This window comes from Podarcis raffonei, chromosome 4, assembly GCF_027172205.1.
Source record: "Podarcis raffonei isolate rPodRaf1 chromosome 4, rPodRaf1.pri, whole genome shotgun sequence".
Classification (NCBI taxonomy): domain Eukaryota; kingdom Metazoa; phylum Chordata; class Lepidosauria; order Squamata; family Lacertidae; genus Podarcis; species Podarcis raffonei.
The window spans coordinates 38,753,088-38,814,035 of NC_070605.1; the positions used below are offsets into that span (position 1 = coordinate 38,753,088).

General features: G+C 40.9%; 3 protein-coding genes and 1 long non-coding RNA gene across 7 annotated transcripts in view; 2 read left to right on the forward strand and 2 right to left on the reverse strand.

Moving 5' to 3' along the window:
- The window catches only part of LOC128412839 (T-cell receptor-associated transmembrane adapter 1), a 10,059-nt gene extending 7,476 nt beyond the window's left edge, over positions 1–2,583 (forward strand). Inside the window, exons 4-6 of the mRNA XM_053386285.1 lie at positions 220–293; positions 741–799; positions 2,085–2,583. Of these exons, the coding sequence (XP_053242260.1) occupies positions 220–293; positions 741–799; positions 2,085–2,348 (397 nt within the window). The 3' untranslated portion in view covers positions 2,349–2,583. The remainder of the gene's footprint in view (positions 1–219; positions 294–740; positions 800–2,084) is intronic.
- A 2,516-nt stretch (positions 2,584–5,099) lies between these two features.
- Positions 5,100–24,618, reverse strand: HJURP (Holliday junction recognition protein). Of its 4 annotated transcripts, XM_053386294.1 has the most exons (14): positions 24,309–24,618; positions 22,949–23,015; positions 21,840–21,898; positions 20,661–20,688; positions 19,624–19,679; positions 17,415–17,469; positions 15,706–15,767; positions 14,908–15,018; positions 14,333–14,405; positions 9,771–11,314; positions 9,034–9,097; positions 7,385–7,434; positions 6,952–7,039; positions 5,873–5,963 (listed from the first exon to the last, which is right to left on the reverse strand). In XM_053386294.1, exons 1-13 carry the CDS (start codon positions 24,459–24,461, stop codon positions 6,977–6,979), a joined length of 2,385 nt encoding a protein of 794 aa, XP_053242269.1. In that variant the 5' UTR covers positions 24,462–24,618; the 3' UTR covers positions 5,873–5,963; positions 6,952–6,976. The 4 variants fall into 4 exon arrangements, with proteins under 4 accessions (XP_053242268.1, XP_053242267.1, XP_053242270.1 ...); XM_053386293.1 differs by lacking the exon at positions 7,385–7,434 and having other exon boundaries at positions 5,100–5,963; positions 9,771–11,311; XM_053386292.1 differs by lacking the exon at positions 7,385–7,434 and having other exon boundaries at positions 5,100–5,963.
- On the forward strand, positions 24,527–29,013 carry LOC128412844 (uncharacterized). The gene is made up of 3 exons (XR_008330167.1): positions 24,527–24,800; positions 26,647–26,820; positions 28,926–29,013. It is a non-coding gene; the product is annotated as an uncharacterized LOC128412844 (long non-coding RNA).
- Positions 29,014–31,009: 1,996 nt separating this feature from the next.
- Positions 31,010–60,034, reverse strand: GUCA1C (guanylate cyclase activator 1C). Its single transcript, XM_053386297.1, has 4 exons — positions 59,826–60,034; positions 35,664–35,813; positions 33,390–33,477; positions 31,010–31,141 (listed from the first exon to the last, which is right to left on the reverse strand). The coding sequence occupies exons 1-4, from the start codon at positions 60,021–60,023 to the stop codon at positions 31,011–31,013; spliced, it is 567 nt and encodes a 188-aa protein (XP_053242272.1). The 5' UTR covers positions 60,024–60,034; the 3' UTR covers position 31,010.
- Positions 60,035–60,948: the final 914 nt, after the last annotated feature.

Here is a 60,948-nt window from a genome sequence, read left to right on the forward strand (position 1 = left end):
GCAAAAGCGTTAAAGCATGGATTTTTTAATGTGACAAAAGGACCTTAATGTTGGTGCTTGTCCAATTTAGTGGGGGGCGGGGAGTGGTTCCATAGATTGGGCACCACCACCAAAAAGGCCATCACCTCCTCGTGATTGCCAAACAGAACTCTATCAGCTGTAGCACAACCAGACTCTCTTGCATCGTGGCATACAATATAGCTATAATTTATTTTGCAGCTCTGGTGAGTTCTATACTGAAGAATGCCCTGTTTATGACAACCTGAATCATCATCACCATCAAGACATACTAAGTAAGTTGCGCTTAAGATGTCTGCCTCCTGCACTTAGGATAATATGTCAAAGCGTTTATTGTGAGAGTAAGCAAAGATTTGAATATTTTTTTATTTTTATTGAAAAGGAACAGACTATTGCAGTACGTTTAGCACAGCTGAATACAACGTAGCTGGGTACAATGTTCAAAGGTGCAGTCGTATACAATATATACAGATACATTTAGATTTGAAGATTTTAAAAGCTCCACCCCCCTGAAATTAAATGCTGATAACTGGATGTATGTCTATCATATGATTTTAACAGCCCAGGGAATATTCTAAATGTATTTTCATATTTTATGACATGTTTAAAACGGCCATATTGCAGATTCTAATTAACTTGTACAACTCAGCCCAAGATATTTAATTCATTGGTAGCATTACTCAACTCTTTTTAAAAAATGTTCTGTTTCATACAATCTCCAGATGAAAGCTGCTATGAACAAATGAATGCCCACCCTCACACATCTGCCAATGAAGCACAGGTATTACTATGGAGACTTGCTTTCGAGAGAAGGTTGACATTTTGCATCAGAGCTGTTTGTATGAATGTAAATGCCAGAATCGTATGTTCTGATACTCTTCAGTTGTCAGCTTGGTGCCCTTCTACTAGCAGAAGGCCTCTTCTGACCTCCAGGAAGAATGTTATTTAATAAAAGTCCCTTCCTCTCCCCACAAACCAGTCTTTACGTTTGCACAAAGCTCTTTCCACAACCTTTCTAAGGCCCACTATTTGTACCTAATCCAGATGTCTTAAGGTGCTGCACTTCAAGTCATCTTCTGCTAGTGCTTCTGCAAAAGTTCACTGAATAGCTCCAATACATTTTCTCCTTATACTCCACAGTTATGGTGGTACCTCGGGTTACATACCCTTCAGGTTACATACGCTTCAGGTTACAGACTCCGCTAACCCAGAAATAGTACCTCAGGTTAAGAACTTTGCTTCAGGATGAGAACAGAAATCGTGCTCCAGCGGTGCGGCAGCAGCGGGAGGCCCCATTAGATAAAGTGGTGCTTCAGGTACCACTGTATTGCGTTTACACTTAAAGTCTTTATAAACAGTTATTAAGCACCATCAGTGTGCATGGCACTATAAAAAGTGGGTTGTTTTTTTTAAACTGTTGCAAACCAAAGACTAAGACAAATAAACAATGGCTCCATTCACACTAGTTTATTCTGTTTTCTTTACATTTCCCTCACTCCTTATTTTGCGCATTATATTTGAGCTTTCACACGAGCCACTTCTGAGAAACTAAGGGAGTATAGAGCAAGTTTACCGCTCGTTTCTGCTTTAGGTGATTCTGGAGAAATCCATTTGCAGCCCCCTTAACCTGGGGGTTTTGTGCGGTGATTTCCCAGCCTTTTTCACATGTTCATGCCACAGCCACTCATGTGATGAGCCGTGAGGTGGCATACTGGCATGCACTGTGCTACCTGCCCATTGCAAGGTGCGTACCTTTCCCCCCTTTTGCCTGACGAGAAAGTGTGCCAGTGTTTCGGCACAGAAATCCATTCTAGGTAAAGCCTAGAAGAATGGCAGAAAGCAGAGGGAAAGGAATGGTATGGAGGAATGACAAGTGTGAATGACAACATGTTGGTCACAGAACAGGTGTGTTCAGTGTGAAAGTTAGAAAAGGGGACAGAAGCGTTGGCCTTATTATCTGTTAAACTAATGTAATAAACCCCATATACTGCAGCCTTATAGGTTCTTTTAAAAATAACTACAACTCCATGACTAATATGAATTACTTATTCTTTGCCTTCTTGTAGCAGACAGCCGAGCGTCAGATGTGCTATGCTTCCTTGGATCACAGTGTCAGGAGGAAACATAAAAACCCTCGAAAAAAGAAATATCCTACCTTGGAAGTGGATGAAGACCAACTCACCAGAAGCAGCAACTTGCCCTCAGACTCCTGCATTTACCTCAACAGTGAACAACTGAACGCTGAGAATAAACTGTCTGAGGATCCAACTCATGAGGATCCTCACAGACTATTTGGGTTAATTCACACTATGAATGATGCCAATTTTTAGTAGGAATTTGGCGCAGCCAAGTTAATGTAGCTGATAAAATACTTGGAAAACAACTGAACAAGTGGGTTGATACCGGGTAGCTTAAAAATTAGCTGAATAGGAAGGATGTTTGTTCAGTAATATCTCTACATTTATCTGACCTTGGCCTAGCAGGGTCCATTGCCAAGTAGATGGTCAACTGAGAAATAATATACTCTGTGTGTGTGTGTATATACGGGGGGACGGGGTGGCGCTATGGTCTAAACCACTGAGCCTCTTAGGATTGCTGATCAGAAGGTCGGCAGTTTGAATCCCCGCGATGGGTTGAGCTCCCGTTGCTCTGTCCCACCTCTTGCCAACCAAGCAGTTCGAAAGCACACTGGTGCAAGCAGATAAATAGGTACCACTGCGAAGGGAAGGTAAACGGCGTTTCCATACACTCTGGCACTTGTCAGTCCTCCATGTGCCAGAAGTGGTTTAGTCATGCTGGCCACATGACCCGGAAAACTGTCGGACTGCTAGATCACATCAACTTCTTAATGGGAGACTTGACTGAACTGAAACTCCGTCTGACAGGATGCTTATGTAGATAAGCCTGATTCACACAGGAAATTCATTTTCTCCCCTCATACACGTTTATGGGAATGGGGTCAGCTCTGAAACAGTATGTACAAACCAGGGCACATAGCTATGTAGCTAGAGCGCTAGTCCATAAAAGGAAGCCCTTAGGCATAGGCAAACTCCGGCCCTCCAGATGTTTGGGACTACAATTCTCATCATCCCTAGCTAACAAGACCAGTGGTCAGGGATGATGGGAATTGTAGCCCCAAACATCTGGAGAGCTAGAGTTTGCCTATGCCTGCCTTAGGTCTTATACCTGAAAGACTAAAGTGTTGCTAACTTTTCAACATGAACCTTGCCCATCCATTATGCATTTAGGATTTGCCACATTGTACATTTAGTAACACCATGCATATTGTGTGTCTAGTAACACGGTGCGATATTTAGGGCTAATTAGCAAATAATGTTAACAGCTTTGGTTCATCTAATTAACACTTGTACAACGAGCAGATTTAATGTCCACATATGTTTTGTTTCCTGCTGATAAGTACTGCTAGAGCCGATCCCCATTGCTCAACGAGTGTGTAATGTCTTGTGCATCTGAATTCAATTGTCTGGAAAGAAAGGGGTAAATGAGGTGTAAAAATAAATCTCCAAGGAAGAATTTGACATTCTTCTAGGTATTTGAATTATGACTACTGTCTTTTTACACAGTTGTCTGTTTTATAATCTATTCCTTATTATTCCCCAGATATACTCACTTAGCTTGGTCTAAGGCTGTACTGGGTAATAAATTTTAAAAAGATTTTTTAAGTCTGGTACTGAAAAAAGAGTTGCAGTTAAGCAAATTTAATCCTATTGAAATTGGTGAGTGGCATTTAAGTGCAGGCTGTCGAGGGGAAAAGGCTGGTTGGTTTAGGATTGTGTCTAATTGTAGCCTTGATGACCTGACACATCTTTTACTAGCCTTTTATATGCCGAGACATCTTTTGTTAGTTTAATGGTAAATATTTGGAGATGACATTTGCTCTAATTTTGTCCCCTTTGCTTTGTTTATTCAAAGTTATCCTCACCTAATGACCTAATCAAGTAAATTAAGAAGTTAACATTGTTGCTAATTCATGCTTGATCTGTAGAACTGCACAAATGCTAGTATATATTTGCCAGGCCATCTGGCAGCCCTTAGCATGCCAAATTTCTGTGCTGCCAAGCGTGTCTCAATAAGTAGTTCAGGATAAGTCTGCACTCAACTGGATGCACTGTAAAAACTACAGCCAGGCATTTTAATTTATTTTTTAATGTGGGAGTGAAGTGCAACTTTCAAACAGCAGGAGAAACTAGCCATTTATATGTATGTAAATAAATACATACATTCATAAATAAATAGCAATCATATAGTGCTACCTTTCATCAAAGCCCTGTCTAAAAAAGTCTCTAGGATTTTATCTAAAAGAATGCCAGGTCAACACACATTTCACTAAGTCCCACAGTAGAAATTTTCAAAGGCATCTTAAATGATGGAATAATAGATATATCTGACAGCAAGCTGCCATATCATCATTGTAATATACTGCTGCCCCAAAGCACTGGTATGTGCCATTATATGCTCTTATGTATTGAATACAGCTTACTGTTTATAAGGCGTTCCTCAAATGTCCAATGTATTCTCTGTAAAATAGGCTAGAATAATTTATTCAGTATTATCGAGGGGAAGCTGTGATAGCTAAGGCACTAAGATCAATAAACATACTCATTCCTAAAGGTAAGCTATGAATCCAAGAATTCCCTATTTGTAGTTCATAATAACCACTAGTGCCAGATTTGGCTTTGTGGTAAAAATGGGTAAAGAAGCTCTGCTGAAGCAAAAAATGACTATGTGCACATAACAACAGAAGATTCAGCACCCACCTTGTCTAGTCATTTTCTCCTGGGAAATTGTTCCTTCCTGGGTCTACATGGCAAAGCAGCAGCAGCAGCAGCTGGATGCAAAACTGAAATGGATATGGTAGGATGAAAGTTCTGTCTCTACTGTCATGACCACTACTTTCTGCATTTCTAGAAATTTAAGAAATACGACTGCAAGATTAAGGCTGCAATCCTTAACATATTTCTTCCCAGCTAGGATGTTGGTGACTAAAAAAGGCTGCTGTTTATTAACAAAAAGGAAACACAAAGCTATAAAAGTTAATCTGCTAATGGAATGTAACAAAATTCATACAACATATATAAAGGTTTATTAGGCAATATAAGTGCCAAGTACTCGTAGATACATACATTAAAACACATTTGAAGCATACTATATTACATTATAAATCTTCACAAGCTGAGCACTTTCAACAATGGAATAAAGCTCTGCTCATCCCTAGAGTAGCTCACTGAATAGTAAATTAAATGCATTAAATAGCCTGTTAAAACATTATTTCTACATTAAGAGTTGATTAGCCAAGCAAAACACAATAGAAATAGCTGAAATTACACCTGCAGAAAACAAAAACAGCATTTGCTTCCATAAATGACACTCAAGCAAAGATAAGCCTTCAAGAAGGAACAGTGCTTTCCCTTAAGACAGATAATACTTTGGCCCCTAGATGCAAACAGCTGTATTAACTGAATTCCAGAAGCAGATGCTTACTTAGCTCCTTGAAGGATATGTAGCTCTCATAAGACAAAACATATCTGCAATGGGTTAGATACTGAATTAGGGTAAGAATCATGGAACATGGCGCTCTCAGCTCCCTCTGCCCTCTGGAGATTCCTGCACCCTCCTGAATTCTGCTTCAGAGGGTTGAAGGAACATCTGGAACAGATGTGGTGGTACTGATGAATAACATAGGGAAAAGCATAATTGGTGAAAATTCCCCTGCTTCCATTAGTGAAAAGTCCACTAGATTCAAGTTCTTTTCATAAATAGAAGGGAACTTTTGCATTCAGTCAAACAGCTTTCCCCTTAAAAATCATGAATCTTCCCTGTAGTCATCCAGAAATGAACTATCATAGTCTTCACACAGAAGTTCTTCCACATAAGCATTTCTTCTTCTGATTCTCCCACCATGATAGCTGAGCCTTCTGGAAACCCTGAAAAGGAAAGAGGATCTTGTCTGTTCAAAATAGTAAAAGGCGCAGTAAAATGAACTGGAAGCCAACAAATTCTTCCCAAAGACTAGGATATTTTTTGCTGTTTCAACGGAAATAAATAATAATAAAAACAACACATTTCCCTCAATCTCCATCTCCTTGCATAATACATTGGTGAATATTCATGGCGTTTCAGATAAATCTGTACAAAATATAATCCATTGTATATCACATAAAAAGAGTGCAATAAGTAAAGAGACTTCATATTAAAGTTACTAATTTTAAACCCAACAAAGTGCTGCAAGCTCAAAAGGATGCTATAGGTGCAGCAATTTCAGGATCTCTCTCAGTAATGGCATTATTTTCACTGTGGCAGACAGCATCTATTGTCTCTAGAAAAGCATTAACCATTTGGAGATGACTCCTGACTAATGCAATAAAACACCAATATAAAGTAACTCTTCAGTCATCCCTGAGTCATATACAAAAAAGTTATGCTCATAACAGACTTCCTGCATTCTTTTAAATACCTTTCCGGTTTCCAAACCAACCCCCAATATTTGGCACACTACTGCCAAGACCATATTTCTCAAAAAGGAATCAGCACTGCAAAGGGGAGGGAAGAATGTATTAAGCCAACTTGACAATATGCTATCTATTATAATACCAATAAATGCTACATGGAACCACACTACCTTCAGGACAGGGCTACCAAATTTCATCTGGTCCTAGCAAACTTGAAAGGAGCAAATTTAACACATTCATGTCAAACATCCAAAAGTTATTAACAACCAATAAGTGGTCAGTTAGATGCCAGTCACATAAAGCACCAATGTGCAAAGTAGATTTTAAGACAAGTTATGGTGCAAGTCCTTCAACTCATCTTAGGTGTAGCTTATAGTAAACCATTATTGCTTCTCCTCATCATATACTTTCACAGAGAAATACAGCAAAGGGATACTGAAAAGGAATTCAGGTGATACTTAACGGTGATGCATAGTTCTGTGATTTTCTTAGGGAATCACTATTTTGCACAAACGTGGGCATCTTTTCATCCACACTTGTAATTCTGGATTCTGTGATGAGATTAGATACAGTAAGTAAAGCAATAAATTTGCATGGAAATTATAAAAAAGCCATTTCTATACCACTTTATATTTTTAAGAAAAATCTCAAAGCGGATTATAGAATATTAAAACATCAATAACATCAAGAAAGTCAAATATAGAGTAGAGTCAAACCAACATAATTAACAGAAAACTAAACTATTATCTTAAAGATTTCAAAATAAAACATTACAAAGAATGTTTTTAATACGTATTTAACGCAAACAAAGTTAACAAAAATACTTTAAATCTTAGCAGGGTGAATAAATAAAAGGGAATTACAATGTTTTTGTAACTTGCTGGGAGAAAGTTTACCTGTTTGACAAAACGGGAAACAATGGTTAATTGGAGACTTCCTGATTTAACTGCAGCATGAATGAAGAGAGGAGCAAAGGGATGTCTGTACAAGCAAAATGATTCTGTGTATCTCAGCTTCCCCAGTTTTAATTTAAGAAGTTCAGAACCAATACCCAAATTAAAAACAGACAAACCCAGATAATAATAACTGCAGCAGATGTGAGCATCACTCAGACATTAAAAATTACTGCTTCTTCCTTTAGAATGAGCGGAGAAGGAACTTGCAATTTCTGGGATGTGCCTGCAAATGTTTAAGAGTCCATGTAGCACTTTAAGTGTTCTATCACAGTTCTCATGCTTTTGCTTGTGTAAGATGTGACATAAATAGAACATTTTGATTTTACAGTGCAATCCTAATTATGTCTAATAAGCGAGTCCGATTCCATTCAATGGGACTTACAGGGAACTGAGGTTAGGATTGCACCCTTAGGACTTATCCACACTTACCTTTCCTCTGTTTTTTCTAAGCACAGTCCATGCTTTAAAGCACTGAGTCCCCCCCCCTTTTGCTCCAGAGCTTTCTTTGTGAAAATCCACTCTTTAAAGCTCAATTGGAGTAAACAGCAATCCTTGGAAACCCAAACAGATGTTTGCTCTGTTTGAGTGCTAAAGAGTGGGTTTCCATGGGAGAGGGACCCACATCCAGACATGGCGTTTTAAGTGCAGAACTATACCTGGAAATAGCAGGGCAAAAGGTAAGTGTGAATAAGCTCTTAGTGTCCATCCTTCTTTTCACACAATGCTCTAGCCACTAGTTTTAAAAAACAACCCTGTCACAAGTAGGACATCTTTGGGACTAACACACTGAACTGAACTAAAGGGCTACAAACAAGCCAACCAGACCAAAATACACGCAGTGGAATACTGACTGGAATATAAGAGCTTTGTTGTTTGTTTGTTTTTTGCATAGCTCAAGAAAAACCTCTTTTTCAAATCTGGAAATCCCCCGTTTGCTTGGCTAACAGCATAACAATTCAGTAAGTCAATGCTTATGTTTAACATGTATGCATATCTAGATTTAGGTTCAATTTTCTACTGTTGTATTTAAAATAAGCAGGCCATGTGAATGGAATATTATTTCTAAGACTGAAAAAGGTTTCAACAATTTCCATGAACATGTTAAGTTTTCCAGCTTTACCCAGTCAGTACCAGGAGCAACTTTCTTTAAAAACCTCCAACCCCCCCCCCATCCCTAAGTATTTAACTGCACTCTGTCCATATCTATTTCCCCCCTGGAGCAACCCCCATCCCTAAGTATTTAACTGCACTCTGTCCATATCTATTTCCCCCCTGGAGAATTGCCCATCAGTGGACCTGGGAAAGAGAATGGGTACTTTCTAAACAATGGTTATCTTCTGCTGTGGAACACCTCCAGGCGATTCTTATTCTATTGTTCTTTCATATACAGCTGATGCCCCACCCCAAAGTTTTTCAAATTAAAGATGGCCAAGTAACTAAAGACTGGATAGCTCTTGGAATCACAAGAAATGATGGGCTAGAGAAAGAATGGGCCTCCTGTCAAAGATCTAAAGAGAGCTGCTTCAATTTCCTCTGGACAACGCTTATTCGATACCACAGATTACTACTTTCTCATATTTAAAACCTACCTTTTCTACAAGTACTTGGAACAGCCATAAAGGTGTGATTTGAAGAAATACAAAACCCAGAATCCTGAAAATAAAATGTTGAAATATTAAAAATGAATCAGTTTTACAATATGGATAATCATCCAGGGATTATGTTAATCAATGTCAATTAGCTTCTTTTCTGTCTCAGTTTGCTTGCTTTATATTTGTGGTAACTGGGGGCATATTTTTCAGAAGATTGGGAAAACCCGAATACAGTGGTACCTCAGGTTACATACACTTCAGGTTACAGACTCCGCTAACCCAGAAATAGTGCTTCAGGTTAAGAACTTTGCTTCAGGATGAGAACAGTAATCGTGCTCCGGCGGTGTGGCGGCAGCAGGAGGCCCCATTAGCTAAAGTGGTGCTTCAGGTTAAGAACAGTTTCAGGTTAAGTACGGACCTCTGGAACGAATTACCGGTAAGTACTTAACCCGAGGTACCACTGTATTACTTTTCCCCTCCCCTGCTTCATAGACATTCTGTTCAGTTACCAAGATGCAAAGTGATGGTGTTCTATAGTACCATAATTCACTCAAGAGTGGGATCTGGGACACGTATAATAAGACTTCTAGCCCAGTCCTATGCAAGCTTACTTGAAACAAGTCCTGGAAATTTACATTTTATCTATTTCAGGAATCTTGTCACTGAGGGAATACTTAAGTGTCTTTCAGTTTGGAGTACTTTTTCATATATTTCAAAGTCAATAGTTTACTTACCATGTTTGAGGTCCAATTGTTGGCATTAGGAGTATGAAGTGTAAAAGTCATGTCAGTTTTCTGAAGACTGTTTTTCCAGTAAGGCAGCTTCTGAGTTATTCGATAAGGTGAGTTCTCAGATATATTTTTTAATCTTTTCAACGGTGAAGTCTGAGAGTCTTCGATGCAGAAGTTTGCTGCTCTTTTAATTCTGGCAACTGCAGGTAAAGTTCTTACAGGAGAATTAACTAGGGCATTCACTGTGTCAGACATCGGGATTCCTTCATATTTTTTTAAGTTTGCAGCACGCATGAATGTAGGAATTTTTGGAAGCCCTTCAGAACACAATTTCTGATATATACTCTCAATCATATTTTTACGCTTCTGATTAAAATTTGAAGAAAGACTTTTAAAACCAAACTTGCACAGTTCTGGAGACTTCCTAGGACTTGTGCATATAGTTGAGCACTTAAATGGTTTTCGCATCTTTGAACAACAAAGCTCCTTATACATTTTTTGGAAGGCATCGTCACATTTCTGGTGAGTTTTGATGGGACTGCGATTAACAGGAAGTGATGAAAATGAATGACTTCGCTGTAGTGAAACAGCTTTGTTGAATGTTTTAATTTCATGATTCCCAGGTAATCTATTTGAAGTTTTCACCGGAGAAGACTTGTTATTTTGCAAGACACAGCTTATGCCTCTATTCAAAGCCAAGCTTAAACATGATGTAGCGTTGAATGTCCTAGTGCTCATCTCAGTTTTATAATCTCCTGCTAGATTAAATGTTGTTCCTGTATCTACAGTGCAAATTGAAGAGTACTCTTCAAATGTTTGAGCCTTTCTTCCAAAGTTTGACAATGAAGGGATATAAGATGCAGTTCTGACCAGTAATGTTTCTTCTGTAGACAGATCCCTAGGAAAAATGGTGGTCTCCACGCCATTTAGTCCGACATTCTCTGTGTATGAATGATCTTCTACGATGCCAGAAGCATCCATTTCCACACTATCTGTATTACAGTCCATGGAAGATACTACTTTAGTTGCCTTGTTCATTGAGAATTGCATTTCATGATTGCCATCATATGAAGGACTAATTTGCCCATTATTTGCCATGGACAATGGATATCCCTTAGAATCATCTTCTCTAATTGTCAAGCTAGACTTCTGTTTTAATTGTCTGGACTTCCTTACTCTCTCTGTACTGGTATTAAGCTTTGTTTTCTTAGGGTGCCAATAGCCATATCTGTACCGTTTGATCAATGAATTAGAAGAAGCTTCGCGGGATGCTTTATGCAACAATCTGCTAAGTGCCTTCACCATTCCTGGATACAAGTCTACTATTGTTACGTTATTCCAAGAACAATGTTCATCCGCAGACTCGTACATTTCTAAAAAGCTACTGCAGACAGTTTCATTTCCACCCCCAAGAGACTGATTTTCAGGCAGAATTGTCATAATGTCTGAGCCTGCAGCAGTAGAGTTGGACAGATGCAGAGGTGTTGATGCAGGATGCCCATTTATAGATTCTGTTTGCTTCCTCAGGACCACATCATGGTGACCTACTAGACCAAATAAAGAGAAGTATAAGTACTAATACTTAATCTTTTTTTTTAACATTAATACTATTGCTAATGATGTTCCAAACAAGCTATAATGTAAGAAAAGAAATTTAAAATAAGAAGGCACTAACCACATTTTTAAATTACCTAGGATTTTCTCAGTTCCTATTGTGAAACCAGATATTTTCTATGTGTTTTAAGAAACAATCATTGTCATGATTACTTTTAAATTAAATTTTGTAGCAGCAATTTATAGTTTCACTTGATAATGAGGCAATGCACACTGATATGCTATTTAATGAAGATACTGGCACTCTCTACCTAGTGAAATCAAGTCTACATAGCTTCAGGCACCAACTTAAGACTATTTCAGAAAGCCATCTTATGAAAATTTTACACACACACACACACACACACATATATATATATGTGAGATGACCCATTTTTATATTTGTTTCTTTAATATATTTTTGATTTATGTCATTTTTGTTTTAACACACAGATATATTTTTATATGATTTTGCAAGTATGCAAGTAAATAAATATATGAAACAAATTATTGGTAATCCCTTTAAAAGACCCCCAACTCTGATCCAAAGGACGTCATACAGTCTATTAAGTTGAGAGCTCCTACATAAACTCACATTCCCACTCCTATCAATATCACAGGGACATCTCTACACACATAACGGTTAAATGAGACAGAATTTTCTCCAGCAATGTAGAAGCTTCAGTGAAGATTCTATATATATAGATATGCACAGTACTTTGATTAGGCTGAATTGCTGCATTCATCATTCTTCAAATCCATCTAATAACTAACAAAAATCAAACTACAGTAAAGCATTTTTAAGCTAAAAAAATCAGAGATTTAGAATCCTCATTTCGCTTATCCTCAAAGAATAAATTTGGTTGAAAAACTGTCATTTGTCCAAAGCTATCCAAATTTCAAAGCTAAATGGGAATCTGAAGCTGCATATCATACATCTAAACGCAGCTTAAGCCACTGCACCATGTTGCCTCAAATTAATGTCAATCTATATAATTTAACTACATATAGCTAGGAGGAACATGAAACAAATTGCTTTGTAAGACAGAACGAGAATATACGACATCCTTTGACATAAAGCAGCATTCAATTTACTACAGCTGATAGAGAGTACTAGACACCTGTTACCTGTTAATCTGTTCATAATGATACTTTAGGGTGTTGTAAAGTACAGGTTTATTACCATACACCTGTAAGCACATTCATTTAAAATTATCTAGAGTGCTATTCTTATAAAAATTGTTTGCAGCTGACTTAAACAATACAGCATGCTACAGTAGAATCTAGGGGATGCGGGCGGCGCTGTGGTCTAAACCACAGCCTAGGGCTTGCCGATCAGGAGGTCGGCGGTTCGAATCCCCGCGACGGGGTGAGCTCCCGTTGCTTGGTCCCAGCTCCTGCCAACCTAGCAGTTCGAAAGCACACAAAGTGCAAGTAGATGAATAGGTACCGCTCCGGTGGGAAGGTAAATGGCATTTCTGTGCGCTGTTCTGGTTCGCCAGAAGTGGCTTAGTCATGCTGGCCACATGACCCGGAAGCTGTCTGCAGACAAACACTGGCTCCCTCGGCCTATAGAGCGAGATGAGCGTGCAACCCCAGAGTCGTCCACGACTGGACCTAATGGTCAAGGGTACCTTTACCTTTACTGTAGAATCTAGCTACAGTGGTACCTCCGTTTACGAACTTAATTCGTTCCGGAGCTCTGTTCTTAACCCGAAGCTGTTCTTAACCTGAGGAGTGCTTATGCTAATGGGGCCTCCCGCTGCCGCTCACACCCCGGGGCAAAGTTCACTACCTGGAACACTTACTTCCAGGTTAGCGGAGCTCGTAACACAATTCGTTCATAAGGAGGACGGTACATAACCCGAGGTTCCACTGTACTGAAAATGAGCGACCAAAGGAAAACAAGTTCTGACAGTGGGCTCATATCAGCCACCAGAGTGTTATACGGGGTCGGGGGAGACACACCAGATACTTCCATGCTTGTGAACAAATGCCAAGACTCTGGACAGGATGGAGTTACTGTAGGGACAGGAGGGACCACAGATCAGTGGTAGAATATATGCTTTGCACAAAGAAGAAAATACTTCTTCATGCAGTGCATAGACCAACTATGGAGCTCACTCCCCTAGGAGGCAACCAAGGTCACCAACTTGGATGGCTTTAAAAGAGGATGGAGAAGAGGACTATCAACAGAAGGAGCAATGCTTCTGGATTCCAGATGCAGGAAACCACAAGAGGGGAGAGTGCTCTTGCGCTCATGTTCAGGGATGTTGGACTGGATGGGCCATTGGCCTGATCCAGCAGGCTCTTCTTATGTTCAGAGGTGGGAAATACTCGTGCCAGAAGCCATGAATAACTACTGCCAATAAGCATAGACAGTGCTGTGCTAGTTGGACCAGTGCTCTGACAGGTAGGTAAAGTGCTCTGACAGGCCATGGCACAGCATTAAAAGCCCTCCATGGCTTCCAGCAAAACGCTGGACCACTCAGGTCCTGAGCAGTTGCTCTTGCAGCACTGAAGGTCCAGCTGAAAAAAAGAATGGTGGTGGCAGCGGGGGGAAGGAGGAGATGTTGCAGTGCTTACAAGGCCTTTTCATAGCAGATGCAAAGGAGCAGGCTGGAGCTAGCTAAACAGATATGCTGTTACAGCCATTGTTGTCAAAGGAGCCATAGCAGGTAAGTACATGCTGGTCCAGTTGGTCTTTGTATACTCCACACAAAAAAACCCCTCAAGAGCTAGAATCATACGTAGCTCATTTCCAATTCAGATAACAAAGTTTCTAAAAACACCAATTAATTAGGTCTTATAAGCAATGCTTAGCATCACAGTACCGAGCCAATCAGAGCTAGCATTTGTGCTCACTAGATTGGAAAGTTTGTTGTGCCAGTCTTCTTATGCAAGTAAACCATTTACTTCTCCTTTAAACACTATTTTTCAGTAAAACATTTAGGATTTGTCATGATGCTCACCACTCGAGGATTCACCTCCTAGATTTTGCAAAGGAGACCATTGGTAAACACTCTTTGCTCTGGGTCTTGTAACCTAAGCCAAAATCCCAAAGGTAGATAGTCAGTAAACAGAAAAGATTTGCAGAAAGACACAAGCCTTAAATGACTAAGCAATTAAACACTACTTGAGATATATATCCTATGTACTATAGTTTGATGTTTTCCAAATTGAGTATGAGTGCCAAATAATACATTCAAACTTAAAATATTATGTAACAGTTGCATTTTTATACCCCATTTATTATGTCCCAGCCCAATGAGACCGAAGCACACACAGGAAGAACAAAATCCCATCGCAATAACTATTAACCTGGTTTCATACTTTATGGCTATTAGGGTGTCAGTACAGGAGAATTACACTTAAGTCTTCCCCATCCATTTGAACAGAAACACTTGGAATGTGTACAGATAATGTACCTCCAAGAGAAAAAAATAATAAATGGGGAAGTCAGGAAAATTGAACTGCACATAGAAATCTGGACTTGCATTACTAGCTATAAGTTTAAAGATTTCAATAAAATCAGCTGAACAGTTACCGTAAGTGATTTTGGACCAAAGTAGACACTATTCTCCAACAGAACATCCATTTTGACTTGGTATTTATTCTTTGCGGGTGTTCCAGAAAAGTATACGAGAGAGGTATCTTCCTTTTGTTAAAAAAAGAGTGAACAGAAGTTGAAACAAGATGTTGTATGGGCCTTCCACCCAAGAGTGTTGTTGTTTTTTATGTTGAACCAACAAGGGTAGTACACACAAACAATGTAGTCTATTCTCATTCTTAAGTTGTTGAGGGTTTTGCCTTTAAGGCTGTTTCTAAATCCATATGTGACAAAGCCTTTTTGAGCTGTTTGAACAGGTTACACATTCCATTTGTCTCATCCTACCAGGTTTCAGTAATGCCTATTAGGCCATATTTGCTTGTCTGTATTAACATCTCAAGCAAATTATTATTATTATCCCTCCTTGATTTCCATAGGTACCACTTGCTGTACATGGCAATGACCAATATTTTCTCTTCTCTCTTAAACTAGAAGAAACCTACAATAATGACTGCAGTCCCTGCAATAAGGAAGAGAAAGGCTTTTCATATACTGTTTACTCGAACAGCTTTTGAAAAGTAAGTAAGAGCAAACCAGAACTCATGGCTATAGTTTCATAAACACAGACAGAGCCTATGGAATATTCAGAAAACTTTTGGCAGAACTCAGGGGAGTTCCGAGTTCAGAGCCACTCCTCATATTCCTTGTTACCTGCCAATCTTCTTCCTAATCATATCTCTCCTAAGAAAAATATCCTAAATTTTCAAATGTTCAAATACCAAAATTCTCATTTACCTTGATATGCATATTTTCCAAATGTCTTTGAATGGATGCCGATTCAACATCACTTTTGTGACCTACAATTCAAAGTTAAAAAACGAAACATATCTCAAATATAAGATTGCTTCCAATTTCTTTGATAAATTTTTACAAAATTTAACCTGGACACAAAACCTCAAGGCAATGAACTATGCAATATTCTATTTCCAAAGACTGACAATTTTCTCTGGGTTTATTATTCCCCTCATTGCTAGCACACCTCTCTTTGGGTGTTACTTGGATGAAGCAGGTAAGTGTGGTGAAAGTAGTTGTAGCCTCTTGCAATTTATAATCCTGACTGCCCAGGAATTTAAATCACACAGGGAGTCTCACGCACAATGCAGAGTCCCCACTTTAGAAGTTATGCCTCTGTAGGCACTATGGAGTCGCACAACTCTGGGAAAAGGGGCAAACTGCACAACGTCAAAACCCCCTTCCCTGCTCTAGCCCACTTCACATGGGCAACACCTGAAGGAAGAGATTGTGAAGCTTACCGTATTTTTCGCCCCATAGGACACACTTTTCCCCCTCAAAAAATGAAGGGGAAATGTGTGTGCGTCCTATGGGGCGAATGCAGGCTTTCGCTGAAGCCTGGAGAGCGAGAGGCATCGGTGCGCACCGACTCCTCTCGCTCTCCAGGCTTCAGGAAGCTATCCGCAAGCCTTGCAAGCCCGGCGGGAGTTCCCATGGGCTCACAAGGCTTGCGGGCAGCAGCCTGCAGCCCCGGCGAGTGTCCGCAAGCCTTGCGAGCCCGGCGGGAGGTCCCACCGGGTGCGCGAGGCTTGAGGCGGCAGCCTGCCGCCCGAAGCACAGGGAGCTCTCTGGAGGGTGCCCGGTGCTTCGGGCAGGTGTGCGCAAGGCTTGGGGTGGCAGCCGCGGCTGGGGGGGGGGGGATAATTTTTTTTATTCATTTCCCCCCCCCAAAAAAACGAGGTGCGCCCTATGGGCCGGTGCGCCCTATAGGATGAAAAATACGGTATATATTGTCCCAAAGCCATTTCATTACTCTCACCTCTTGATAGGTAACTGTTTAATAGGAATGAGAAATGTTGGAATTAAAAGTGTTGTTTTTTCTTTTCCATCCTAAAGGTAGGGCAGAGACCAAAAACAGAAGGCGGCTCATGAATATGCCATGCAGAAAAGCTGCTGGGTCAAAGTTAGGGGTGTAGTCTTGTTTTTCCTTTGTAATTATCGTTACCCAAAGTAGAGCAAAATTAATGATACTAATAAGAGTGTAGAAGGGGCTACAGTGTGGCAACAATACAGGATTCAGCAAATGATAAGACAAGTAGTTGATATTGCTCCTTAAGTTACTGACTTTGATAAGTCCAAGCAGTACCCCAATTTGGTTACTGCTATATTAGCTATCTCACTTACAGAAGAAAACTTTTGATGAAGGGTTCAACTGTTTGAACAAGAAATGAGTCATACTCAAAATAAAATGAGAAATCATTTTTCAATTAAGGTGCATGTCACAACCTTAATGTACAAATTTATGTACAAAAACTATAGATTCCCCCCTCCCCCAGAAATTGGAAAGAAATAAAGCAGAACAATCATTGCTCAGTGGCATATAATAATTTTAAAATGCATGTGATCATCTCTCTCAATTATCATCCACATCCAAGACAGCTTAGATTAGTCCTATAAATAAATTGCATGCTCTTCCACCAAGCCTGCCTTACCTGTATCAAGTAGGCTCTTTCCACATGAGTCCATGGACTGTTCTTCATTAGGTGACTTAATAATTGCAAAAAAACAAAACAAAAAACAACAGCCCTGTATTAGCTAAATTTGGGCTAGAAAATCAACTTTAATATTAGAGTCAACGTATAGGGATGTAATGGATCTTCATTCTACCAAACTTACATATTTACTGTACTTGATTTAAACATTCGATCAAATGCTAGCATCACTCCACATAAGCCTGCGATGGCTATGGCTGTCAACAATCTAACTGCAATACATATGTTGGGCAAGCATTTTAAATAAGACTTAGGCAAGCATTTTAAAATATATACTACACATTTACCTGCCCCCATCACCTTCTCAATGCACAGGCAATTTAATATTACCTTCAATTATTTGTACACTTTTCTTGCTACTAACAAAAAAATAAAGTTATGGCATGGGAAGATTAATCTCCTTATGATGGAGAAGAGGGCTATTGATGGCTACTAGCCATGTTAGCTATGTTTTGCCTTCACAGTTGGAAGGAGTGATGCTTCTGAATACCAGTTGCTGGAAACCACAGGAAGGGGAGAGTGCTCTGGTGTTTGAATCCTGCAGGTTTCCCACAGGCATATCTGGTTGGCCACTGTGAGAACAGGATGCTGGGTCATTGGCTGGATCCAGCAGATAAAGGATTCATGCAGAACGGTAAGTTTTAGGCAAATTCTAAATGCAGAAGCACACAGCTTTAGCTGAAGCTGTTTTCATGAATTTTACAGGGTGTGATGCTATTCAAGACTGCAGGGGAAGTGCCAATAAGTTGGCACAAGCTATATAATATTGTTTGGGGGCATTTCTCTAAGCAAGGAGAGTTTTCTTGCAAATTTCCTAATAGGGTTAGAAAAGCACCCTACATCTCTGAGAGTTTGGGTATTGTTAAGTACACTTCTGACACCACAGAAACAATATTTTATAGGGTTGCAGTTCTACCCTGTCCTACATTGGAAATCTCAATGGGATGTAAAGTACACCCTTAAACCTGTTAATGTTATTCTCACCACCCCATGCTGGATGAAGGTTCATATCTACATGAAGCTGCTGAGAACCGTCATTAGGAGCTTTGGTACTATCAGTACACTGATGACACGGAGCTCTATTTCTGCATAATAACTGAATCAGGAGAGGCTGTGTGAGCCCTAGACCAGTGTCTGGATGCAATGGTGGGATGGATGAGGGAAAATAAACTGAGCTTGAATCCTCGTAATCCACTGTGAGTGAATGGTTCCCATGGTCCACCCTGGACAGAGTTGGGGGTGTGTGTGTGTGTGTGCTGGATCCAGCTTTGTCACTTGATGCCCAGGTAGCCCCAGTGACTGTTTCAGGACTGGGAGAGCTTGACCACAGTAGTTTAGGTACTGGTGACTTCAACATTGGATTACTTCAGTGTAAGTCTTCTCTTTTGCTACATTTAATTTTGAGTGCTGCAGTATGGTTGCCAACAGAAGTGAAAAACCTTGTGAGCATATAACAGTTCTGGTCAGAGATCTGCATGGGTTGCCTATTTGACACTAGGTCAAGTCGAAGTCGTTACTATTAGTATATAAAACCTTTAATAGGTTGGCATGTTTACTTGCAAGATCACCTTGGCCCAATACAGTGGTACGTCAGTTTTTGGACATCTCCGTTGATGAACGTTTCAGAACCCGAACGCCAAAAACCCAGAAGTAAATGCTTCCATTTCCGAATGCGCCTCGGAAGTCAAATGACTTCCACTGTGTGTTTTCAATTTTCTCAATTACATTTGCGGGCAGCCATTTGCTCCTCAGTTTTTGAACGTTTTGGAACTCGAACAGTCTTCCGGAACAGATTACGTTCGAGAACCGAGCTATCACTGTATATATTTCATAAAAATTATAAACTGTTTGATTGTAAAACACTTCCAAGTGGTTTATAAAAAATACTCGCTAGACTGGTTCGAGCTATGGAACTGGCACTGTTGTACGTACCACAATCAGTATTTTTGTGAGGCAGCGCCTACACTTTGAAAGTCCCTGCCTATCAACATCAGCCAGCCATTTTCTCTGTACTCTTCCTTCAGTGACTGTACCATTTCCTCAATATGCCCATGAACAGGATCCCGCAACAGACCCCATTCAAATACAACTCCAGAAAAAAGTAGATGGATAACTATTCTGGTTGACTGCCGTCATGAGTCCTACATACCTGATACTCCTCGTAGTTCTCATTTTCAGAGTCAGAGGCCAGCTGCGTCTCAATTTCTTAATTGAAAAGAATTCATTGAAATTATAAAACTGAAGATAACAGCTCTCTCTTCAGTGACAGGTTATAATCAGTCCACATAGTCAAAGGTAGCCACTTGGCTTTTCCATCTGAGAACCCCTACCCCACTTTACAAATTCTATGGAGAAACCTGGCTGTACAGCCACCTCTATTTGTAGTGACTGTTCTGAATGGGAAAATGATTCATGTGATCCTGGAAATGCTTGTTTGTAGCACAAGACTCAGTTTTGCTACACAAGTGCAATTCAACTTTTTGAAATCTAGATCTTACACCTACATATATGCAACAAAAAGTCGAAATGCATGAATCACGCCAAACTGGGAAGTGATCCCAAAACATCACAAAAGGGGGAAGACTTGGGTGGGAAGGGGCGGAACAGGGTACTTGCAGGTTTTGACAGTCGCTTGTAATTCAAACATATTTGGGTGGGCCATAAAACACATTAAAAAAGCAATTCCATAACAACTGAAGAATTAAGCTCAAGTGACCATTTTATGAATACCTTGCTAGAATGAACAATTAGATTCTGCGTTATAAGGCTCATAAAGTCTTTCCAAGTGAAAAGCAGGCTTTTTAAAAAACCTATACAAATACATTCATATGACGAAACAGTACACTGATAAAGCTAAACATATATCCAATAAAAATAGCCAATTTTATATGGTATTTTTCTTTTGCAATAGCTTATTTACATTAAGATTACAGCAAGATTATGAATCTGTGGATTTAGTACAAAAAAGAACAAAATCATGTATCTTAAGCCAAATTAATCTTCTTTCATAAAAACTGTTGACTATTATATTTGCAAGCAGTTATTTTTTAAGAGCGAACTCTAGAAAGGAATACTGTCTCAGATTTATAATTGATCTTTTTCTTTCATCATTAAGAACCGTTAAAGTTAAATCTTTACACAATTTAAACATACAAGTATTTCAGAAAGTTCTAAGATTCCCCTTACCTGTGTTTTCCTGAAATGGTACAATATTCTGTAATATGAAAAGCAGGAAAATTTCAGTGCATAAAAATTATTTCTTGTACAAAAAAGGCACAGTGCTTTCATTTTCAAAAGAATGTATTTTTTTTCTTTAAAAGATCCTCCCATTCAGAAATAAGCATATTGTAAAATTGCTTATGTCTGTAACCCTTTGCCTATTGGTCTGGAAACATGAAGGATACTGATAAAGATTTTCATTTGGTTAATTACTGACAGACTCAGGGCAAGCAGGCAGCATGATCTGCCAAGAATTCTAATACGTGAAATATTTTGATATGCAATTTCTACACACACTGCCAAACTCAAGTCACAGGGCAAAATGATTAGGTACAAAGATAACAGTTTTCATATTTCTTAGTTACAGTGGTTCCCAAGCTACTTTCCCCATGGATCACTTGAAATTTGCTGAAAGATATAATTCTGCTTGCTATAGCACCTGTATAATTTGCTGCATAATTTTTTATATATATTTTGCTTTATTTCTTCTATTGGATGTTAATTGTATTACAATATGAATTCCATAGAATTCAAATTGTAAGTGTCCTTTACACACACACTGAAAACTACTTGAATGAAGCTCATGAACCACTGGTGGTCCGTGGACTAGTTTGGAAACCCCTGTCTTAGTGCATTGAATTTGATACATCTGAACTGTATTAAGTGAATTATTTTTCAGTAAATATGGAGGGGTAATTAAGACAAAATGTGAGAATTTTGTTCTGAAGACTGGTATCACCAATTTAAACCACCCCACCAGCATTTCAGATTGCAGGTAAGAACACAAAAGCTGTGTTTTCATCAGTCAAATGTCTCCATTGATTAGAGCAATGTACAACAATGAAAACAAATTTCATTGAGCAATTTGGATGTGCTCATTTTGGTATCAACTTTACCAATGGTCTGAAATTTAAGGAAAAGAGAAAGCTAAATGAGAGACAGCAATATTCTCCAACTTAAGTTCATAAACCCTGAAGAGAATCTATGGCTTTTTTCCGATTCAAGTTGCCACAGAAACATTGTTTAAAAATATTACTGTTATAGCTATGCATCCAGTCTCCCAGAGAGATTTCTAGATTTTTAATTTGTCACAATAACTTGGAAAAGATCAAAATATGGTCATTACAAGTTATGCATTTACAGTACCTCAGAGCAATCTATAATTTCGGTGCTTGTCTGTTGCTCTTCTCCCCAAACTCTTGGCCCTAGAAATGATACAAAAATTTCTACAATAAATGCCACATGCATAAGAATTTGTTAGAACAGACATTTGTGATAAACAGAGGAGTAATGTTAATCTTTTGCAATAAGCATAGTAAATAAGTCATGTGGCACTCTGAAGACTAATTCATTCTGGCATAAGCTGTCATAGACTACAGTCCACTTCATCAAATGCATGAAGAGATATACAGTGGTACCTCGGGTTAAGAACTTAATTTGTTCTGGAGGTTCGTTCTTAACCTGAAACTGCTTTCAACCTGAGGTACCACTTTAGCTAATGGGGCGTCACGCTGCCGCACAATTTGTGTTCTCATCCTGAAGCAAAGTTCTTAACCAGAGGTACTATTTCTGGGTTAGCGGAGTCTGTAACCTGAAGCGTCTGTAATCTGAGGTACCACTGTACTGGGTTGTATGTCCATATATACATGATTGGGTAGGAGATTGTAAAAAGTAAGCTCAGAATTAAATTTCACAGAAATACAGTGATACCTAAGAGTGGCAATCCACAAAACAGTTTCTGATGACAGATCGCTCCTGCTTTGCCACCGATTCTTTCCAGCACAAAGCAACAAACCACGATTCTTAGCTTAGTATTATAACTGAACCAAATCATAATTTATTTTGCTCCATACAAACTACAGTTTGAAGCCACGGTTTCTTAATGGCTTCAGGTAATCATTTTGTTTGCAGTGAAATAAACCAGAACCCCCAATTTTGAAACAATGCTAGGCAAAGATTGTGGCTATCTCACTTGTGCTAGGGGAAAAGCAAAATGACAGCAATTTGTTTATTCATGGTAAACAGTTAACCATGACTTATGGCATGCAAGCCCTATCACTGTTATGTATAGTCACACTGTTACAACAAACCTCAAGGTTTCCAATCAGTCTTTGATTCAATAAAGTTTGATACATTTCCATCAGACTTTGTAAAATGCACTACAGACACAGCATCCACACAGGTTTCAAAAAGTCTCTATACTATGTTTTTATAAAGGCAAACTAGAATATAGTAATCAATAAAAGCGATCTTACCTTCAGGTGTATCATAAGTCAATGATCTGATAGAAATGACCATATCATCATCAAAGGGGAAGTTGTACTGGATTAAAAGAAACACACACCATTTTTACCTAAGACTACAGTGCTAGAGATTATAATAAAAGCTTTTTTGGGGGTAAAATTCATACATTATTAAACCTCCATTCAAACTTCTAACTAGTCTACTTCCAAGTTAACTCACTCCTATCTAGTTGGAAGTACACAGGGCCCAACTACATGTTACATGACACATCCGTGATGGAACATCATCATCATTATTATTTGAATTTATATACCGCCCTATACCCGGGGGTCTCAGGGCAATTCACAGAATAAAATCAAGATATAAAACCATAACATACACGATAAAAATAAAAACACCCCCCCCAATCCAACATTTTGATTTTTACATTAAGGCAGTGTGTCTAAATTTGGCTGAAACAGACAGACAGGGCTGGATTTAAGTTTGATGAGATTTAGGTGGTTGCTGTTTTTTGTGTTGAATATATGCTATATGGTAATTTATGGACCTAGTAGGTATCTAAATCCATTTGCACATAACAAATAGGAGCCCACACAACACAAAAAACTATTGCTGTATGTAGGTTTTATTTTGTTTTTTATCTTATATTTTGGAAATGTACATCCAGGTTTCCCTCCCCCCTTTACATTTTTTTGGAGGCCCCCAAAAGAGTGGGGCCCTAAGCTATAGCTTGTCTGAGACAGACAAAAGTTAGCCCTTAAGAGTGCAAGAATTATGGTGCTGGAGGAGACTCTTGAGAGTCCCATGGACTGCAAGAAGATCAAACGTTATCGATTCTTAAGGAAATCAGCCCTGAGTGCTCACTGGAAGGACAGATCGTGAAGCTGAGGCTCCAATACTTTGGCCACCTCATGAGAAGAGAAGACTCCCTGGAAAAGACCCTGATGCTGGGAAAGATGGAGGGCACAAGGAGAAGGTGACGACAGAGGATGAGATGGTTGGACAGTGTTCTCGAAGCTACCAACATGAGTCTGACCAAACTGCGGGAAGCCGTGGAAGAAAGGAGTGCCTGGCGTGCTCTGGTCCACGGGGTCACGAAGAGTCAGACACGACTAAACAATAACAACCAGAGTGCAAGGAACCCTGCTGGAAGGGAGGGAGAGGGACCGAAATTTGACATTTCAATTGCATTTATTAATTATCCCTCCGCCCCATGACGTCACACAGCAGGTATTTCGAACGTTTCCCCACGTAGATTCCGTGGAAAAGGGGGGAGGAACCGGCCCAGGAGCCCAGAGCAGATCCCGCCCGGGGCCTCTGCCTTCCGGAAAAGGCATACGACCCTCGCCCCTGGAGCCGCGTCGAGCTCACCTTTTCCACAACGCTGCTCATGGCGGAGGCGAAGCGGAGGGTGCTTCTCCTGAGGCGGCGCTCCATGGCTGTGCTGCCGCCGGTTCCCGACCCTCCTCTTCGCCGGCGGTCCGCGGCCTCGCTCTCCCTCCCTCCCCCCTTCGCTCTCCCCATCTCGGCCGTCGCCTTGGCCCGTTCTGTGCTGCCCAAGGCAGAGGATTGGTCGCTTGCAGCTTGGGCAACTCCTTCAACCCGATTCAAATCCGCCGCTGCGCTAGTCCCGCGAGAGTACGCTTCAGCTTGCCGTGGCTGAATTGGTAGTTGTTCGCCAATCGGGAGAGGCCCGAGGAGCAGTTCTGTTTTGATTGGCTGGCTGCCGCCGCCCCACCCCTGATCCCGCCTCCCTAGCTCTAGTTGAAACTCTGCCCTCAGCAAGCTCTGCGTTGAGCGCGAAAGTCGAACGAGCAGGAGAGCTTTGGGAATGCCACGGGCCAACGTAGCGACGCAAACTGCGTAAGAGTGCGAATGGGAGAAGCAAAAAGCTTTTGTCGTTAAGGGAGATGTAAGGAGACGCCAAATGGGTGGTGGATTAGTTTTACCCGTTCGAAGTTAGCTGTTTCTACGGACTATATACCTAAAGATCGATGAGTTTTGTGGCACTTTGGAAGCTCACACATTTCTTGTGGCATAAACTCTGCTCGTATCATCATTCAGTGCAAGGCTAAAGCTTTTGAAAAATGCAAACTGCTGATTATATCAGGGAATGACTCTTGCAGATTTTTTTTTATTGAGTCTGTTATTTGGATAAGTCTTTTCATTGTGTTGGATTCGCGTTTAATTATTTTGTTTTTCTGTTTAATAGGGTTTTTTTGTTACCTGATCTGCAGATTCAAAAGTTCAAGTATTTTACGGTTGTTTTAATTAATAAAGAATGGAAAAGAATTGAGCAAGCTTTTGAGTTCATCATGAACGTTGATCAAGCTGGGTGTTAAGTTTAAGCATAAAAGCGGAAACAAAAGGTGGGGGGGATGTTACGTGGTGAGTTTAAATCCTCAGATTATCATATTCCGAGTTAGGAGGTGTCACATCGACTTCCTTAGATTAGATTATGCTTGTTGCAAAATCTTTTCGAATTCCACCAAATGTCATCGGGGATGGAGAAGTATGTTTAACTCTCCATATGGTGCAACATGAAATCAGAGTGGCTGAACCAATTAACAAGTATTTTATTGTTAAATTTAGTGCCTGAACTGGAACTGAAATGAAGAATTCGAAAACACCAAGGAACCTAAACTAGAGCCAAAATCAATTTTTGTATGTTTCTACTGCTTAATTTACTGGAGTATAGTTTTTAGCTGAGAAACAATGTGTTTCCCCTAAATCCTTTGTTTCATGTCAAAAAAGCAGAGCTCTTTTTGCATAATGTGTCAAAGGGACAAACAACTCAGGCACCAGTAATAAGAAAACCGTAGTGTCTATAGAGTTTATCACAGTTGTTAAATTATTTCAAAATACCATTGGTCTCTTTGAAGTGTTACTAGAAAGTCAATATGTAGAACAAGATTAGTATACAATTTTACTATTATTATTTACATATATCAGTTGTCTTTAAACCTAGTCCTCTGGGTGATGTACAGCAAAAAATGAAAACACAAATCAAATAATGCAGTAAATATCAAATCAGATAAAATGCAACATCAGCACAAAATATGTAGGTACATAAAAAGGGCCAAAATAATCCCACAGGGTTAAAATAGCATGTGCAAATGCTGTCAGAGCAGAGAATAAAATCATACAATAATCGATAACAACCGAAGATAATATTTTTTATCTCCATGGCTTGTTAATCCTTCCCATTTGCTTTGTTCTTTTTTCAGCCTTATATTTTCAAGCCCACATTTCCACGCTGGCCACAAAGGAGGTCAAGCATGAAAAATGCAGGCTGGTAAAAATGAAATACAAAAGCAGGCCTTAAAAGGAGAGATGGAACAATCCCTTAGTCCTCAGACACTTGCCACATTTCTATACTGGCCATAGAGGAAGGTGTTTCCCATCATCTACAGCTACCATAGAAACCAAAGATGGAGTGATTCATCCCTCCTTCACCAGCCCACTCACTATCCCAATTGCCTATGGCAGTTGAGAAAGCTATTAAATACAAGACTGCTTTCTTCTCAAGTTATAACTTTTTGGTTATTACCCAAAATTACCCAGAAAAAGAAGTTGCCTCTTCCAGAGACTTTGCAGAACACCATCAACTCTTAAATCGTTTGAAATAGTTTTATGTAAAATGTGAGTCTTCGACTGATGTAATTAATTGCCATTTGAAATTTTTGTCTTTTTCTGTGGTTTTCTTTAGCAATGGATGCCATTAAATGTGAAGAGCATGGGATTGGATCTGTGCAGATTGTTAAGAGATGTGTGGTTATGGAAACAAGAGGAGAAAAAGAGTGCCCATTCATTGGTGATGTTGGCTGATCTGCAGGAACCCATCCTACATTAAGGCTGCAATCCTATGCACCTTTACATGAGAGTAAGTCCAATGGAACTTTATGAAACCTGAGCAAGACATGCATAGGATTGCTTGGTTAATCTATGTACTTTTTCATTCAGTGTTGATCTTCCTCTCCCTTTCCCCTTCTGCACTTGTAATTTACAATTAAGATAACTTAACTGGCACCCTCAATTATTAAAACATCATATAGAGTATAATAAGCTCATTTCTCACTCAGTTATGCTTATAACCACAATGAAACATAAGGATGTACGAAACAAAAATGCCACCCTTTTCACCTGTTTCAGTTGCTCCAAATATAAAATAGTGACATAAAAATATAAAAAATATAAAAACAAAGTATATACTTTGAGAGCAATGCTATGAATCGACAGATTTGCTCAATGAAGTCTTATAATAAGTGTTTCCCAGCCCTTTCACAATTAAATCCTATACCTATCTTGGAAGTAAGCCCTATTGAGTAAATTTACTCCCAGATAAGAATGTATAGAACTGGGGTGTTAGCCCACTATTAATCTACATATGGAGCTTGCAATCTGGAAAAGGTCTACTTGGTAAAAAATGAAGTCTCAGAGGTTGGACTGAGGATTTTCATGATCTGGGTTATGCCTGTGCATTGAAAACTGAGAATCTCTTCAGCTATGGTGTTACCTTTACTGAAAATAATACTCCTTCAGAGGGGGAGAAATTTCCCTCCTTTAGCTTACTAGGCTATAAAAGCAAATATAGAAATGGCTTGCCTGATACACAGTGGACTAGAATTGTTGTCTCTTCAGGGGAGCGTCTTCATTTATTCTGTTATATTTTCAGCAACACTTTTTTATTATTAGTATTATTATTAAGCTAGGTTTTTTAGGATGTTTAATTCTGACTGATGGGGTTATCAGTTTTTCCAATGTCGTCTCTGCCTCCTGTGATCTTATTCTGATTATTTATATATCAATATACCTGAAGGAGCGTCTCTACCCCATCATTCAGCCCGGACACTGAGGTCCAGCGCCGAGGGCCTTCTGGTGGTTCCCCCACTGCGAGAAGCGAAGTTACAGGGAACCAGGCAGAGGACCTTCTTGGTAGTGGCGCCCGCCCTGTGGAACGCCCTCCCAGCATATGTCAAGGAAATGAACAATTATCTTACTTTTAAAAGACATCTGAAGACAGCCCTGTTTAGAGGAAGTTTTTAATGTCTGATGTTTTATCCTGTTTTTTAATATTCTGTTGGGAGCTGGCCAGAGTGGCTGGGGAAACTCAGCCAGATGAGCGGGGTATAAATAATAATTTATTATTATCACTATTATTATTTATAAGACTGGTATTATTTCAACATTTTGTACAGGCAGCAACCATTTTGCATCAGAGTTCCATTCCTAGCCGCCGTTCTGTCTCTGCCTCCATTCCGCCCGCATTCCGCCCTGTTGGCAGTCATGCATCAGTTGGACGCAAACAAAATGGTTGCCGGTTGTAGGCCAATTTGAAAGGCCGCAAACCCCAAAAGTAGTGTAAACATGATTCAAATAAAAAAACAAATCTCTCTTCACCAGGTAACCCCGTCTCTCCCCCCCTTCTAGTTTTCAGTGGATTTTTAAGAGCCAAGAAATAACAGAATTTCATTTTATTCAAATCAGTTGGCTCGCTCACAAAACTGGTGCTCTGCACATCATCATTTGAATCAAAACTAACATTTTCAACCCTAAAAGGACTCTGGAAAGCTCAAAACTTTTCTCAGAAGGGATGTAACCTAGTAGACTGCTGCTGCACTGTCTCCATTCACTTCAGGGGAATACAGTTTCCGTTTATTTAATCTTTCCTTTCTACATTGAGTTTGTCCTTCAGTTATTAAAAAGTACTGAGACAGACCGTAATATATTACTGTACCTATGTTGAAGAAGTTGAAGTTCCCATTCATTATTGCAGGTTTTTTAGAGGGTGGGTGGAAATCATAAAATAATCTAAATGCCAAAGCTATAATGTCAACTCTGCTTATAATACCAAGTGATACATTGCATAGTTTGGCTGTCTGCTATATCGATCAAACTACTGGTAAAATAATTACAGATGATGTGGTGCATTTCATGCGCACCTATCCATAGAGGCTAAGCAAAACTGAAAGCATTTTCATTGCTCAGGTTTGATCACCTTTGGGGGGAAATTGCTTGCCCAGCCTTGTTCACCATTCACTTGCAACAGAATTCAAGCACTTACGAGGATTCAAAGAAAAGTTTCAATAAGGGATACCTGAGGAAATAGATGCTGGGCCTCTGCAATATTTTGATTAAGAGGTACGCCCTTAGGGCTGGTCTTGCCCAAATTTGAAGTGATGCCTCTATTGTTTCCTGTTTCCTGCCGCTCCATATTTTTCATTATCCTGACAATACTTCACATTATTATTATGCCATTATTTAGTATGTTTCCTCCCCTCAAAGCTCAGTATAGCTTCATGTCTGTGCTTATTTTCCTACACGTCAAAAAACCTGCAGATGAAGGTGAGGCTGACCAGCTTTAGGCATTGCTTTCTCTTTGAAGCATGGCCAGCGGAACATGTTCCTTCAGCATGTTAAATAAAACTAGGCCTCCACTATGGGAGTACATCAAGACAAATCCAGTATACTTTCTTTACACCTCATTACTATTTCCCTAAGTATTTTCTGGGATGAGCATTAACTTGAAACAAGCCTGGCTTAACATGATTGTTATAACCCTGTAAAATCTGAAATCAAACACATTGGGACTTTTGGATACATAAAGAAATATTCAAATTAATTTGAATAAACGGAGAGGTTTTGCTATCATCCCTGCTTTCAGCACTGCAAAGCCCTCAGCTTATGCCTGAACTTCAGGCTGCAGTGGTTCCTGCTGGGCTGTGGGTGACGTGCACTGGCATGAGTTCTATGCACGTTCCACAACTAAAGAATGACATCGAGCTCCCTACGTGGGGTGGTAAATAAAATCTCTGTTGTAGCACTAGAAAGCTAGAATGAAGAAACAAGCTAAGTCACATCAAGCAATTGGGTTGGAAGCCAGGATGCAGTGTGACAGGAGAAAAACGACCCATAATCAAACATTGCAAGCGCAAATTTGAAGGGGAGGTGGAAGTTTAGAATAGTAGTTAAGGTCAGCAGACACCAATGAACTGAGATAGGACCGAGATGAGAGGTCTTCCAAACTGAGAAAGTGGTTCACAAGGCATATTTTGCCATTTCCAAAGGTGACTTTGAGGCAGGTGAGGACTCTCAAATAAGAACAGGGGATGTTGTAAGCAAAGTAACTCCTTTTTGTGTATACATCCCTCCCGGAGTGATCAACTGTTTCCCATTTATTATTAAGAGTATTAAGCTTGTGTATTTTTAAAAATAAATTGTAGGGGGTGGGGATTGTGTGAACTGGCTTTCCGTTGAATCAAATAGGCATAAATTCTCTTTTAAAGTCATGGAATTAATCTTGGATCACTGAAGCCAGTGTTTTTGAAGCTTTGATGTTTTAATTATTTCCCCGAAATGGTGTCACTCCATGACAAATGTAAAGCTTCTCTAAAAAGGTTAATCCTTTTTTTCTAACTGCATCATAAAGGTAAAAAGAAAAGAAAAAGGCAAAACAGTTGAAACATCAAAGCCCTAAGTCACATTAACTTACAGATGTAATAATAATACCAAAGTGGTAAGCAGCTTCCATAAGTGGATATTTATCTTTGGAGTCATAAGCTGATTGAGGTGTTTCCCAGATAATCCATTCCTATTTTAAGCACTGATTAGTGCAAATGTTAAGTTAATGCAAACCATGCTTCATCCTTAATTGATCTAGAAGGAAGCCAATCCTATCTAGTGGTTTATCACCACATTGTAAATTTCAAGTTAAACAACCAGTACTTAAAAGGAGCAATTTATCAGCACAGGATCTTCTGGAAGTGTCTGGTTTTTCTTCTTCCTCTGTATAGTTCTGTTTTGCTAATTCCCCCATTACAGGCAATGAGAGACTGTGTCTGTTTTTGCTGCACTAAATAGCTTCTGTGATGCATGTAGACAAATGTTGTGCTCTCACAGTGGCTGCCACATCCACTGGGAAGGAGAAATGGGGAAAATAGATGGCAGACGGAGCTGAAGTGACAATTCCTCCTGGAGCTTCTTATATCCTGAACAGTGGATGGGAAATGTAAAAGTCAGTGCTGAAATTTAATAGGTTCCTTGTCACAAGTCCCATTTATGTTATGAAAAGTCTCAGACGCTGTGTCTTCGCCCACTTTGTATAATTTTCAGTACATTGGAAAGGTCAAAGCTCTTTGAAATCATTTCCAGGAGATTTTCATCGCTTTCCACTCCGCTGATGAACTCTTCTAAACTCAATTCCCCTAGAATAAAAAAAAAAAAACCATAAGTGCTTAGGAATATACATAGGTAATTATAGATCATAAGAACTATTTCAAAATACCATACCTTTTAACCCCTAAGCTCTTCAATGGAGCAGTAACTCTCAAATTTAGGGAAAATATCATTAAACACCACTGGAACATTTTTAAGCTCTCATAGGACTTGGCAAAGACAATGCATGAGTTGAAGGGTCTGCACTGCATAATGAAACTGGTCAAGACCAGCATATCCCAGTCATTTTTAAAAAATGCTATCATGTTGTCGGAGATACTTATCAGTTCAAATCTAGGAACCAAAGTTTAGTCAAGCTAAGCTGTTTAATAGAATTCTCACTTGTCTTCCAAATCTCCTGGCTTCTTTTGGGGAATCTATGATGCTCTTGATTTGGCTTACCTCCCCATCATAACATATTAAACAGACTCAGGTCATCTTAATTCTGTTTTTGTTTTGACAATTTATATACCGCTTAATTAGAATTGCATTGAAGCTGCTGTTCAGCAAATGATTTATAAAGAAATTACCTCTAATACCACCTTAACGCTCTTTGTTTACGATAAGCTCACTTAATAGCCTTGCTGCCCATAAAAGTCAATAAGAGAAATGGCTGATTTTAAATTTCAGATATTTCTAATATTAGAGTCTGGAATTAGTTAAATTGATTCTATGACTTTCATAAAAAGCCCATTGTCTATATTGCATTGTATACCTTTTAATAATAAAAGTTTTTAAAAAGTAGATATGTTAAATAAAACAATAACATGCTTTTACTCCAGCGATAATCACCAGCTGGAACTACTACAAGAATAATGAAATGACAATATCAAAATCCATTTGCACTGCATTGCCATGTAGTATTTTAAAATCCCCCTTAATGCATGTTGTTTTTACTAAAGCCGCTGCATCAGATACTCCTTTTGCTTTGTATAGTCCAGATGATTTGGTAGAGCATTTAATACATTTCTGAATCCTGCGCTGCACATGCAGAGATAAGGTGGAATGGAAAGAACTAGTGTGATGTAGCAGGCAAAGCACAGGCCAGATTCAGACTTGACTTAGATCCAAAGCAGACATGAAACATCTACACACACCATATATTTAAAGCAAATGGCTTTCCCTAAAGAATCATGGGAACTACAGTTCCCAGGCTTATTTGGAAGAAGGTTTAAATGTATGGTGTGGAGAAAAACATGGCAGGTATTTGGAAATCTGGAACAGAAAAATAAGCAGAGAGGAAAAGAGGAAGCAGCCTGCTTTCAAATCCCTGCCTTCCTTAGAATGCTTTGGTTGAAAAAATAATTGAAAGGCAAAAGAAAGACCCATGTAATTGTATGTCTCCATTAGTTTGGGCCTCAGCTATAAAGTTCCCCAGACGGCCTTTTAAAGTACCTCTAAATTGAGGCTAGGTTGGCAGGAGCAGGGACCGAGCAACGTGAGCTCAGCTCACCCCGTTGCGGGGATTCGAACCGCCGACCTTATGATCTGCAAGTCCTAGGCTCTGTGGTTTAACCCTCGAAAGCACGTCAAAGTGCAAGTAGATAAATAGGTACCGCTCTGGCGGAAAGGTAAACGGCGTTCCTGTGCGCTGCTCTGGTTCGCCAGAAGCGGCTTAGTCATGCTGGCCACATGACCCGGAAGCTGTACGCCGGCTCCCTCGGCCAATAAAGCGAGATGTGCGCCGCAACCCCAGAGTCGGTCACGACTGGACCTAATGGACCTTTACCTTTTTAAAGTGAGGCTAAAATGGGGTTTCCGTGTATTCCAGCCCGTGTTCCTTGGAGGAAGGATGGGTTAGAAATGTGTAAAAATTATATATTAAAAAAAGGACCCTGAATAGACCTGCAACACTGTTTCCCCCAAATCATGCCCATGCCTGACATACGTAAAGTGTGGAGCAGTTAAAGACATTGCTGACATGGGCAGCACTAGGAAATCCCATATCGAGAACTAATGAGATGGGGCTGATTGGCCCTGAGAGCAAGTCCTGTTGGAGTCTCATTGCAGGTGTAGCTTGCATTCAAATGCTGCTTGCAAATGCACATGTTTTTCCCTGCTGACCAGCAAAGGAAAAATGTAAGTTTGAAGCCATGGTTTGAATCCATACCACACCTGCTGAGAGCAAGTCCCTTTGAAGTGGTCAGCTGCTGTCGTCATGACTCCAAGTGATTGACAGGTTGGCTGCCCAACCAACTGTCAAACTGGACCCACACTTGAAAATTTTTATAATCTTACCATCATTGTTAACGTCTATCTTCTGGAATACCATGTTTGTGAATTCTTCTGGAGTCAATTCTTGGTTGCCATTGATAGCTTGAATGGCCTGAAGGGATGGAAAAAATGCAAACATGTCAGCAGGTCATAATGCGAATTTAATTTATGGCTGCTGGTTCGCTCAGCATCTGAGGCAGGGGTGGGTGGCAGGAGCAGGCATAATCTCCAGGAAATCTTCAGTAATGAGGATTGTAAATTAAATTAATATAACAGAACCTAAAGGATTATAGATCCAATTAGCATATCATTGAAGATCCTGTCAGGACACGTGATTATTCTTAAACCCAGCTACATTTTTATCCTGCCCTGGAGAATCTGTTTTTTCCGACTATTCCATGTCATTTAAAGTAAAGATTATTGTATATGTATGTATATGGTGTGGAAGCTTAAGCAATTTTTCTCATCATATACATAACATACATGCATACATACATACATACATACATACGTATAATGCTTTTTCCTAAAAAAAAATGTTTAGGGGTACTCTCATTTTCCTACTCATATTGAAATACTGCCCCACAATGAGGCCAGACTTAGATTCATAAAATGTTTAGGGGTATGCGTACCCCTGCGTACCCCCAGAAAAAAGCACTGCATATGTACACACACAGAGACTTAATCCTTAGCATCATAAAAATGTATAGGTATTTTTCACATTGCACAGGAAAACAGGCTTTATGCTACTAGCCATACTGACTCTGATCTATCTTCGCTACTGTTGTGCTCATCAGTGTTGGAAACCGAGATATGAAAGCTAGGAGCTAATTAAACCTAGGTTATGGGGGCAACAACAGAATGTCTAGGCACACTTTTTTATAACAAGAATACAAAGCTGAACATGAGTGAACTGCAGCTAAAGTGTTATATTCATTTTTCACATGGTCTAGTCCTTGCCCTGCCCACCCCCTAATATTCCTAAGAGGGTCTCTTCTCCAGTCTTCAGAGAGTAGCTGGAAGTGGGGAGGCAGAAAAAAGGCCCTCCTTTCCATCCCCTCAGCACTTTTATTCTGAAATCTTAGGCACAGTACTGCACCCAGAGCTCAGAAACCGCTCGCACTAATGAAATTCCCTGTTGCAAAATGCCCCTGGAACAATGGGAGTTTCAAACACGGCTGCTCTTGTCCAGCTCGTAGACTTCCCACAGACATGTGGGCCACTGTGAGAACAGGATGCTGAACAAGATGAGTCATTGGCTTGATCCAGCAGCTGATTTTACACTCTAATCTTGATGTACTTGTCAGAATTTCTGGAAGAGGAAAGTTGTTATGTACAGGGTTGAATAGGATCCAAAATGCAGCAGTCTGATTGGTCCTAGAACAATAGGATCCAAAATGCAGCAGTCTGATTGGTCCTAGAACAATAGGATTCAGAATGCAGCAGTCTGATTGGTCCTAGAACAATGCAGCAGTATGATTGGTCCGAAGGAGCCACCCAATCCAGCTCCAGGGAGAAGTGAATCCACAACCTGATTGGCTTACAGGAGAATCCCAGAATTAGCCAATCACGTGGGGCTCATTGTGTAAATAATGTATATAAAGCAGATATTGTGGGGGAACTTCCATTCCTCCTCACCACTATGAGCTGAATAAAGAGCATGAAATCCACTCTCGACTCGGAGCATATTTCAAAAGTGGAAGGGAGCTCTTTTTTCAACTTAATGTACTTTCTTGGGACATTTTCACATTGCCCCAGTTCTGGCTGGGGCTGATGGGAGTTGTAGGCTCCAGGTTGGGGAAGGCTGATACAGAGCCATGCTAGGGAAGAGACATTGTGGGAAACGAAATCCAACCACATGGAGCTGCTGAGAGTGCCAGTTCAGAACCTTTATTCAGAGCACAGCTGTCAACATTTTCCCTTTTTAAAGGGAAATTCCCTTATTCCAAATAGGATTCCTCGCAAGAAAAGGGAAGAGTTGACAGCTATGATTCAGAGGCGCCTAGCGTGGGTATCAGCAGTGGGCCCTGACAGCTACCCAAGGATGCCTGGTGCTGGCACCAGCCTCGTGTAATTCCCTCTCTTTCACCACATTGGGGACAAGGAGAACTCATTGCAGGCCCATGTTCCCCTTTCCGATTGATTTCTGGAACAAAATAGAAGCCGTGAGTGACCGTCTAGCCAGATAATGACTGAAACAGGCAGTGAACTACAGCCAAAACATCAATAGGTTTAAATAATTGATTTCCCATAAAACGCTTCATGGCAAATATATGCTAACATGTACCATTCCCTTACCGTGAATATGCTTAAGAGTTCTCTTTTGTCAATAGTTCCATTCCCATCAGCGTCATAGAGTTTAAAATACCATTTCAATTTTTGGTCAATTTTTCCTCGTATAACCAGATTTATTGCAGCTATAAATTCCAAGAAGTCGATAAATCCATCCTAAAGAAGGAAAGAAAGATAAGTTTGTAGCATGTATAGCCCTTAATTTATTCTGGCAATAATATTAATAAGGGGCTGATCTGCTGAAAAGAGAATACAAGCTTAACTGAAAGCATCTTACCCCAGGGCATTCAAAAAATGTGAATATATCAGTTCATACAAAAGCAATACAGAAAAGCTTTAACACATAAGGGCATGTCCTAACTGGTGACATTAAGATACTCTCTTTTCCTCTTCAGTGATTATTTCTTGTATAAACAATCAACCTTTTGTTCTTGGAGACTTCATAGGCAATTGGTTTTTCACACAAGAAATGCACTATTGTTACTCATTTGTTGTTGGGAGTCGGATAGCTGGCAGTTCTACTACAGGGATACCTCATTTTCTAAACAATCACACTGCAATATTTTGTCCCCAAGAAATAACATTTATTTTCAAGGAAAAAACAGTTGTTGCTATTGCCATCGTCATGTCAAATGTAGTTGCTGATGGCATTGTCGATGAACCATGCTATTTCCTGCATCTTCCCCTTGCCTGCAATATTTTGTGACTTTTTTTTTTAAAAAAAGCAAGTTATATGATGGCAATTTATTTGCATTGATTTTTTTTATTTGATAAAGGATGATTTCTCTCTGTGTACTACTGCTTCAGAGTGTCCATAGAGTTTGAAAAAGAAAAAACGATGAACTGCAGAAATGCCACTGCGTGGAGTAGAGCTGTCCATTGCAAAAATGGCAGCCCTGTGTCAAGTCCCTTAACCTGTGTCCTGATGTCACCAGCCAGTGTTTTCTCACCTTGTTATGCAGAGGTTGTGAGCACACATATCTTAATGGGTGTGGCTGTGTATCACAAGGCCACATGTCAAGCCTTGCCCCCATCCATGTGTTTGGTGCACATGAGAAAGGGATCTACATGCTTTTATGTTTGGTGCACGTAGAGATCTCCTACGTGGAGAAGGGATCATGGCTCAATCAGGATATATGTGTGTACGTTATGCTTTCCAGAGAATCCAGACACAGATGGCAAGGGGGCATGCCATTTAATGCATTGGCAGTGAGGGCAAAATTACCCCACATATCTTTATCACACACATGCATTCTTTGAATGCACAGTGGGCAATATGAATGGAACACAGGAAGGTGCCTTATACCAAATCAAATCATTGGTACATCTAGCTCAGGATTGCCTTGCAGCTCTCCAGAGTTTCAGACAGAGAATCTCCTCGCCCTACTCTTCTTTAATACCAGCTGAGTCACATCCCAATGCTTGAAACAGTTACACCATCATGCAAAAAGAAACAGCATTTTTAAGATGGCTGAAAGTGAGTAAATGCCAAAACATCTGTTTTGTGTGGGCTGGGTATCTCACTCATGTCTTTGAGCAGCATGTTCCACAAAGAATAAAAGGCAGATGGGGCCAGCAGGCTATACCATCTAGATCAGACTATGTCTCCAGATGTTCTTGAACTACAACTTCCACCCTGTGATATGCTGAACGAGATTTTACTAATGGGTGGAGCCAGACACAGGGATAGCATTTTCAGCCACCATCCCTTACCATTGGTCTGACAAAGTTCCAACAACATTTGGGGGACAGAGGCGGGGCAGGTTTCCTAATTCTGATCTATATAAACTCTTGAAATTCTGGGTTAAATCACTGCTCCAGTATATCAGTTTAAAATACATTGCTCCCTTTTCCATTCACTGAGCAATTGCCTTCTTTTTTTTATTTTGCGAATTGCCGTACAATAAAAAACAACAGCAAACAGTTACAGATCTCTCGCGTGTCGTTGTTGCAGTATATGATTGGAAAGAAGTGATAAGCATTGAAACCAGATAAGCAATAATTAAAGCAACACTGTAGTTTCCTGTGGATTATTCCCGCCCTCTGGTGTCAGTGACAGTGTTCTTTGCTGTGGACTCTACCCTTCCCTTTATGTTATGACCACCTGCAGACCTTTCTTAGACAGTACATCCACCTGGGGCGCTTGATTCAGCCCTGTTTATCACCACAGTTCCAATGCATTGCTACTTCCTTCCACACATTCTCCTCAGCGGTCCACACAGTGGACAGGGTCCATTATAGGTGATGTAGTCTAGATGGCATGGCCTGTCTTGGATTTTTTAAAGCAGAGGTTGACTGGCCATCTGTCATGGATGATCTAGTTGAGATTCATGCATTGCAGGGGGTTAGACTATAGATGACCCTTGGGGTCCCTTTCAACTCTACGATTCTATGAAATCCATCCTTATTAAAGACAGATTCATTTCTTTTCAAAATGTTTGATGTCAGCTGATTTTGTGCTCAAAAGGTATGCTGAATGAACTAAATGATTCAGAAGGCCAGGAAGGATGTTTCCATTCAGCACAGACACCATATAGTTTTGCTTTAGGTTTCTTTCATTTCTGGAGGAGCCTTCTTCACATGGAGTGGGCAGTGAAGCCACATCCACCAGCTTACTGCAACTTTCATGCACCAACCAGCTTTGCCTCCCAGTCTCTGCTCTCTACACTTTTGGGAACTCCATTTGACCAAGTTTCCTCATAGCACAGAGGGCCTGCTTTTTTGTATAATTTTCACACTTAACTCCCCTTTCCAAAATAAAACACATGTGTTGGGGAAGCTCTGGAAAGTCATAGGGATGTGTCCCACTGCCGCCTTGATGGGTCGACAGAACAAATGTCTAATTTCACTAGAATGAGACATAAAACAGGCACCCAAACTAGTAAGATGTTACACAACAAAACAGGATGCTGTTACTGATGGAATTTGGATGCATCAGCAGAAGCCTGAACTGAACACTGAATCCCTGCTGGAGGAGCACACTTTATAGATGCAATCTCACTTAGACTCTCCATTTGGAAAATAAGAAAGCTGAATTTATTAAAGGAAATTCAAGTGTGATAAAGAGGATCCTAGTTCTATCTAAAGAGGATGCCTGTTGTTCTCAGCAGGAGACACACACAAAGATATTTCCTCAACACAAGGGGGTGATGAAGAAGGGTGGAATAGGAAATGAGATCAGCAAACCCTTCATCCCATTTGTGCCACATAAAATCATAGAATTGTAGAGTTGAAAGAGACCGTGAGGAACTAGTCCAACCCTCTGCAATACAGGAATTTCATCTAAAGCATCCATGTCTGATCGCCATCCAACTTCTGCTTAAAACGGGGAGAGTTCACTACCTTCCAAAGGAATCAGTTCCACTGTCTAACATTCCACTTCCTGATGTTTAGTCAGAATATCCTTCCTTTTAATTTGAGCCCATCGGTTTGGGTCCTCCCCCCTGGAGCAGGAGAAAACAAGCTAGCTTAATTTTCTGTGTCACAGCCCTTTAGGCTCAGAACCTTATTGGTGTTTGTTCCAGTTCAGTGGTAAAACAGTGGGTTTTCCCAGGGACAGGATCAGGACAAAACACAAAACCCCACTTGGACCTATGCCTAGAAATCATTAACCTGGGCCTAGAAACCACAGGGGGAAAAAAGTGTGATGACCCCCCCCCCCTCTGAGAGTATCAGTCCAACACCTGAGAGAAGACAGCAGCGGATTTAGGGCCGTGCAGGCAGTCCACCCCCACCCCCCCAGGGTGCCAAGCTGAGGGAGCACAAAATTATGATTATTATAAAACCTATTTTTATATGTGTATCTACTGAAATCCATAAAAAGCAACTGCACTAAAAGGAATTATTGTGAAAATAAGAAATTTTAGGGAGGGACACCAAATTTTACTCTCGTTCAGCCTGCCGTGTTACCAAAGCCCAGTTAGCAGAGGTTAAAGGGACAGTCTAGGACGCCTGGAGGTTCATTTCTCTATTTGCCTTCTCCCCATTCAGCCCCACCAGTCTTCAATACAAGCTGAGTTGCACCCCAGCGCTTGCAACAACTACATCATCACCCAGCATCATGACAAAAACAAACAAAAATTTGCTGAAAATGAATAAATTCCAAAACAGAAAAGGGCAGGGGTTAGATGGGGAAGGAATTCATTTGTCACTGAGCAGTAGTTCAGGATTGGATAATTCAAAGTATGGACAAAAACAAATAGCACTTCTTGATATGTAAAAAAGGAAGCCACTTCTTGGTGTAAATTTAAAAAAACAAAAATGTGAATAATTTGGGTTCCGCTCAATTCACTATAATGAAAAGGTCTCATTGAGGGTTTATCCGCAATAGAACATCTTTGAGGTTCTGTTAAGTCTGTCCCTATAGATATAGGTAAACATGGGAAACGGTGCTGAACAATTTCTTGCGCCTTTCCTGGAGAATAATTACTCGCAGTTTTCTGCTAGGATCATTAAGCTGTAGCATGTCAACCAAGTTTATCGATACATAGGGCGACTCCCAATGCTTATTCAATGGGATTTCTGCTCTCCTCTCTGCAGCAACCCCTCAGCCTCAAAATTGGAGGCCCACCAAACATCATTAGCAATTCTGTGGGGGCGGGGGGGGGGCGGGTGAAGCCAAAACTGCATTGCACAAGTGGATCCTTGCCTATGCTATGCTGGATGTCACCCTTTTATATAGCCTTCCAAACCTTCCTGGCCCTCTTTCATTAGTCTGATATACCTGGGTCTGGACAAAGGCATTGAAACAAATTAGTTCTCCAGAATCTGACAACTGCAAATTCAAATTATAACTACATATTTTCAGTACAGTAATCTAAAAAATTTGGTGCTTACAAGGCTATTAACATACCTGGCTAAATAGCAGGTTCAGCCAAATTCATGAAGGACATTACCGGTGATTTTTCGGTATTTATAAAAGTGCACTATATAAGTCTATCTTTTATATAATTACATTTAAGGAGAGGAGGCTGATCTCACTGGGCCAGAAAGCATGCATCAGTACACCCTTCGAAGTTGAAGATACATATGGACTAAGTGACAAAAAAAAGAAAAAACCTCAACCCTTGAAACAGACTATCAAATTATATTCGACTTGTATGGTAACATGACATCCAATGGCGTATGGTACAATGGCATCAAAACATCCTATATAAACACCTAGATGTGCCAAAATGGAAAAAAAAAAGATGCAGACAATCACAGAAACATTAGGAAAAGAAAATGGAGTCATTTGAAGTACAATAATTCCTAGTACAGTGGTACCTCGGGTTAAGTACTTAATTCGTTCCAGAGGTCCGTACTTAACCTGAAACTGTTCTTAACCTGAAGCACCACTTTAGCTAATAGGGCCTCCTGCTGCTGCTGCGCCGCTGGAGCACGATTTCTGTTCTTATCCTGAAGCAAAGTTCTTAACCTGAAGCACTTTTTCTGAGTTAGCGGAGTGTGTAACCTGAAGCGTCTGTAACCTGAAGCGTATGTAACCCAAGGTACCACTGTACAACGTATGCCTATCCAAGAGGACCTTATTCATGTAACAAACAAACAAACAAGCAGCTCAGTCTTATAAAAATTTTTCTCAATCTCGGAGCATGATTTGAAACTATGGTTGGGAGCCTCGGGCAAACTATGGTTATTGCAAACACAGAAAGGAGGAAGAGCAGAATGTGTGCAGATAAGTGTGCAGGGCCTAAAGCACATTCCTGAGTGCCAGATCTTTATATTTGATTCAATGTTCTTTGTTCAGAGAATTTCTACAGCTGTGGTTTCATGAATATAACAATCCCTTCTGTGCTTATAGACCTATAGACTGCACAGAATTTTGCTTAATGGTTGCCATCAATTTGATTTTAATTAATTTTATAATGAATGTTTTTAGAATGCTGGATTATTTTGATTGTTGTTAGCCGCCCTGAGCCCAGCTTTGGCTGGGGAGGGCAGGATATAAATAAAATTTATTATTATTATTATTATTATTATTATTATTATTATTATTATTATTCTGGGGCTTCCATTCCAGGAACCTTCAGGCAAGAGGCTGTTCTAGCCTCCCCCAATCTGGCGCTTTCCAGATGTTTCTAGACTACAGCTCCCATCAGCCCTAGCCTGATGGAGAATGATGAGGAGAGAGAAAGACATAATAATTTTGGGGTATTGGGCTTGTCCACACTTCTGCTTGTGGCGTGCCTACAAAGCATGGAGTCAAGCAGTTTCCCCCTTGTCCCACTCCCTTCCAAGGGAAAACCCACTCTTTAGTGATACATTGGAAAAAATGGCAATGGTTTTCCCCAGGAGGTAGGGGGAAGCAGCAGGAGAGAAGTGTGGATAAGCCCACAGTACAAAATCAAATCTGTCACTACAGAATTCTGACAGAAACTCCAAATTCTGCCTTTTGACCACTAGGTGGCAACAACATGTCCATATGCTCAGAAGGCTTTCATGCCATCCAAATGGAATCCTGATCTTCCATCAAGTATTGCCATAGACTTCCAAGCTTATTGTTACATCCCTGAGGGCTAAAAACTCGTGGGATGATCCAATCCATTTACAGGGGGCTGGGAGATATGCAGAGAGGAGGCGTCTATGTTGGAGAATTCTTCATGCAAGAGGAAAAAGGTATCAACTTTCCTTTTCTAACTTCCCAGGATGGAGAGATATTTGCACCTTGTACCAGATTCTGCATTTCTGCAGTAGGACTGCAGCATCATGGAATATATACGGTCTTGCGATTGGATGCTATATATCATAGAATGTGTGTATAAAGGACAATCCCAGAAAGAGCTACCACTTTCTCTGCCACATTCGGGTGCACATTCTGTGACCGTCAGTGGATTTTTGTAGAACGAAACCCCTGTAAAATGGCTGTAAAATAGAGGAGGAACAACCCCACTACTTACAGCCACGGTCCTTCAAAGCCCACTGTCCTTGTTCACAGCCTTCAGAGACAGTGGTGCCCATAAAAAAACAAAATGGGACATGTGAGATTAGAACATTATGCAAGGGTTAGGTAACAGGCACTGGAAGCTGGAAGCTTAACAAGGTCGTTATCCTTTTATATTTAGAGTAGCGTTGATAATCCCCTGTTCAAACTGTTCTTTCCCTTCTGATAGCCTAACCGAAACTGATACATAGCACAGGCGATCCCACTGAGACTGCTTAGAAGACTGGGGTGTGATTTTTGTGGGGAAAGGGGTTCTTCCCATGGTCATAGCTGTCAATGTTTCCCTATTTTTAAGGGAAATTCTGAATAGGATTCCTCACAAGAAAAGGGAAAAGTTGACAGCTACGCCCATGGTCCTAATGTAAACAACCCACTCACAGCTGCTCTTAGCACTGCGGGGGGCGGGTAATGGGGCAGGAAGGACCAGAACAGGATCTCTTGCCTTCAGGTTTTATAAGACAAAAGTCAGTACCCACCTGTAAAGGGAGAATTGCTTGGTTAGAGCTTAAGAATCTTGAGATGTTTTTCTTGAGATCGGGTGTGAGGAACCTTTGACTCTCCAACTGCTGAACTACAACTCCCAGAACGCTTGGCCCAATGACTAGGGATGATGGAAGTTGTAGTTGTCCGGAGCTGCATTCCGGAGCAGGTCAGCAACAAAACACTTGGTGTTAGTGAAGTTAACTCTTTATTCAAAGAACCCAAAACAGTGAAGGCCTAGTGCAGCAACTGTTCCCAGTAGGTCTTGCCCCAGTGAGGACTGGGAGGAAGTGGTGAGGACTGAAGGTCTCTGCCTTCCCACCACTCTCTAAGATTCCTCCTCCCCCAGCAACCTGAGGCTCCTTTGTCTTGTCTCTCTTTGCTCTGCTCTCTTCATACCTCTTTGGGTTCTGGTAGACCAGGAGGGGAGGGGAGCTGGTCACACCAGGAAGGGAAGACTCCTTGGATTCTTCAGCAGCCTGTTTCAACTCTGTCTCCTGCCCCACCTCCTCTCCAGCCTCTGAATCAGGACTGCTCTCTGCCCCAGCTCATTCCTGCTCACTAAGCCCTGTTGCCTCTTCTGCTGCCGATACATCCTCCTCCCAGTCTTCTCCCAGTCTTCTCCCTCTGACCAGTCATTGTCTTCCCACCACCAATCCCTTGGCTCTGAGCCTTCTTCCCCTGGAGGTTCCCTTGGGGGTTCCCCAGCTGGTGCCTCCCACCAGTCCTTTGCATCTGGCCAGTCCATGACAGCTCAGCAACATCTGGAGGGCCAAAGAGTCTTCATGCCTGTTTTAGATACAGCACTTATTTCATCCCTATATGCCCACATGGGCAAGTGATGGCTTAGCACTGCCCTCAAATCCTGTTCTTCTTGGTACCATTTCCTCTTTATTCCTTTGGTTTCATGGTCCTCTGACTCATCAGGACTCTGTTGTTGGCTCTTGTGATCTCACATGATGTTATTGATGTCATGACACCACATGTGATAAAGTCACAGATGCTCATAAAACCAAATCCACAGTCAAGATTAAATTGCAGGGTGGGCAAATGATGCTGAGGGTTCTGGGAGGAAAGGAGAAGGTTCAAACAAGCACTGCAAATAGGCAGCATCCAGGGAACAAAAAAGGTGTGAAAGAGCAGTGAAACAGTGCAAATGTTCAGCCGGTTTACTACTCTGATCAGCTACATATAATAGTAATAATTAAAAGTTTATTATTATTATTGCCCACGCTTCACCATAAGATCCCAGGGTGGATGAGAACGATATAAAAATATAGATTAATATCAGTTAAAACAAGTCTCAAAATGTGCTAACGTTGGAACCAGCGTATATTAAGTGCAGCCCTAGAATAAAAAATCATTAAATAGACTGTGTATTGTAGTAGAATTCTGGCCATCCCTGTTACCTTGGTTAAAAACTCCCAACAGGGCTACTGTTTTTTAAATGATCTCCATTATCGCAGCGTATATCATTTATCTACAGTGAAAGGATGAAAAGCTAAGTCACAGCTTCATGAAGCTTATAAACCTGTCAGTCTTCCAGACAGTCTGGGCATTCCTAACCAAAAGCTTAGACCACTAAGCCAACCCCTCTGCCTTTTAAAACACTTCTTAAGAAGCATCAGCAAGATAGTGGGAGGAGGTTAATATCAGGTCTGGCCAAGGGCTGGATTCTGACAGCTTAGAAAAAGTAATCCCACCTTTCATTACCAAATTTATTTGAAAAACGAGATTATCGGAATGAATGTAAAAATTCCACAGGGTTGCAATTCCTAGATATGGCAAGACTGGCCATCTAGCTTTGTTGCCAAATTACAAAACCGTATTGTTATTGTTATTTTTAATTGCAAACAATGCTGGACAAATGTGCCAATGTTTCTGATAGCATTTAAATGTGCTGAAGATTGTACACTTGAGCCCCCAACAAACATATTATATACCAAAGGATGAGAACAAAAGGGAAATTGAACATATGTGAAATTTAACTGAAGTCTCTCTGTTTCCACTATACACACAAAGATATATCTGGATGAAAAGCCTTCTTTTCTTCCTAATACTGCTGGAAAATGAGCTCCAGAAATGCTGGCCTGGCTCACAAAGAGCCAGACTAAAGGCATAGTCTAGCCAGCTGAGGCGTCTCATCAGAGCTGGGTTGCAAGAACCTCAGTTTGCCTGGAACATGCTTTTCTGTAGACCTTCAGTAGTTGTGAACTGGGGTTGCGATGCAATAGCTGGCATGAAATGAAATGGTTTTACTGCTCTTATTTTAATTGCGAACCTCGATGTTTTGTTTTACACAACTTTTTAAAATGATAATTTGAATTCTGTTTTGGGAAGATATTTAGATTTGGAAAGGTGGCTTCGAAGAAGGGCCTGAAATAAATCAATACATCAGACAGAGGTGAGGTCCTCCTTGACCTCACTGACGTTAGCAGAGATCGACCTGCATTGGACAGGTAGTGAAATGTCTTTTAGGAGTGTCTGTAGTAGCTTCAAATATCCTGGAGAAATGGTAGTTTGAAGTGTTAACACAGACGGTAAACGATGGATGATAAATTGGACATAGGGAAGATCAAGTGCCCATATGTCGTCATCTGTTTAGGAGACAAATTGACTATGAGTGGAATCATTTCCTCTAACAGGGCCTTAGCTAGGACACTGGTGTAAAGAGATGGGACAGACTGAATTAGAACTAGATGAGCAATTGTTCTCATCTTCAGTACTATGTGTATCTTGCCACCTATCAGCAGGTTCACCATTATTCCACCCATTAAATTGTGTGGAAATGAAGAATAAATCCACAGAACATATAAGTCCTCTGTCTTCAGTCTGTCTCTCTGTCTTCAATAGCCTATGAATCCATAGAGACGTAGGCTATGCACTTACCATACAATTAAAGCATATTATTTCTTCCCAAAGAATCTTGAGAACTCTAGCTCACCATTCCCAGAGCAACTGTTGCTGTTCCCATGATTCTTTTTTTTTGGGGGGGGAGATGTCTTTTAAATATCTGATGAATATGTAGCTATAGTTTCAAGATCCAAAGATACAAGGAGATGAGCATCTATCCCTAGACGTGTAGGGTTTGAAAACATAACCTGTATCTTGCAAAAATGGAAGCTACAAATAGAGCACACTGAATTTAGAGGTTTGGGTATGTATGTAAAGGCACCAGTGCAGGCAAGACCTTGAAAAGTGGTGAAGACTGGGGTGGTGGCAGCAGGCACCACCTCAAACCTCTTCTACGTAGTCATCTGTGCACAGATTGAAGGCCTCCATGGTGGTTTGCTATAAAAAGCTCACAGACCCACTGCAGACCTGTGCCTGTGCAGATCTCCAGTTTATTATCATCATCATGTTGGAGTGAGGAGAAAAGAAGAAGAGTATCAGAAGGTGGGTGCAAAGGAGAAGACAGATCAGAATGTGACTGGGAAGAGGTAGAAAAGGATCAGTGGTGGTATCTGGGGGAAGGAAGCATGTTGTGTTCAGTAGCCTTCATCCACCTGGTGCCCTCCAGCTGCTTGGGACTACAACTCCCATCAGCCACAGCTGTAGCACAGGGGTGGCCAACATATTTGGCCCTCAAACATTTTATTGAGCCCTCTCCAGGTCCCCCTAGATTTTGTAATTTTAGATTTTAGGTGGATTTTAGTAAAAAGCAAAACAACAACAACAATTTTTCTTCTTGCTCTTCTTCCTTATTGACACTAGCTGTTTCAGGGAGAGGGTTGGTATCCAAACCTGCCTGGACACCCACCCCAATCTTGTAAAATTGTTCCCTGCTGCGTCCTGTCCTTGGTGCCTCCTTGGCTTCCTGGCTCTCTTTCAGGAGAGATTGCATCTTTCTGTCAGCCTACAGAGCCAGCTAATGCTTCAGCAACTTGTGTATATAGAGCCAGATCATTCAGTGTGGTGGATAAATGAATTGAAACAACCAAGAAGAAACAAAAGAAAGAATGCTTCTATCTACCTCTCTAAGTGTTGACTGAGGACAATCCATAGTGGCCAACAACCCTTACACTAAAATAAAACTAATGCACCAATAGAGCAAAACTTCAGACCAGGAAAAGATCTGAAGGGTTCACACTGAATTGATCCCATACCGAATCCAGTTAAGAAGCCATTGTAAAGGTTACTGAGCCTGAAGGAATGGGTTTCCCGAAACCCAAAACTGACTGTGCAGGCAGTTTTAAACTGCACCAAAATCCTTATTTTTCCTTAGCTAAAATGCATAAACTTGAGCCGTTGAGCAAATGCATAACAAGAACACAGCTCTCTCCTTTATCAGTTTGTGACGTCAAGGATGACCCTGACTGCACCAGTAGAACAGAGAAAACACGTTTGTGCCTTATCTTATGTTCTGACCACAAAGACGCACAGACCCAAGTCTGGGAACAACGCCAGAAGCGTGTTCTCGGAGATGATGACCTCTTCCTCCAAGATAAGAGTAGGAAGAGGAAGATCCTTTTATGGTCAGAAGTGCAGGAAGGAAATCCCTTTTATGGTTAAGAGTGCCGGAGCAGGAACATCTGTGATGTCAACCTGCGTGTACAAGCTGACATGGCTGGGGAAGGGGGAGATGGTGTCTGGAGGATATATATACTGCATGAAACTTCTCGTTTCTTTGGACTTGCTGTGGACTTGATCACGCAAGTGCCTCTTACTTTGAATCAACCTCAGTGTCATTTGACTTCTTTCCTCCTGTCCAGGAGCAACGCAGACCCAATCAGTGAACTTCAATAAGGCTACAAGCCCACTCTGACAAAGGCCCCATCTCTTTTAAAGTAGTATCATACCACATTAAACAGCCATGGCTTCCCCCAAAGAATCCTGCAAATTGTAGTTTGCTATGGGTGTTGAGAGTTGTTAGAAGACCCCTGATCCTCTCATGAAGCTACAATTCCCAGAATTCCCTGTGGAGAAAGATTGATTATTGTACCACTTAACTAAATGATCACACTGCCAAATCCTGCTCATCCCCTTTAAAGAAGTGCCAAAGTTTCCAATATGTTTGCTCCATACCTGGACATACAACACACCTTTTTATGTTCATTTCCTTTCCTACACTTAATGTGAAACTGATAGAGCTGTAATGCCAAATACCACCTGATAATTACATTCTGTACTCTTCATTTGATGTGTGGAGCACTGCCTGTGATCATACATGGGTATCTTCTGCATGTGTGCACCAGCGCATGTAAGAACATAAGAAGAGCCTAGTGGATCTGACCAATGGCCAGTCTAGACCATCCTGTTCTCACAGTGGCCAACCTATGGGGAGCCTGAAAGCAGGACCTGAGCACAACAGCAATCTCCTCACTTGTGATTCCCAGCAACAGGCATCCACAAACATACTGCCTCTGATAGTGTTGGTAGAACAGAGCCATTAGGGTTAGTAACCACTGTTAGCCTTATGCCCTCTAATACTCTTTTAAAGCTTTCCAAGTTGGCCATCACTGATTCTTTACTCCACATTTTGGAGAAGTCCAATCCAGGTGTACTGGGTGTATTCACACAAACAGCTGAACATGTGGCAGACTCCTTGTATATATGGACAGCACAACGTGAACAGCCCCTGTGTTGCTAACATCATGGTCATATGCATTTCAGTGGAACTTACTTCCAGGTAGGGGTGTGTAAGATTGCAGTCTCAGACAAACTGTGCTTCTGAGTACAATCTGCATGGTTTGATTGCCCATATATACCATTTAAAACCAACAGCACGTACATCATCATCATCATCATCATAGTAATTTATTATTTGTACCCCACCCATCTGGCTGGGTTTCCTCAACCACTCTGGGTGGCTTCCAACAAAGATTAAAAATACATAAAAATGTCACACATTAAAAACTTCCCTGAACAGGGCTGCCTTCAGATGTCTTCTGAATGTCCGGTAGTTATTTATCTCTTTGACATCTGATGGGAGGGCGTTCCACAGGGCAGGCGCCACTACCGAGAAGGCCCTCTGCCTGGTTTCCTGTAGCTTTACTTCTCGCAATGAGGGAACCACCAGAAGGCCCTCGGCGCTGGACCTCAGTGTCCGGGCAGAATGATGGGGGTGGAGACGCTCCTTCAGGTCTACTGGGCCGAGGCCGTTTAGGGCTTTAAAGGTCAGCACCAACATTTTGAATTGTGCTTGGAAACGTACTGGGAGCCAATGTAGGTCTTTCAAGACCGGTGTTATGTGGTCTTGGTGGTTGCCCCCAGTCACCAGTCTAGCTGCCACATTCTGGATTAGTTGTAGTTTCCGGGTCACCTTCAAAGGTAGCCCCACATAGAGCGCATTGCAATAATTCAAATCAATTCAGATCCAATACAGATGCCAACTGCGATAAATATTTTCATCTAAAAGACTTGTGTTAACACATGGAGGGCTGATTGCAGACATGTGGGCTGCACCTACAGAGAGGCATGGCAACTCCTACAAAAGTTCTCCAAGGGGTGGAGTTGGGCAGCAGTTTGATTCATTAAGTGTTTTTTAATGCCAAGTCTCCCCTTGTTGATCCAAAGCAAATTTGCAAAGAAAACACTAGGCTAGATGCTGCCTTCTCCCCCTTGAAGCTTGTCACTTCCTACTCGGTTCAGACCGGAGCTTTTATTTAAATAATGCTTCCTAGCCTGGTACCCTCCTGGTGTTTTTGACTACGATTCCCATCAGCCAGAGCCAGCAGGACCAGCTACATCTGAAGAGCACTAAGTTGGGGAAAAGTTAATTATTTTCAAAGCCTCTTGTCACCATTTATATAACCAGCCAGCAGTCCTGGATTGTAATTTTTTAAAGAATAGAAAGAGCGTATGCTGTGGTGACTAAGGTCAGTTGGCATGCCCACGCTGGCCCAAGTGCTGATGCTGGACTTGTTTGTCACTAGCATCTGGTGGTCATTTTTTTTCAGAGGATGGGGGCTGTAGGGCCACAGACTTTAGCTCTGAGTTCCAGCCTCAGCTGCACCACTGCATGAACTACTTTATTATTATTATTACTTTTTGTTATTTTCTGAAGTTATGTAACAAATCTAGTCAATCAAAAATTCAACAAAGGAGAAAAGAAACATCACAAAATCTAAACTATAACCAACTAATCAGAAACAGAAACACCAAGTGGCTTCTGTGTGCAGACTCTGCAGAAAGTTTTCTAACAAATGCAGAGATACAGTATTTAAATCAATAGAAAGGAAAAACAACACGTAAACATAGCTGTATATTGGAGTACCCCCTAGGGATTGTATTTCCTTTTGCATAAGCCTCAAAAAGCAAGAATAGTTATTTTCCCTGTGGCTCATATTCTTTTCTCTTTTTCTACCAAGACAACGGAGCACCAGTTGCTCTCTGTCCTTGGGCATGTATGCAGTTAAACACAAGAAAAGGGAGAAGGAAACAGCCAATATAGTGGTCATCCATTTTCCAGCAGGAATCATATACCTGTACAGCTAAGGAGAGGTGGAAATTCCCTAGGTGAAGCTTTCCTTGACACTGGACATAAAGTGATAGGAATAGAAGTTTGCCAAAAGGAGAAGTATGGCAAGGGATGAAATACGATAATTTCTACATTATCTTATTTTAAAGATTTTTCTACCACTTTTCAGAGTTTCAGAGAGCACATTCTGCTTCATTTCCAATTAGCACAGGTCCTGTAACCTCCAGCTGAAATCCTGTAACTTTTTATAACCACAAATGTTCCTGTTGTGTCCCCCCCCCCCCGCTTTTGTAGCACTGTATTGCCAAAGTGCCCCTCCAGGCAGTAATAATATGATGACACTGTGGAAGCATTGCAGGACTATGAAAATGCAATGATATGCAGATGGTCCTGTATAAATCCACCATTAATGCTTGTATCCATGTTGCGGATTAGACTGACAAACAAAGAAACAAAGAAACAAACACACAAAACAACAACACTTGTCTGGAGGGGTCCTTGGAACTGAAATTTAACCATAGCCTAGAAAGAAAAGAGGGTTTCAGGGCAATTACCATAAGGATGAAATCTGGCAAAAATGGAATACAATGGAATAAACCTTTGATGTTGGACCGGTCAAGCTCTGTATGTGAAATACGAACCTTAGCGTTCCTGGCCTTTGTTAACCTGACGCCCTTCAGATGTTTTGGAATACAACTATCAGCCCCAGTCATCATGGCTAAAATAGAAGAACTAGCAATGTCTGCAATGTGCATTGGCGCAGCTTCATGCTCCGGCACTGGGGGGCAGAGAGCAGGGCTGGCGCACGTCCCAGGGGCATGGCGTGCCACCCACAGGGGTGTGGCACCCAGCGCACGCGGGGGGGCAGCCACGATAGCACCCCACTGGGATCGCGCTGCCGGGGGCGGTGCGCTCCTCCCGCACTCCTCTTCCTCTGCCAGTGGCAATGTGTTGAATGTATTAACACACCCTGCGCAGGGTTCAGCATGATTACTTCTGAATATTATAATCAGGGAAAACCCTTTGTTGAATGTTAGTAAGAGTAAAAACACTAAGCAAATACTGGAGCTGCAAGTTTGTAATTTCACCAGTATCAATTTCAACTTAACTTTCCTTATAGCCCCAAAATGTTGGTACATGTGAAGTTAGCCATTTGAGGAAAAGATAGCATAGAAAATTGTTATCGCTCTTGTTATTTGTGGTAGGCAGTTCAGCTTATGAGCTGTACATGGCATTTAATAGCATGCTAAACACCTCTAATTGGAATCAGCAGGTAATTTAAGCAGAAATTGCCCCAGAGTGACTTCAAGCAATCACAGGAAAACAACAGAAAGTTAATTGAAATAAATAGAGAAAGCATTGTTACTCAAAAGTGTTCCGTTAAGATGGCTTTCTGGTTTCTGTGAGTGCTACATAATAGTTTCTAAATTAATGTTTATTGTGTATTTCGGTTTCTTTTTCATCTATGCAGTGATCTGAAACTGGTTCCTTCTAGGAAAGGGTCTTAAACTGCAACCGATAATTATGTACCTTACAGTGCTATCCAGTACATGTCTACTCAGAAATAAGTCCCATTGAGTTCAAAGCAGCTTACTCCTCAGTAGGTGGAGATATGATTGCAGTCTTAGTTATAGGTGGCAAAATGTGTTGGAGATTTTTTAAAAAGGAAGTCTCCTGGTGAAGTCTCACTATAGTCACGAACTTCCTAGCTTACTTTCGACATGCTCCTATTCTCTCATCTTCAGCCCTCCATCTGTGATGTGGGAAAGATAATAGACAGTGTTCTTCCAAACAGTAAATTCCACATTTTGCTGGTGGGTGCCGGGGTGTCCTGGTTTTTACTTTTTGAAATATGGCAACCCTAGGTAATGGGGAGATGTGGTGATAAACGTGCTAGTTCTGCCCTGAAATTGCAATTCCATCACTCTCCATGGGCTGAAGGGTGACTTCTGAAGCGGGGAGCTTCCTGCATTTGTGGAGGCTTCTCACACAATTTAAATTATTGCAAAATTATGTTTCTGCATTTCACGGGAGTCCTCCATGGAGGTTGGGATGGTGTGGGGAGAGATAGCACATTCATCACCTCATTCATTTCTCATTGGAACTGCTGTAAAGATTACTGAGGTATGTAACCTATAGGAAATGTTCTGAACACTCTGGCTGCAATGCAAAGCCCCTTTGCTCTGGGCTGCAGGAAGTTTGGATTGACTTGAGGTGTCCCTTTGCCCAACCCACCAGTCTTGGCTAGTCTCCGCCCACAGAATGATGCCAACATCTCTCCACTGGTGTGGAACTCCCTATTGTGCCCACCTAATGGGTGTGCAGGAAAGTGTACCACCGCTGGGACCCTTTGGGCAGTAGCCTACAAAAATCCCTGAAGGGATTTACTAGGGACAGGAAAAGGCTGAGGTGGCCTGGGAGCCTGTGGATCCTGAGCTGGTCCCATTGCTGTCATGTGACCACATCAGGCCTTGTTTGCCTACCTGCCTGCCTTCTGCCCCTGTTCCGAAACAATGCTACTGAATCTAAGTACCTGCATGCAAAGGTCCTATTCAAGAGAAAGAGACTTATTTCAGGGGAAATTGGAAAGCAACGCAAAATCAGACATGCATGTAAATAAACAGAAAATGCAGACCCGTAAGGTAAACAAATGAGGAAATTGCTGAGGAGCACTGTACATCATTTGTATAATTAGCAAGGGCATTCATAGTCAATTTCAAGAAACATATAGAAACCTATGTTTCTCTCACACTGAGAGCCAAAGCAGATGTGAAGTTAAACGTGTCTTTGCAATAAATTTGCAAGAATTGTTTAAAAGCAAATAGTATCAGCTGGAGGGTGGTAGTTATTGTGATTGTGGCAGACATTGAGGGGGATTTAACTCTTTCCTCCCATGTGGCCCTAAGGAAAATCTCTTTCCTGAAGCTGGTATTTGATTTGGGGGAAAATTCCAAGCCAATATTAGCTTCAGAAAAGCAGGCAACATTTTTCCTGAAAAGATTGTTTCTCCATGCCTGCTGTGATCCCATTAATTAGTCCAGTCCTGGTCCTGTGTAGGGGCCCATGAGGTAGAGCAGCAAAGCAGGCCAGTCGTTCCAGCACCACGGAGAGCTCCTAGTGGACAATTTGCTCTGATATGGGTTGGAAACTAACAGAGCCCTTCTGTACAGTGGTGCCTCGCAAGACGAAATTAATTCGTTCCGCGAGTCTTTTCGTCTTGCATGTTTTTCGCCTTGTGAAGCACGGTCCGTCGCAACTGCGCCTCTTCAAGCGGCTTTAAGAAAAAAGCGAACGAACTCGCAAGACGTTTTCGTCTTGTGAAGCAAGCCCATAGGGAAAATCGTCTTGCGAAGCAACGCAAAAACCGAAAAACCCTTTCGTCTTGCGCATTTTTCGTCTTGCAAGGCATTCGTCTTGCGGGGCACCACTGTATCTCCGTATCTCAGTCCATTCCTTCCAGAATCTGCCCCCTTATGGAGAAGCAGCGTCTTTTGAGGGGCCAATCCTGTGGCCTGAAGAAAGGCTCCGCTCCTTTGCTGCATTGTCTCCTGTCTGATATGCTCCTGGCACTGTTGGACTGATGAGGGACTGTGGGAGGCATTTGGCTTCCCAGGCTTGGGGGAAGACAGACATGAGGGTATTGGCTCAGGTTCATTGACACTGGTGCTGTGGCATCTGACCCAATGGGCTTCTGTCTGCCACCCTCGTGTTCAGAGGCTCTCCAATCATCAACTTCAGAGGCAGGAACCTAGTTTGGTTCCTTAGCTGGTAGCACTGTGGCTTCTAGCTCACTGTTCTGGTAACTACTGAGATCATGGCATGCACCCAGCTGGAAATATTTGCATTTTAGAACACCAGCACATTAAGGATGCAAAACAGCACAGCTAGTTTGGCTCCCTAAGTGGTTGATGGAAAACCAGGAACAACTTAAGATAAACAAAGAGAGAGCTAGGGTATGCCACTTTTTATGGATGAGCTTGTCTGGGGGTTTGCACAGATTGACAAGAGAAGCCAAGGATGAACACAGATGTTCAATAAAGAGCACTCTCAGCGGGTTCTTCCAACTTTACAATTGAACTGACAGATGAGCACAGCAGTGAATCAAATGCTGGTTCAAGCTGTCACTCATATCTGCCCCACTTCCACTCCATCTCAGTTTTCCCAAGTGCTCAAAGCACTTCCCAAACATTATCTCAAGAGCCTTTACAACTATCATGTAAACTAAGACATTATTGTTAAGTTCGGATTACATTTTGTCTGCACAAAAATGTAGGTTTTTCTCTCAATCTGGAATCATTCATGCTCATCCTCAACATGTTGCTTTCAATCTAGATTGATTCTAGATCCTATCACCCGCAAGGAGGGGTGTGATTACTTGATATGCATTTGAAAACCCTCCTCTTGACTAGGTTATTCACACATTTTCCTTCCTGCACGTGCCCCATCTTGTTTGTGAGTTCTAGAAGACCTGCTCCCTGCCTTGTAGGTCATTTCCCCACCTGGCCTGGGAGGGTGGGGCCTTGATTGACTCCAGCTACAAAAGATGAGGCTGCTGAGCAGAATCTTGTGTTGGAGTATTGTTTAGGGGTTTTTCTGGAGGTTTTTTTTAAAAATTGATATTAAATTTTTGTATTTTTATTTGAAATCTTATGCTCTATGTGGAAATTATTTAATTTGGTTTGATGTTCTATTGATTGTTTATGACTAATTTTTTATGTTTGTAATTATGTATTTTTTTCATGTTGTATGCAGCCTTGAGCATGGTTTTACTTCTAAAGGTGGCATACAAATAAAATTATGTTTGTATGTGTGCTAATGAAGAAGGAAGTGGTGACTGTGATCTTGGTTTACAGCTACATCTGTTTTCAAATGGACACACTGCAGGGTAATGCAGTCTCAATCTGCGATGAGCTTTTATTTTCAGAGTGAAACCAGTTTTTCAAGATGCACTTTTCAGGGGCAAAAAATATGCAGCAGATCTGGATTGAGTGTGGACCATGTAGAAAAAACAAGAACCTAGTCTCCTTCAATTCTAGATTAACCTGTAGTGTGTATACAACCTTAGTGAGTTCCCAGCCAGGATTAAATTTGAACTAAAGATCTCACATCTTCCAGATCTCACATTTGGCCATTAGGTTTCTTGGTTTAGTGTGCTAACCATGTGCACCTGGTGTTCCCCTGTTGAATAGAAATATGATGCAAACCCTAGCTTCTAAAACAATTCCACAACCACTTAATGTTAATAGAGCCCCACTGAAATCAGTTGGAGTATGTCTCTGTAAAGTAGTAACTGAACTGGCAGCTTGGATATGCTCTTGTGCAGATTTATTTACTTACATATTTAATTTTGATCTATACTTTATCTTGCACTTCTGTTCTGAATTTATTTTGGAGGCCAATAAAAAATTATGGCTGTTTTGAAATTGCTATTGAGGTGGAATACCACATGGAACATCAGTAAAGCAGTGGTACATGCTGATAAATGGATTACCCCAGTCTGAAGGAACGGCAGGAATGAATCACTCTTGAAATCTCCTAAACCATTTTAAAAGGTGAATGTGTACCATGAGCTTGAATGCAATGCTTAATTTGGGAGGCATTAGGTGCCCTAGGGTTCCATGTTAAATAAAACACTTACATTATGCAGTCATTTTGTTTCATAACCTCCAATAGCTCCTTGTTTTAAATTGTTTAGGATTGGGGAATTAATTATAGGACTACTCAAGCTATTCCAATTGCTTTTTTATTTCCATTTGCATTTCTGAATAGAGGAAAACAAAAATACCATCACATACTGCTCTAGCTCTTGAAACCGCGACAGTTCTCTTTGATACACAGGTAATCTCTTACTAGAATTTGCAATATATATATATATATATATATATATATATATATGCACAATATATGCAATATATATGCAAATATATGCTACACACACACACACATGCACACATAATCACTTTAAACAGAGAAGAGGGAAGAGAAAATTTAAAGGCAACTTAAAACTTACGAATAAAATCCAGAGTAGTAAAATCTAATAGGAGGAATTCAACAATGTACTATTACAAATGTTCTATAGGAGCAAGCATACCGCCTGCTGAAGGAAAAATCTGCCTCCCCTCTCCCAAAGTGCTGTTCTAGGGGTTCTCCTGGGATCCCCTGAGCCAATTTCAGGGGTGTGGGGCACACAGGCGTGGGGAATGAGAGTGGGGGGAAGTGTCATTGTGCAGGTGGAAGACCTTGCATGGGGCTTCTGCTGATGGGGTTTGATAGCTGAATCCTTCTCTGTATCTTGCTTAATGTGGAAAGGGTTGCATCCAACTCATGCACACGTTTCTCTGAGCCCAATTAAAGCTCCCCACATTAGTCTGTCAAGCCCTAAATGACTAATAATAATAATAATAACAACAATTTATTTATACCCCACCCATCTGGCTGGGTTTCCCCAGCCGCTCTGGGCAGCTCCCAACAGAATTAATAATAATAAAAATAACAATAACAATAATAAAGAGATAAAACATCAGACATTGAAAACTTCCCTAAACAGGGCTGCCTTCAGATGTCTTCTAAAAGTCAGATAGTTGCTTATTTCCTTGACAACTGCTGGGAGGGCGTTCCACAGGACGGGCGCCATTACCGAGAAGGCCCTCTGCCTGGTTCCCTGTAACCTAACTTCTCGCAGTGAGGGAATAGCCAGAAGGCCCTCGGAGCTGGACCTCAGTGTCCAGGCTGAACAATGGGGGTGGAGACGCTCCTTCAGGTATACTGAAGACCCTACCTGCCTGCTGACTGTCTCACCAGATTGATGCATACTCTAGTTATCTCCTGCTTGGACTACTGCAATGCGCTCTACGTGGGGCTACCTTTGAAGGTGACCCAGAAACTACAACTAATCCAGAATGCGGCAGCTATTCTGGTGACTGGGAGCGGCCGCCGAGACCACATAACACCAGTCTTGAAAGACCTACATTGGCTCCCAGTACATTTCCGAGCACAATTCAAAGTGTTGGTGTTGACCTTTAAAGCCCTAAATGGCCTCAGCCCAGTAGACCTGAAGGAGCGTCTCCACCCCCCATCGTTCTGCCTGGACACTGAGGTCCAGCGCCGAGGGCTTTCTGGTGGTTCCCTCATTGTGAGAAACAAAGCTACAGGGAACCAGGCAGAGGGCCTTCTCGGTAGTGGCGCTCGCCCTGTGGAATGCCCTCCCATCAGATGTCAAAGAGATAAACAACTACCTGACATTCAAAAGACATCTGAAGGCAGCTCTGTTCAGGGAAGTTTTTAATGTGTGACATTTTAATGTATTTTTAATCTTTGTTGGAAGCTGCCCAGAGTGGCTGGGGAAACCCAGCCAGATGGGCGGGGTACAAATAAATAATAATTTACTACTACTACTACTACTACTACTACTACTAGGCTTAGACCCCAAATGCCTCAAAGACTGTCTCTATCCCTACCAATCCTCTTGGCTGTTAAGATCAGCAGAAGGGGTCCTCTTGGTAATTTCAGCAACTTCTGAGGTTCAGGAGGGGAACCGCCTGAGACTTAGTGGCAGCCCCTACCTTGTGGAATTCTCGTAACACAAAGGTATGCCTAGTACCTTCTTCCTGATGCAGTTTCACATGCTGAGGGCACACCCCTTTTCCCTGGCCTTTGACACCTGATGTATATTTTTAGGACCATCTTATTATTTTTGGGTTTTGTTTTTTTTAAAAAAGAAATCTATACTACTCTTCATCCGAAGATCACAGGGTGGTTTATAATATAAAACACTAAAATACATACCACGATAACAAATAAAAACTGATTTTCAGATTGTATTTTTAAATTGCTATAGCACACCCTGAGCCCTCATAGTGAAGGTTGACTAAGAAATAAAGAATAATAATAATAATAATAATAATAATAATAATAATAATAATAATATGCCGATAGAGCTACTTGATCCAGCAGCAGAAGTCTGGGGAGGGAGATCCCCTTGCCGTTCCTACACTATCTTCCAAGCTGCTCTGAAGGGTCTTTGAATCCCAATTCTTTGGATCACATTAGGGGCCTTGGGGAGCTTCAAGGGGAAGAGGAAAATCAGGGGGGAAATTACCCCCTTCCTATTCTACCAATGGAAATCTTGACTGAATCAAAGTGCCTTCTAACAGCAGTTGGACGCCATTGAATACAAGCCTGTATATGAACAATTAGCAAGATATGACCTCTGATTTTAGCAGACAAGAGTCAATAGATTGGTGCCTGAAAAGAAGGGTTTGATTTTCTTAACATATGCGATACCCATTGCATATATGTGCCTCAATGCAAATCCTATTGTTAAAGGCAGGTAAGTTGCTGTTATTATTCCGGTAATATGTTATGAAATTCAAGCCAGTGGTGTTTAATGAATAACTTATTTTCATTTTAATATTTTATATAGGGGGTAAACAATGCCATAACTATTGATTGGAAAGAAAGCTTGCAATGAGTGCAGACAAGCAGAAAATAAAAATAAAAACAAATGGATGGCTTGTGGAAAGCTTATTTAAAATGCTGTATATGTTCAGTAATAATACAGTTTCTTGTGGTTTAATGACATGTTAGAAATTTGATTATCTTATAGAAGATTGCATTGACCTGACAGCCAGTGGGACTGAATTGAAATAGCAAACAGAAAAAAGGGGTCTTCAAATAGGATTTCAGTTTTGTGAATAAGACACTAGACAGTCCTGTTTCTTTATAAGCCAATTGTGAAGTTCCCATTAATTTTAATGGAGTAGGGCTTAAGATTCTATATATTCAGCAAGGCTTAGGGCAGGTCATGCAGTGTTTGCTCAATACTTCAATTCCCATTTTTGACAGCAAAAAAAATATTCTCCTCCTATCTCTATGGGTTGAAATTGTGATAATATACTCTTGAGTATTTTGAAAGTGCTTTCAAACTATAGTAGCAACTGCCAGCAATTGAGATAATGGTTAACTGGGGAAATATATATATATATATATATATATATATATATATATATATATATATATATATATATATATATATATAACTATATATATATATATATAACATAATTTTCAGACTGGCTTCATTCTTTTTTCCATCATCTATCTAGCTATCTAGCTATCTATCTAGCTATCTAATCTATCTGGCATATCTATGTTTTAAATACTTCCACATAAATAGATGATGACAATAATTAGGAATGCTTATAGAGGCAGCCAGATTGAGCATAGCAAAATACTATGTTTACAGTATAGGCCTGTGAGCCATTCTGCTGTTTTTAGAGATCATTTAAATGGTAGCTACACTAGCATCAAGGTATAAAATTGGGCTTACCTTGTTTAAGTCAAATGTGTTGAACACTTGATCGACATAATGATTTGCCTGTGGACTCAAACCAGTGAGACCCAGAAGCGCCTTGAATTCATGCAGGCTCAGTTGCCCCGATGGACACTCTTTCATAAATTTGGTATACCAGTGGTGGGCGTCTTGGGTCAGAACATCGTCGGCAGGTGCTGATTCATTGGCGCCCATTGCATAGCACACAGCAAGTATCCTAAATTCCAGTGTTTTATTCATCTACCTCATTTCCCATCTTCAGTGGCTTCTATCCACATACACACAAACCCTGTACTGACAACTCGTCTAAACCTCTTACATGATGGGGGCACAAAGGCTAAGTAATAATAGAAACTTAAGCAAGATTACCTTCAGCCCCCTGTTTTAAACCAGAAGAGTTCTGTAACATATGTACAGCAAACAGATCCACTCTCGGGATACATTTAAAGAAAATGTATTCATATCAGAAGGCTTCTTATATGGCACATTGCAATTTTAGTGAAGGCATCTCTCACACACACACTCCGTCCCAAAGAGTTACCAAGCTTTCAAACAAGTTCTCAGGACCTTGGGAGCTATTCCTGGCAAAAAGCCAATCTCTAAGTAGTCATGACTGATAGGTTCCACGTATGCGGTAACTAAGAAGAAAAAGATCAAGTGGGTGATGAGCACGTGCTGGTAGTGAACGGGGGGGGGGGGGGGTGATAAAGGAAAGAGTGAGAAGGTGAAGCTGAGAACAACTTTGGGTAGATGATACATCCTTAGGGACTATAATAGAGGTGGGAAACATCAGGCTTAGGAGCCAAATGTAGGTCCCCCTGAGCCAGTCTGTCTGGTCTTTGGAACTCTACCTGGCCACCCCAAAACTCCAGGCCACACCCCTCGCCGGTCCTGGTTCACATCCTGATGTCATGCCTAGTCCTGACCTGATACTATACACAAAGTCCTTAGAGGATGAACCAGGCACCCCACAGGTTGAGGAGCAGCAGCCAGGGTCTCCTGGACCCACTGCTGAGGATTCCCTTGAAGCCCCTAGGGAATGAGACCTGCTGAAGAACACTGGAGCTATTAAAGGAGGCAGAGTCACCACCACACAGTCCTTGAGAACAGTGAGCCAAAG

Excerpts from the sequence above, each read along its gene's own strand:
- HJURP (XM_053386292.1), bottom strand. The coding sequence starts at position 24,461 with ATGGGGAGAGCGAAGGGGGGAGGGAGGGAGAGCGAGGCCGCGGACCGC. Across the intron at positions 15,019-15,705 it reads TGGAAAATATGCATATCAAG|GAAGATACCTCTCTCGTATA; the intron begins GTAAATGAGAAT and ends TTTTAACAAAAG. Across the intron at positions 11,315-14,332 it reads AGGAGGTGAATCCTCGAGTG|TAGGTCACCATGATGTGGTC; the intron begins GTGAGCATCATG and ends TATTTGGTCTAG.
- GUCA1C (XM_053386297.1), bottom strand. The coding sequence starts at position 60,023 with ATGGGCGCCAATGAATCAGCACCTGCCGACGATGTTCTGACCCAAGAC. Across the intron at positions 35,814-59,825 it reads ACACATTTGACTTAAACAAG|GATGGATTTATCGACTTCTT; the intron begins GTAAGCCCAATT and ends TTCCTTCTTTAG. Across the intron at positions 33,478-35,663 it reads AACTCTTAAGCATATTCACG|GCCATTCAAGCTATCAATGG; the intron begins GTAAGGGAATGG and ends CCATCCCTTCAG.